Here is a 60,948-nt window from a genome sequence, read left to right on the forward strand (position 1 = left end):
TGCTGGAAATGGTGACTTTGTACACTTTTCACTGTACTCATGTATCCCTGCACTTGAGGCGTGACAACAAAACCTAATTCTAATTTATAACGCAGCATTATTTGATAAATGCTCTCTCTTACATCTTACTATGGATACACACGCTACAGCTTGCACTCTAAACAGATCAAGAGTTTGAAAATACCCTTCCTCATTTGACCACGAGGAGGGGCACAAGAGTGTGACAAACTTTCATAAATCTGGAAGCAAAGACAAGCACAGCAGACAGAGCAGATTTCACTATTCATTTTTATTCTCATCTTTATGTTTCTTCCTCCAATTTATATTAATTAGTGTTGAAAAGATACAGTGTATGAACATTTGACCCATTCAAATGACATTCCATCACCCATTCTAATGTAGTTCCTCTAAACATATTCAAGTCAGGGTCCCTATATTTCTGATTTTCTATACGTCTCTTCTTTCTTCTGTTCTTAGTGGTCTTTATTGGAGTTTTTAGCTTATTTCCTTTTTGCCCAGCTCTCCTGAGAGCACAGATTCAGCCAAGGGTATTGGACCACACAAGTTGCCAACCAATCCTGTCTACTGGGGAGGGAAGGGAGATCAATTCAATTTACAAATGCACTCCATTCAATTTGTATTACTGGCAGAAATAGATATTAAGAGATCAACATCATAAGGAGTAGGAGGTCATTGAGGGAACCCTGGACTTGCCTGTGCAATGACTGAAGCCATTGTGAAAGTGGTGCTGGCACTGTTTTGTTTAAGACAGATGACACTCACTCACTTGCAGAATGACTTCAGAAATCTCAGCTCCTCACAGTTCAGAACAGAGAACTGCAGAGATGTACAGAAACCATTGAATACTCAGATTCCAAAATGAAAAATGGAAATACACTGTAGACTTGTAAATATCAGCAGATGGAATTGAGAGATTTAGGTCTTGGGTCAGAACTGATGTAAGGAACTGATCAAAAGTCATGCCCACCATATCTGTGCAATAAGGATATAATATGTACAAGGGTTAGTTGCTGGCTTTATTAAAGCTCTGCTGTTGGTATCCTAATTTGCACAAAATCTGACATGACCTCTTGGGCTGATGGTGTTTACTGATCTGGGGTGGCACAGTGGCTTAGTGGTTAGCACTATGGCCTCACAGAGCCAGGGACCTGGGTTTGATTCCAGCCTCAGGCAACTGTCTGTGTGGAGTTTGCATGTTCTCTCCATGTCTGTGTGAGTTTCCTCCCACAATCCAAAGATGTGCAGGTTAGGTGAATTGGCCAAGCCAAGTTGCCCATAGTGTTCAGGGATGTGTACGTTAGGGGTAAATGTAGAGGAATGGGTTTGGGTGGGATACTCTTTGGAAGGTCGGTGTGGACTTGTTGGGCTGAAGGGCCTGTTTCCATGCTGTAGGGATTCTTTTAAAAGCCATCTCCATTCAACTCTGCAAATGTTTAAGAATGTGCATTGCGTTGACAAAGAAGCACAGTTACAGGTTTGCCAACACAGGTTATAAAGGCTAATGAGTTGTTGAACCCATTACATTGTGCCAATGAATACTTGCTGTTACTTGTCAATCTCCTGTCCTTTCTTTGCTTCGACCTGTCCTACCAGAAGATCATTCCTTCTCAATTTGCATTAATGGTCATTACAAGCTCTACAATGTATTTCCAAGGAACTGTCTACATTTCTTTCAGAATTTCCAAAGTTTACCACACAGCACAACATATCCACAGTCACTGGGAACAATGTCCCAAATTACCAGTTAATTGATGAAATTAATAATGTAATCAAATAAGTGTGAATATTTCACCTCAAAACATAAATTGTTTGGCTTAGCAGACAATAGAGTTCCATAGTTAGACAATACAAATATTTCAGTAATTATCATACCATTTTTGATACTTTAATAAAATACTCTTCCATCCAAATATACAAATGTTATAAACACTCCAACATACATACAAAAAATGGTAGTCATAAAATGGTAAATACATATTACATGGTACATACGCTTGCACCATACAAACATGAACATTATACATACATAAAAGTGTTACATTGCATGAAATGGTTGTGTTCATGTGGTTTTATGAGAACAACACAATCACTAGGCACGAACCATGAAAAATCCATCATAATCAGACAAACCACATGCTTACTACTTCAAATTAGTCACTGTGATTATTTACAAGAGGTCAATGGAGTCTTATCCATCCTTTTTGCAAATTTTGTGCTTCCCAAGCTGAGGGATATCAGTGTTAGCAAATTGAACATGTTAGTGTTGCAATTGCCCACCATCAGCAGGCAACACTTTCAGGCTGGTTGTAGGTAGTACTGCTGGTTGGGCAGCAATGTTATTACACACCTCTGGAGCAGGTGGGTCTTGAACCTGGGTCTCTCTATCCAGGGGTAGGGACACTACCACTGCAACACCAGAGCCCTGCAAATAATGGGTGTTCCTTCTTGCCTTTTTGGTAAACCTCCAGAATTAGTTGTAATAATAAGCAGCAGTTTTATGTCATGGACCATTGGGATGGGGCTGCACTTTCACAGTGGGCCTTTATGCTTACAAAGGTTGCAGTGTCATTCTGTGCCACCTGAAGTCTGATCCTTGAGGCAATCGACAGGATACTAACTCTGTTCCTCACCTTTTCAACAGGACTTTATTAGAAATTAGCCCGGCAGTATCCAGATGGACAGAATGGGCTTATAACTGATTCACACTGACAGTGTCTTGTGGGGACATGAATTAAGCAACACTGCTATCCCTCCTCTGGTTTACTAGTTAAGATCAGACTGATCCTGCTGATACTTCACTGACCACGTTGAAAATTCTCTTGCCTGAAACTGTATGTTGACATTTTCTGAGAGCATGCCCTAGCTGGGGCTCCCACAATATGGCTTGGAAATTTGTCTCTCTCTTTGGCAATTCAGGAGACCAGGCTTTCAAACCTGGAACAGAGTGAAATAAGAATCAGGACCAGATTGTGTACTCTGAACTTGCACACAAATGGCTTTCATTTAGCCTAACCATCCACAAGACAAAAAAAACATTGAATATTTAAGCTTAGACGACATTGACCCTTCAATTGTGTTTCAGCTTCAGAAAATCTTTTGGGCAGAATCAGTCATTTCTGTGAAGCAGATCTTAGCTCACAAATACCATTAGACTGATGAATCACAAAATGTTCCAGAGTATAGCTGCAATGTGGGAACTGACATCAGCATTCCAACTTTAGTTCAAATTCTCTTAAGAAACAAATCAAAAACTGGGTTTCAAAAGTGTCTTCTACCTCCTGATGTTTTTCGGTGTATCCTATTCTGATACTTTATATTTTCTCAGATTTTTTTTTATTTCAAGGTTCTCCTGTCTTCCTGCATTACACCAGCTTGGGGGCTGGGATCCATGCTGTAGTCCAGATGGAACTATGCTCAGCCAACTCAGTATTGCACGTGGAGTGAACTGTAACCAGTCTGCTGGACAAAACTGCACTGATCCCATTGTACTTGGACTGTTACCATGGAGTTCTAATAGCCAACATCAACAACTTATAGGTGTGTAAGGCAGCACAGTGGCTCAGTGGTTAGTACTGCTGCCGCACGGCCCCAGAGACCCGGATTTGATTCCAGCCTTGGGTGACTGTGTGGAGTTTGTACATTCTCCCTGTGTCTGCGTGGGTTTCCTCCCACAGTCCAAAGATGTGCAGATTAGGTGAATTGACCATGCTAAATTGCCGATAGTGTTCAGAGATGTGTACAAAGTTAAAAATCACACAACACCAGGTTATAGTCCAACAGGTTTAATTGGAAGCACTAGCTTTCGGAGCGACGCTCCTTCATTAGGTGGTAGTCTAACCTGTTGGACTATAACCTGGTGTTGTGTGATTTTTAACTTTGTACACCCCAGTCCAACACCGGCATCTCTAAATCAGAGATGTGTAGGTTAGCTGCATTAGTCAGGGGTAAATGTCGAGTAATAGGGAAGGCGAATGGGCCTGGGTGGGTTACTGTTCGGAGGATCAGTGTGGACCTGTTAGGCCAAATGGTTTGCTTCCACATGGTAGGGATTCTATGATTATCAAGTACCTGGTTAGGTGGGCTTCCTGAACTGAATTGCTTTTGTTAGGAGAATTCAAGGTGAAACTAAATTGCTGGAAGTAAGTTTTCTTCCCAGATCACAGGTATTTTTGGCTTTGAGAAAAGTCCTGGAATCACTAGAAACTGGTGAAAGAGATGGGTCATCCAGTAAGAAACCAGGTATTGCCAGTGGAGTTTACTATTGCTATCAGACATCCCGCCACTGCTAAGCCAATAGGCAAATATCCAGCTCGGAACCAAATTTCTCCAATTTCTCCATTCTCAAACTTATTTTCAGTCTATTGGCATAATTACACCTTTTCCAAAGTGAACCATAATGAGAATCATCAATGTACTTAGATTATTGAATTAATGACCAAATGTTTCCACAGTAGAATGAACACCAGGCATATATGACAAACCATTGATTACAGTGAAAAAAAAGTACAGTGCAAATCACTAACACAGTGAAAGATGGAATTCTAATAAACAGCAACACTCAAACTGATGGAGCATGAACTCAGTACTTCAACGAATGCTGAACTGTTTCAAGCGATATATTCGATAACCTCATTTATTATCATAAGCCATGTACAACATATATCCTGATAATGTATGTCTGCAGGACTTTGGAAACATACACAGCGATGATTAGTGCATCAATAATAGCTTATGCATGACTTATAAACATAATCTACTGAAGATCAATATTCTTTCAAAGTCTTTCTTAAAACGGAATCCTGCATTTTCCAGAGTCAGCAAAGTAAAGCTTTCAGGCAAAACTGAGGACTGTAGAGACTGGAGATTAGGGTTGAGAGTGTGGTTCTGGAAAAGCACAGCAGGTCAGGCAGCATCCGACGAGCAGGAGAATCGCCATTAAGGGCAAAAGCCCTTCATCAGGAATGAGGCTGGGAGTGGAGAGATAAATGGAAGTACGGTGGGGCTGAGGGGAAGGTAGCTGAGAGTGCAATAGGTGGAAGAAGGTGGGGGTAATGGTGATAAGTGGGAGGGGAGGGTGGAGTGGATAGGTGGGAAGGAAGATGGACAGGTAGGGCATGTCATGAGGGCGGTGCTGAGTTGGAAGGTTGGAACTGGTATAAGATGGGGGGGGGTGGGGGCGGAGGGGAAATGAAGAAACTGGTGAAATCCACATTGATGCTGTGTGTTTGGATCTTCCTCTAGGTGTCGGGTGGTGAGGGAGTGGTGATGGAGGAGGTCCAGGACCTGCATGTCCTCGGAGGAGTGGGAGGGGGAGTTGAAGTGTTCAGCCACGGGGTGGTGGGGTTGGTTGGTGCGGGTGTCCCGGAGATGTTCTCTGAAGTGCTCTGCGAGTAGGCATCCTGTCTCCCCAATGCAGAGGAGACTGCATCGCGACCAAGGGATACAGTAAATGACATGTGTGGAACTGCAGGTGAAACATTGATGGATGTGGGGCCTTGGATGGACGGGAGGGGTGGAGGTTTGGGCACAGGTTGTGCAATTCCTGCGGTGGCAGGGGATTGTGCCAGGAGGGGAGGATGGGTCATGACCAGGGCCTCCAAGCCCTCCGTTTCTTCTCCTCCCAACACCCTACCAGTCCCCTTCCACTGACACACTTACTTGTTTGGCTGAATTGGACTTCACCATCAATAATTTCTCCTTTGAGGTCTCCCACTTCCTCCAGATGAAAAGAGTAGCCATGGGCACCCGCATAGGCCCCAGCTAGGCCTGTTTCTTTGTCAGTTACATAGAACAGTCTATCTTCTGTAGTTACACCAGCATCATTCCCCAAGTTTTCCTCCACTACATTGATGACCACCTCATGCTCCCACAAGGAGGTTGAAAAGTTCATCAACTTCACCAACACATTCCACCCTGACCTTAAATTCACCTGGACCATCTCAGATATCTCCCTTCCCTTCCTGGACTTCTCCACCTCCAACAACAGTGACCGACTCAACACTGACATGTTCTACAAACCCACCAACTCCCACAGCTACCTGGATGATACCTCCTCCCACCCTGCCTCCAGTAAAAATGATATCCCTTATTCCCAATTCCTCCGCCGCATCTGCTCCCAGGAGGATCAGTTCCACCACAGAACACACCAGATGGCCTTCTTTTCAGACAATAATTTACCCTCCCACATGGTTGATGACGCCCTTCAGCACATCTCTTCCACTTCCCATACCTCCAGCCTCGACCTCCACCCCTCCAACCACAACAAGGACAGAACTCCCCTCGTCCTCACCTTCCACCCCACTGACCTCCGTATACATCGCATCATCCTTTGCCATTTCCGCCACCTACAAACGGACCCCACCAGAGACTTATTTCCCTCCTCACCCCAATCCACTTTCCGTAAAGACCATTCTCTCCCTGAGTCCCATGTCAGGTCCACACCCCCCATCAACACATCCTCCCATCCCGCCACCTTCCCCTGCCACCGCAGGAATTGCAAAACCTGCGCCCACACCTCCACCCCTCACCTCTGTCCAAAGCCCCAAAGGAGCCTTCCACATCCATCCAAGTTTACCTGCACATCCACACATGTCATTTATTATATCCGTTGTTCCCGATGTGGTCTCCTCCTAGCAGAGCGCTTCAGAGAACATCTCCGGGACACCTCCACCAACCAATCCAACCGCTCGTGGCTGAACACTTTAAATCCCCTTCCTCTCCTCCAAGGACATGCAGGTCCTGGGCCTCCTCCATCGCCACTCCCGAACCACCCTACGCCTGGAGGAAGAAAGCTTCATCTTCCATCTTGGGACCCTCCAACCCTATGGCATCAATGTGGATTTCACCAGTTTCCTCATTTTCCCTCACCCCACCGTATCCCAGTTCCAGCCCTCCAACTCAGCACCACCCTCATGACCTACCCTACCTGTCCATCTTCTTTCCCACCTATCCACTCTACCCTCCTCTCCAACCTATCACCATTATCCCACTTCCATCCACCTATTGCACTCTCAGCTACCTTCCCCTAGTGCCACCACCTTACCCTTTATCTCTCCACCCCCCTCGGCTCACAGCCTCATTCCTGATGAAGGGCTTTTGCCTGAAACGTCGATTCTCCTGCTCCTCGGATGCTGCCTGACCTGCTGTGCTTTTCCAGCACCACACTCTCGAAAGTAAACCTCTTGTCCACAGATGCCTATAGGATATTTCTTCGAAGTTGTATACTTAAAATTACAACAAAAGAGGAAGAGGAACATTCGAAACAAGAGAAAATGTGGTCAAGGAAAGTGAAGACCAAGGAAACACAACATGGGTTGAACTTCTAGATAGGAGATCCTGACATATACGAAAGATTAATGCTCCCTCATATTGGGCCATTCAGGGGATTAAAGGGTAAATCGATGTTAACAAGTATTCTGTTGCTCCAGAGTGTTCCATTTCATTCCCCAACTGTTGTGTATGCATGAGTTGAACTTTACATATCAGAAGCTGAGGACTTGGGAAAAACTGGAAAGTGGATGCAACCATTTCCACTGAGAGGTATAGCTTTGGCATAATGTAGGAGCAACTCTGATGAGGAGTCAGTTCGACTCGAAACACTAGTTTGCTCTCTCTACATGGAAGCTGCCTGACCCGCTATGATCTCCAGCATTTGTTGTTTTCAGTACAGTTTTGACAAGTTTTGGGACCAACTATTTATGGTTTTTTCTCTTGCTGTTGATGTAAGATGCACACTCTGGAATCTCCACCACAGTTCACCTCCAACAGGACATCATGCTGCCATTCAAACATCCACAGACTTAATGAAATTCATATTGATCATCGTATCCAAGCATCTAAATCTAATCTAATCTAAGTAAACTAATCCTACTTCGCTAAAACAAAAAGTGGGTGGCACAGTGGTTAGTACTGCTGCCTCACAGCGCCAGAGACCTGGATTCAATTCCCGCCTCAGGCGACTGTCTGTGTGGAGTTTGCACATTCTCCCCGTGTCTGCGTGGGTTTCCTCCGGGTGCTCCGGTTTCCTCCCACAGTCCAAAATGTGCAGGTTAGGTGAATTGGCCATGCTAAATTGCCTGTAGTGTTAGGTGAAGGGGTAAATGTATGGGTATGGGTGGGTTGCGTTTCGGCGGTTTGGTGTGGACTTGTTGGGCGGAAGGGTCTGTTTCCACACTGTAAGTAATCTAAATCTAAATCATTCTCCAGTGTGAAGATGGATAGTCCATTCCACCTCCTGGACTGACTTCCCTCCAAATGCCTTTCAAAGCTCTTCTCATGGGTGATGCCTGAAATCTGTGAAGAAAAACTGTATAATAGCCCCAAGTCCCATGCTTTGTGAACTTCGTGGTTAATAATTAAAGTGTTACATTTGTATTGTTGTTGCTGTATGGGTTGACTACCCAGTTAAATCTGATGATAGATGGAAATGTGTTGCTGGAAAAGCGCAGCAGGTCAGGCAGCATCTAGGGAACAGGAGAATCGACGTTTCGGGCATTAGCCCTTCTTCAGGAATCAGAAAGGGCTAATGCCCGAAACGTCGATTCTCCTGTTCCCTAGATGCTGCCTGATCTGCTGCGCTTTTCCAGCAACACATTTCCATCTCTGATCTCCAGCATCTGCAGACCTCACTTTCTCCTTAAATCTGATGATACTCCAGTATTTCCTGTGGTCCTGCATGTACGTTTTGAGATTAAAAAGCTACCTTTCTGGCGATTATCCTGCTGATAACTGAGCCACACATAACAGAAGTGAACTTGGTTCCATTCCCAGCCTGCTATCTGATTGGATTAGAGGCATGATTAGGGTATTGTTATATCCCTTGTAACTGGGTTTAATCATCCAGATTTATAGTGGAAATGGCAGAGTTCCTGAAAACCATCTGCCAAGCCTTGATGTAAGTGTGTGGTCACCAGAATGGAACAGGATCCTGTTTGATCCTGATCCTCATCTTTCCCAATCAGGAACAGCTTGTCAAAATTCACATCCATAGATTGTACATGAAGAGTGGCAGCTTGGCTGAGTTATTATTAGGCATCTGATGCTTGAGGGAACGCACTTCAGCCAGAAGCACATGAAAATTTTTTTAAAATAAGAGAATAAAAACAAAATCATACAATATTTGAATAGGAAGGGATATGGGCCAAATGCTGGCAAATGAGACTAGATTAATTTCAGATATCTGTACGGCATGTACATGTTGGACTGGTCTGTTTCCTTTCCATGCTGTACATCTCTATGACTCTATATTGAAGACATAACTTTGTTAACTATGTACTTGTTTACTTACCATAAATTATTATTTATAGCTCCCAGCAGGCATGGGTTTGATGGACCAAATGGCCTTTCTCTGTACCACAATGACCCTATATTTCGATTAATTTTGTCACGAGCAACGGCTGGATGAGTTCTTCTTCCTGGTTCTGAGCCACTTGTTGAAAGTGAGTGTGAACAGGCAGTAAAGGGGCAGAGACCCATTACACCAGACCTCCTTCTGTTTAGTACTCCATCAATTTTCAGTGGGTTTTGTACTAACCCTGAGTACAGCCTTGAGTTTACAATTAACTACATTAGCAATGCTTTTGAATACACTGTACAGTTTTGTGCCACAGTGCGTGTTACCTGGCCAGCCATTTAACTAGCAGTCTATCATTAATAGGGTATGCTGTTTCTCTGATAGCGAGGTTTGTAGCAACAATTTGAGGCTATTTTTGAATTTACTACAACAACAACAAAAACAGAAATTGCTGAAAATATTTCTGCTTTTGCTTCTGATTTACACCATCCACAGTTCCTCCGGTTTTTATTCTGAATTTACTTCCTGTTTCTTATTTAAAGTTCTTTTTGTTTCCACTTTGTAGGTCGTGTACCTTTCTGCCATATATGTTGGCTATTTATTTTTCAATGTCCACAACAGGAGGCCAATAAGTGTCCCCTGTAAGTACCCCCTTTCACTTCTGTTGCTTTGGAGGAGCAGATCCAGCTGTCTCCCCCATTACCCCCAATGTATAGTCACTGCAGGTAATTCAGCAATAGAGGATACAGCTCTGCATTTGGATATTCCTACACACATGTTGCTGGATATGTAAAGGTAAAGTCACCATAATTTTACTGGACTATAGGGACGTTTGCTCATTAGAGAGACGACTGGTGGTGGTTAAACTGAGGGTCACCATGCCTCAGGCAAGGCCAGAGGCTGAGAAGAGTTCAGCTGCTGAGGGATTTGAACACATGCTGTTGGCTTCCTTTTGTATTGCAAACCAGCCATCCAGCCAACTGAGCTAACCAACCCCCCTGCTCAATACAGAACACTACCCATAAATGCATGTAGGAAGACACTAAAAGGTGAAGAGGCAGTGACTGCAGATCCTTCACTTCAGTCAGCCTCCAGGCATTCTGCAGGCTGTGCATTATTTCTGAGAGTAGAATTATTTAATACCAACTCTGTTTTGCCGCCCATCAAACAGGGATGGTCGCTCCATCATTTGCCAAAAGGTTCAATATCCAACCTATACATTTATTGATCCAACCTTGCTTTGGCAGACACTTCCTTACCCAAACATCTGCTGTCGTCATCAGAATGTACATGCGAAATACGAGCAGCTTTTGGAAAGCCCATTAAAATTTTCATTTTGATCTGCAGCAATGTTTTTTTATAAATTTACCCTATCTACCAATAATGAGGCTGCTTACATCAAACTTCCTGCTCCCCAAACACTGGTATTTTCCCAGCATGAGGTCCACACCGTAGATCAACTGCTATATGTAAACAGAGCTTGCAAATAATGGAAGGTATTCTTTTAACAGTCAGGTGGATCTGCTACATTATTGTTCAGGCAGGTTTTCAGAGTACTGTCCTCTAAGGCCCGTTTCCAAACTGTAAGGAATCTCATCTAATTGCAGGTGGACTCAGACTATCAAACCAGAAGAGTTAAAAGAGTAAGTAGCCACTCAATTTAGTTTGGAATCTAATACCTTACTCTTGTGAAATCACTTCCAAGTCAACATTAGTTTGAATACTTCCTTATTTGCATGTTTCTGCCTTCATAATTTATATTTAAGTAATATTTTACTATTTTGTCCTGCAGATATTTTAGCATGTCTCTGTTGTTAACGCTAACCTATATTCAGGTTAGGTTGTAAAATTGAGCATAACAATTTAACTTAAAGACTAATTCAATAATTATGCCCTTTAACTGTGTATTAATTTGAGGACTATATTACTGCTTTATCACTCAAGTCTCCCCTTCACAATACCCTTGAACACAGCAAATGGAAGCTTGCTAAATTCACCTTCCTCTGGGTTAGAAAATGATTTTCAGTATGAATTGAGCTGCTAGAATTTTCCTAGATTTGTTTTAATTCACTCATGGGAATGTTGGCATTGCTGGCTGGGCCAGCATTTATTTCCCATCCTCGTTGCCCTCGGATACAACTGAGCGGAGCAGTTTGCTAGGCCATTTCAGAGGGCAGTTAAGAGTCCGCCACATTGCTGTGGGTTTGGAGTCACATGTAGGTCAGACCAGCTGTGGACAGCATTCCTTCCCTAAAGGACCTTATTGAATTCGATGGGTTTTTACAACAGTTGACAATGGCTTCATGGTCAACATTAAAGATTTAACTCCGGAAATGAGATTATTTACATATGAAATCTGCTTTTCACCTGAATTCATTTGTTCTTGCAATTTGTTTGGAAATTATAGCAGCAGCAATACTCACAAGCAATATAAATTTGCACCTTGGTGTTATTGCTCAGAATTAATTGGAATAACAACAAGAAAATATCTCTTGTTCATTCAAGACTCATGGATCTCAAACACCAACTGTCATGACCAGAAGAAATAAGAAAAGGAGTGGGCCATTCAGCCCCTCAAACCTGCCTCTGCCTTTCAACAGTACCATGGCTGACCCAACATCCCTCATGTCCACTCTCTAGCATTTTCACTGTAACCCTTGATTCTCCTTCTCAGCCTTAAGATATGCACAAGGACTCCACCCTGACAGCTCTCTTTGGAAAGGAGTTCCAAAGACTCTCAATCCTCTGAGAGAAGAAATTCCTCTCTTAAATTGGCACCCTTGTATTCTGAGACTCCCCCATCAGGAGAACTATCCTCCCAGTATTTACCCTGTCAAGCCCCTCAAGAATCTGATTTGTTTCAATCAAGCCCCAGAAGAGTCCTATATGGTTCAAAATCATTGGTGACAGCCTGCGTGTTGGCAGGACCATATTTAAAATACATATGATTCACTCTCTTTTACTGTTGTGAATGTCCAATATTAATAAGAACTATTGGCCTTATTATTAGTGCTATTATTCTAAGACTTTAAGATAATTTTTGGCTTTTGGCATTACTTGGCTTCATTGGTGGCACTTTGGAACTCAGGATGTACGATGGTTTCACAACTTTCTTAAAGTCCTTCCTCAATAAATTGGAAGCTGATTCCTTCTTTGAAGGTTTAGTTACCACAGCCCTGAAATTTAAGAAGAAGTTTGTTACATAATACATCACCTCATCAACAGGCCGTCAAAAGGGTCAGCATCTTTCTAATCAAAGAAATGTCATCCAATGTGACTGATATTCTGAATTTGGAGATGCAGTTGTTGGACTGGAATGTACAAAGTTAAAAACCACACAACACTAGGTTATAGTCCAACAGGTTTAATTGGAAGCACACCAATCTGGTGTTGTGTGATTTTTAACTTGATATTCTGAAAGCTTTCTAACTGTGTGGTGACTGAAATGTCAGCTCATTGTTCACAAGTAAGTGGCATCATTTTAAGGTGAGAGGAGAAAGATTTAAAAGGGAGCTGAGGGACAATGTTTTCACACAGAGGGTGATTCGTACATGGAATGAACTACCCGAGGAAGTGGTCGATGCAGCTATAGTTACAACATTTAAAACACATATAGACAGGTACATGAATAGGAGAGAGCTATCGGCTAAATGTAGGCAAATGGGACTAGTTTAATTTGGGAAACTTAGTCAAGTTGGACTGAAGGGTTTGTTTGTGTGCTGTATGACTCCATATTTTAAAAAAAATGAGTTAAACAGAGTTGTTCTTATAGGAATGCACTATTTCATATGCCACGGATATATAAACATTAAAGTACAATGCGACTTTAACTATCCCATTATAAATTTAACCCATGATTGGTTGCGAATCGTGGATGCAGCATCACAATGAATAAGAAATGACAACATTTCTTATTTTGCCAGCGCACTACCATCAATGCTTGTCGAAAGAAGTCACCTTTTCTTTTGCTGTAATTTTCCACAAGTTCTGGGTGTTGCCAGCAGTGTGCCAATCCCTAACTATCATTGAACTGAATGGTTTGTTAGGGTGTTCACAGAGGGAAGTCAAGAGTCGACCATATTGCTGTGGGTCTGGGCTCCAGACAAAGGAAAGATGACAGGATATTAGTGAATCTTGATAGATTTTCACAATTGATATTAGCTTTGTGGTCACCATCCAGATTTTTAAACTGAATTTAAATTCCACCAGCTGCTATGCCCCAGAGTATTGGATTGCTAAAATAAACAAAAGTAGAAATTGCTGGAAAAAGTCAAGTCTTGCAGCATCTATGGAGAGTGAACAATGTTAACACTTCGAGTCCAGTGACCCATCTTCAGAAGTCTGAATTATTAGTCACCATACCACTGGCCGTCTTTTTATTAATCTAGACTCAGCTTTCTTTTTGGTTTATCCAGGTGTTGATTCATGAAATAGCATTATTCATGATCCACAGAACTGCTCTGAGTAACCATTGTCTTTATGTTACAGTCTCACTGTGGGAATATTAGCTCTGGCACTGAGTTAGCTGTCGACGTAGTCTGGTGACTCTGATGAAGAGTCACTGGACTCAAAATGCTAATAGAATGCAGAACAATACAGCACAGAATAGGCCCTTCGGCCCTCGATGTTGCGCCTACCTGTGAACTATTCTCAGCTCATCCCCCTACACTATCCAATCATCATCCAAGGATTGTTTAAATCTCCCTAATGTGGCTGAGTTACCTACATTAGCAGGTAGGGCATTCCACGCCCTTACCACTCTGCGTAAAGAACCTGCCTCTGACATCTGTCTTAAATCTATCACCCCTCAATTTGTAGCTACGCCCCCTCGTACAAACTGACATCATCATCCTAGGAAAAAGACTTTCACTGTCCACCCTATCAAATCCTCTGATCATCTTGCATGTCTCAGTCAAAATCCCCTCTTAGCCTTCTTCTTTCCAACGAGAACAGACCTAAGTCACTCAGCCTTTCCTCATAAGACCTTCAAATCGTAACTCTGCTTTCTTCCCACAGATGCTGCCGGACCTGCTGAGTTTTATCAGCAGTCTCTGTTTTTGTTTCAGATCTCCAGCAGCTCTTTGATTAATACTGACTTTTCTCGCAGGGTTCCCCGCTCCTCCTGCCTGAGGCTTCTTGAATTATCAGCAGATGGCTGTTGGAGTTGTTGCAGTGGGGGCAGGATTATTTGTTTTCTCACTGGGTATTTAATCTGTGGAGACAAAAGAAGTTCTGATGCTGAGGTACAATTAATCTTTACAACTGCATAAAACATGGTGTCCAGAACAGAAGTGCATCACAGCAACTTTCAACCTTTAACTACAACCAGAGGTGTTACACAGAACCTTCTGAGGTGTCTGATCAACCATTGCTCACTGTTTGGGACAATGTTACGGTAAAACCGGCACCTTTATTGCTGAAGGTAAAATAAGCACCAGACATTTTTAGTCTTAAAAAGCAACAAAATTATTGTGCTGTAAAAAGTTTTGCATTTACCCAGCATCTCTTGCAAACCCAAAAGTGCGTTATAGTCAATAAAGGAGATTGGGAGGTCATGTTGTGGCTGTACAGGATGTTAGTTAGGCCACTTTTGGAATACTGCATTCAATTCTGGTCTCCCTGCTATAGAAAGGGTGTTGTGAAACATGAAAGGGTTAAGAAAGATTTGCAAGGATGTTGCCAGGGTTGGAGGGTTTGAGCTATAGGACAAGGCTGAATAGACTGGGGTGATTTTCTTTGGAGCATTGGAGGCTGGGCGGGGGGTGACCTGACAGAGGTTTTTAAAATCATGAGGGGCGTGGATAGGGTGAATAGTCAAGGTCTTTTCCACAGGGTACAGGAGTCCAGAACTAGAGGGCATAGGTTTAGGGTGAGAGGGGAAAGATTTAAAAGGGACCTAAGGGGCAACATTTTCAAGCAGAGAGTGGTGTGTGTATGGAATGAGCTGCCAGAGGAAGTGGTGGAGGCTGGTACAAATACAACATTTAAAAGGCATCTGGATGGATATATGAGTAGGAAGGGTTTAGAGAGATACGGACCAAATGTTGGCAAATCGAACTAGATTAATTTAGGATATCTGGTCAGTATGGATGAGTTGGAAGTTCTGTTTCCGTACTGTTCATCTCTATCATGCTAGTGCTGTTGTAGTTGCAACAAAACAAACAGAGCAACTAAGCTCCATACAGCAAAGCTTTTACAAACAGTCATCCAACATCGCCTGGATAGTTCTTCTTTAAAACAGTGCCATGGGATCATGGCTGTTCACCTGAGAGGATAGATGGAGCCTCAGCCAAAAGGCAGCATCTCTGTCAACGCAGCACTCCTTCATTAATGCACAGTGATTATCAGCCTGGATTATGTGTGAAACTCCCTGTTGTGGGGAAAGGGGATGGGGAAGTTTCGACACAACCACTCGGCTCAGGTAAAAACAACGACTGCAGATGCTGGAAACCAGATTCTGGATTAGTGGTGCTGGAAGAGCACAGCAGTTCAGGCAGCATCCAAGGAGCAGCGAAATCGACATTTCGGACAAAGCCCTTCATCAGGATTAAAAGGGCTGAGTGTGCTCCCCACTGAACCACAATCTCATGAGCAAGAGTGGATCTCCTTTTATGGTAAAGCTTGTGCTAAATTAGGTTTTGCAACTTGCGAAACTCTGTGCACATTGTAGAGTATTGCCTCCTGTTCTCACCTACCCTGCCTTTTAAAAAGGCACCAAATGCCATTGTGAGCTGAAATTCAGATCATTCAGAGTCTATGCAGGGATATACTAGTTACAAGTTTCAGACTAATTTTTGCAGTGTAGTTTCTAAATAGGCATTTAGCTTCGTGTTGAAGTCTTTCCAGTAAGTGCTGAGGGCTCTGTATCAAATATCAACACCGTCTTTCCAAGTGTGTGAAAGCATTTTAGTGACTGAATTCTGTCCAGTGGGGGAGCTTAACAAAGTCGTAGGAGGAAAGGCTTAACTGGTTTTCCCTCGGGTCACCCAGGCATGCTCAGCGCATCAGTCAATAGCAGCTGCAAACTTAAAAGAGGAATAGTTGCAGAGAACTCAATATATGCTGGGCGCTTTGATTTTGGGAGAAGGCAGGACAATGGGTTCATCAGCAGAATGTGTACACTAATGGCCGCAGTAGGAAAGTCTGTCCAAATCAACGGATTATCAGCTTTTGAAATGCTTCCTGGGAATGGAAAATATGTCAAGGCACAATGATGTAAGTAGGGCCAGCTCTTAGTGGGCAGCTATTTGTCATTTGCACCTTGCCTGAGCACTTTTGAGGAGTCTATATTAATTGAGCCTGCCTTCGGTGACCAGGCTGATTTGCTGGCCCCAAATCTTCCCAGTGCATCAACCACAGAAAGCATCATTTTCTCTGCAAGTCCCAATCTAATGAGGCACGTTGGAGGCTGAAGATGAGGCAAGTGTCAGATTAGACAGCTCCTACTTAGAATGGCAAAAGACATTTCTTCTGCTACTGCTAAGGAGATAGAGTTTTAAAAGCGAGAAGTCTTGTTATAACCGTATAGGTTGTTGGTGAGGCCACACCTGGACTACCTGCTCCAGTTTCGGTCCCTGTAGTTAAAAAGAATATCCTGACGCTGGAGGCTGTTCAAAAGAGCTTCACTTGTCTGATTCCTGGGATGAAGAGATTAATTTATCAAAAACAGCTAAACAGGTTAGGTCTTTATTCATTAGACTGGAGATGAATTTGCAGCGATCCTGTTGAAATGTACAAGATTCTGAAGGGCCCTGTCAAGGTTAGATGCTTCCAGTAGCAGGGGGAATCTCAAACTCGGGGACAGAGTTACAGAATATCTAAAACTGAGAAACAAGAGAATTTCCTTTCATGGGAGTAGTGGAAGTCTGGAATTCTGTAACCCTGAGAGTTGTGGAGGCTAGATCACAGGAAGTATTTAAAGAGGAAGATAGATTTTTGAAACATTAGGGAATTCATGGCTGTGCAAGAGGAGCTGAGGCCTGGTGTAGATCAGCCATTACCTTGTTAATGGGGTGACAGGCTTAAGGGGCCAAATGGCCTACTCCTGTTCCTGTTTCTTTTGTTCTCATGGACCTTCAGCCTGTGGATAGCTTTGGTTATGACAAAGAGGGACTCCTCAACCCCACACAACTTGTGGAAGTCTACTGTAAACTCCTGCATTAGACTTAACCATAGTTCTTCTCAGTGTTGAGGGAGTTTGTAGCTGTTCAGCCGAGCTCCTATTGGAGATGCAGCAGGAGTCAACATGTCTTCTGAGCACATATGAGGGCTGCAAAGAGCCCCTTTGTTTGGATGGAGTACCAGGCATTTCTCCTGCCTTAGGCCATTTGCACTTTCATGGGGGTCTTCAGAAACACAGAGCGACCTCCCAGCTCTTTGGCTGGGTCTTGTGCTGGAAGGTCTGAGGATCTCTGAGAGTGCAGCACTGGAGAACTGAAAGGCTGGCTGTGTAAGATAATGAGTAAGTCCCACTATGCTAAGGAATAGTATATGCCATCAGTAATGCCTGCTGACATCTGGGCACACAGGCAATTAGGACTGAGTCAGCAGACTTCTAGAAATGTTCTCTCCAACCTAACTCTTACACAGTTAACAAAAGATTCCTATTCACCTGTTTGAATATGGACCCCCTCTGTACAGTCTCAATACTCCTGTGATTTGTACCCTCCTTATTTCATGATAACACAAATCACAGTAGCTACTGTGAAAATGGACAAAATCACCTTTTAAATTTAATTATACTACAGACAACTCATGATCCAAAAAAAATGCAATTTTAGCAGATTGGACAGGCTGCCAAGAATAAAAGCTACAGATAAGATATAAAGTGGTAACAGGAAATTAATGTAAGAATAAGCCTCTCAACGTACATTCCCCAACTTATTCTAATGGATATTATTTACTCAGACTATAACAGCAATTTCAAATGTCGCAGTAAATTACAAGACAGAACAAGAAGTCGAGGGTGTGATTTTAAGCAGTATATATGCCTGTTCTGTTAACAAACATAGCCTGAGAGAATGACTCTTAAAATGTCTTTTGACTAATTTATTCAGACTATTTTATTTTGCTATTGAGAGACCAAGACTGATGAACAAGATCCTTGGTACAGAATGGCAATAGAGTTAAAAAGTAACAACATTGAGGTAGCTCATTGTTAATGTGGATAAAGAAAATTGGCATTCGCACAGAAACCAATGAATCATACTAATTGTTTTTCTGCCTGAGATGATGGAATTTAGTTCTGAGAACCTCGGTGTGATGCATTTTACTAGAAGAGGTAGAGACAATAGTATAGACTTAATAAGATAGTTCTAAAGAATGTGAAGGGACAGAGAACCTGATGATTTGTGTGACTACATCTTCGAAGACAGAAGGACATAATGAGACAGTACATTAGCAAAGGATGTCAGATCTTGCACTTCATAATTGGAAGTATTGAGAGCCTGAACAAAAGGCAATTATTGTGAACCAAAGCTCTAATCAGCCAACTAGTATTGCATCCAGTTTTGATCAACACTTTGGGAACAATGTAAGGGTCCTTGAGAAGGTGAAGGGGGGAGATTTAGATTAGATTAGATTACTTACAATGTGGAAACAGGCCCTTCAGCCCAACAAGTCCACACCGACTCGCCGAAGCGCACCCACCCATACCCCTACATTTACCCCTTCACCTAACACTACGGGCAATTTAGCATGGCCAATTCACCTGACCTGCACATCTTTGGACTGTGGGAGGAAACCAGAGCACCCGGAGGAAACCCACGCAGACACGGGGAGAATGTGCAAACTCCACACAGTCAGTTGCCTGAGGCGGGAGTTGAACCTGGGTCTCTGGCGCTGTGAGGCAGCAACGCTAACCACTGTGCCATCGTGCCACCCACTTTTTAAAATGCTAACCCAATCAGCAATGCCTACATCCCATCAATAAATGGAGATTGAGGGGTGTTTCAATAGAGGTACAATACTATGACACACTTATAGAAGGTAACATTGTTCTAAATACTGTGACCAATAATAGAAGAACCAGGGGACACATTTAATACTTTGGGTAAGAGATACAGGAGGATTTGAGGAAACACAGCATCGCACAGCTAGTGGTAATTATCTTGAACTCACTGTGTGATGGAAATGGAGATAGAGACAGTCATTAATTTCAAAAGGAATTTGACTGGGCATGAGAAAAATAAATGTCATTATCATATAGTAGCTTCTTTGCACGACTTTGCTGATAATACAACGGTTACCTTGGCTGAAGGTCTGCTGAGGAAGCGCATTGGCGAGTCTTTTCCATCCAGGTTATTGAGGTCAGGAATTGGATTATTGGCAATAAGAGCAGTGGCTTTCTCCTGATTGAGTTCAGATGCTCGGCTCATTAAGCCCAGCCTGTTTCTCAAATGCTGAACACACTTTTGAAACTGGGCTTGGTGCAGTTTCTGAAAATCCTCCTCCTGTTAAGATTGAAGGGGAGGAAAGTGGTTACTATTCATTTAATATTTCTGTGATTTACACTCCCGGAAATGTAAGTGAACAGGAAAGGAGGAACAGGATGAGGCTGTTCAGCCCCTTGAACCCATTCTGTCATTCCAGTTAACTGTGGCTGACTTGTATCTTATCTCTATTTAGACTCATCTGTTCTGCATACATTACAAGTCTATCAATATTAAGATTGGAGTTTTCAAATTTTAAGAAGCTCAACAGCTTTTCAATGGAGAAAATCCCAGATTTTCATTATTGAATGAAACAGTTCTTCAAGGACTCATCCTTCAAGAACTTGCTTTCGGCTTATGCCCCTTTTGTGTGATCTTCCTATCCAATTGATTCTTGCTTTGCTAACAAATGAAATGCTCATTAACTTTTACCACTTCAATTAGTTCACACTGTACATTTCTGCACTTGTGGGAATGTAAAATTAGTCTCGCTAACCTGCCCTCGTAAATTAACCCCTTTCATGCTGGGTCAGTCTGGTAAATCAGTGCTAATCCTCAACAAAGCTGATAATTCTCTGGATTCAGCCAATGAAACACTGCTTTCAGACTAAGATCTCCTGCATTGTCTGGAAGGTGATTTAACAATAACCTGCAAACTCTCCAGCCTGAGGTGAAGGTTGATCACTTTTCTGAGGTAGTTGCAGTGATTACACAAAGAATACAACTACAGAACAACCTCAATTAGCCCAACGAGGTGGGTGGGGAGTATTTCATTCGGATAACTGATTGATTGTTCAGATAATGGATAACATTTTTACGGGACCTTGTCATTTTGTTCGGATAATCCAAAATTTGAATAATTGACATTCGGATAATTGAGGTTATTCTATATACCCTAGTTATAAGGTCAGAGGAGAAGAGAAAAATATACTCTTTAGTATTTGTCACATTCTTGTGATGCTTATTTTATTTTGGCTGCCAGTTCTTGGAATCACAGAGTACAGCTGAAGACCATTTCAACCCATCCTGCCTGTAGGAGGCAGTAAGTTAGCCAAGGATGTCAGATCTCACATTTCATAGTTATAGATATTCAAGTGCCTGAGCAAAAGCAAGTTATTATGAACCTTTTACAAAGCTCTGACCAGGCCCCTAGTGCATCCAGTTTTGATCAACACACTTTGGGAAGAAGGTAAGGATCTTCAAGAAGGTGAGGGGAAGATTTACTGGAACATTTCCATGGAAAAGGGGTTTTAGCAACAATATTTGACTGGAGAAACCAGGCTTGTTCTCCTTAAAGCAATGGAGATTGAGGGGGGTTGAGAGAGCTCTCCAGTTACTTCCACTCCATTTGCTTTGCCAATTACGGGGAAAGGTAACTATCCAATTTTCCTTTGAATGTGACTCTATTATTCTGGTGACAGTCTTGGAGGAGGTTAATTAATGGAGAGAATTTGCTTGGGTCCAAGGTCTTCTTGAGGTAAATGTTTACATTAGGAGAAAGTAAGGAGTGCAGATGCTGTAAATCAGAGTCGAGAGTGTGGTGCAGGAAAAGCACAGCAGGTCAGGCAAAGCACAGTAGGTCAGGCAGCAACTGAGGAGCAGGAGAATCAATGTTTCAGGCATAAGCCCTTCATCAGGAAAGACTCGCCTGCTCCTAGGATGCTGCCTGACCTGCTGTTCTTTTCCAGCAACACACTCTCATAACTGTTTACATTCTATGAGCTATTGAAGTTAGAATGAGGCCTAGACATTTGAGATCTGTATAGAGATTCTCCATCATCATGTGATCTCTTAGATCACAGCTGAGTCAGTTACTATTTATATGTTCAAGTATTAACTGCTTATCAAATTGGCCACAAATTTTCCAATCATGGGTTGGAATCTACGTTTCGGATCTAAATCAGACAATGCATTAGTTCTGTACGATTTTCTTTGGGCACGACATCTGATGCAGGATTCATACCACCAGCCACTGAACAGCAAACCATACAGGGCACATTGGAGGGACTGTCACCATCACAGATGCTAAAGCAATAGCCATCATGTTTTAAATAAACACTGTTCCAAATGCCTCTTTGGCAAGCTAGGGAGAGAAGGCCAGTGTGCGCGGTGAGTGGATATGGGAGTTAAGTGGGCAGATGGGTATGTTAGGGGATAGGATGGCAAGGAAGTGGATTGTGAAGTAGGGTGACAAGTGGCCGGGTATGGATGCAAGGTAAGGTACCAGGTGAGTGAGCGGATGCGATGTCAGATTCGTGAACAAAGAGGTGGGACGACAGATTGACAGGCGAATTATAGGATGGCAAGAGGGTGGGTGGGGCACAGGATGGCAGGGGCGTGAGTTGGGTTGGACAGGTGAGTTAAGGAGGCAAGCTGTCAGCTGGGTGAGCATATAAAGTGCTAGGAGGGTAAGGAAGAAGGGAGGGAACCAGACGGGCGAGGGGGTAGGTTGCCAGGTGAGTGAAGGGGCGTGGTATCAAGTACGTGAATTAGCAGGTAGGATGGGAGAGAGGAAGGGTGGGAATAGGTGAGGCAATAGTGTGGGTAAAGAGTAAGGGTTTTAGGTGGAACAGCAAGAAGGGTGGCAGATGGGTAAGGTGGCAGATATATGGGTAGGGTGACGCAGGTGGCAGGTGAGTGAGTGAGCAGGTGAATACTGTGGGTTAGTTATCTTGAGGGTGCAGTCATATCCCTGGGGTGGAGCACATGTTGTGGACAGGAATGCTGGGGCATCATGGGGGGGGGGGGGGGGGGGGGGAATGGGCAATCAGGTTGAGTGCTTGGCCTAGGGTTGGGGAGATGGGGGGGCTCAGACAGCATGATTGGGGGTGGGGGTGCAGTTTTATGGCTGTCTGAGAGCAATTAAAATCTTCTCGGACATTTCTTGCCTAACCATTATATTAAGTCAGAGCCCTCCAGAGTCTCGGACTGTGGGCTTTTTCACAGACATCTCAGCAATTATTGTATTACTGGTATGTAGGGACTTCGAGGTGTCCTGATGTTAATCTGACAGGGTACATCTGGTCTTCAATGATATGGAGACCAGACGTTCTGGGTAAGTGCATTTCCACAACAGCTACATCCTCACAGTTACAACTGAACTTGCCCTCATCATCCTTTTGGAGAGTATAAGGAAACCAACTGAGGAAGTAAGGTTATCCCAATCCCTGGATTAATTGTGAACAATTCCATGATGACTGAACATATTCAACTCACAAATGAAAATTTTATAGCAGTGCATCCACATGAAAAGAGTTCCGGCTGTCAAGTATTTAGCTCTCCTGCTTTTGACTGTATTGTTAATAATAAACCATTTCAGTTATAACACCGTTATCAGATCGTACTGTATGTTACAAGAGATAGAAGGACTCACTCCCAATGTTAGTAATGTCCAGCATTTGGCTCTCACAGAGACTGGCATCTGATACAAGTTGTTCTATAACTTTCAGAGAGCATATTTCCCAGCTCCCTGCACATTCCATTAATACAAGACCTCGCAGAGTGGTCTTTCTGAATGTAACAAGGCACCTCATTAGCACTGTTATAACATGTACGGTTGTGGCGAAAATGGCTGTGTAGTGATAATGTTATTACTAATAATAACTAGCATAAACACCAGGGAGCATGGGTTCAAATACCACCAGTTTAAGCTTGATTTATGAAGCATGATTCAGTAGTAATGACAGTTATCATTGACTCTTGCAAAAATCCATCTGGTCCATTAATTTATTTTTCCAAAATTCTGAAATAATAAGTGTTCTGGAGGAGTTCAAATGTAAACGTGGTTTCTTTCCCTCTCTCTCTGTGGATGCTGCCGGACCTGTTTATGACACTGGAGATTGAAGCAGATTTGCCTGTCGGAGATCCTCTGCTTCACCTGTTCTATTCCTTCCAATTTCTCTCTTTCTTTCTTCCTCTACCATCAGCTCTGGTGGCCAAGACTGGCACAAGCAGCAAGACCCCATGCAGGAGCCCCGATACTGTGCGTGGGGTACCAGCCCCCAGGTCAGGGAGTGGGGAAACAGTCCCCGGGGCAGGGAGTGGGTAACAGCCCACGGGGCAGGGAGTGGGGTAAAAGTCCCCGGGACAGGGAGTGGGGTAACAGGCCCCAGAGCAGGGAGTGGGGTAACAGTCCTCAGGGCAGGGAGTAGAGTAACAGTCCTGGAGCAGGGAGTGGGGTAAGAGCCCCCAGGGCAGGGAGTGGGGAAACAGTCCTTGGGCAGGGAGTGGGGAAACAGTCCTTGGGCAGGGAGTGGGGTAACAGTCCCCGGGGCAGGGAGTGGGGTAACAGTCCCCGGGGCAGGGAGTGGGGTAACAGTCCTCGGAGCAGGGAGTGGGGTAACAGCCCCCGGGGCAGGGAGTGGGGTAACAGCCCCCGGAGCAGGGAGTGGGGTAACAGCCCCCGGAGCAGGGAGTGGGGTAACAGTCCCCAGAGCAGGGAGTGGGGTAACAGCCCCCGGGGCAGGGAGTGGGGTAACAGTCCCCAGAGCAGGAAGTGGGGTAACAGCCCCCGGGGCAGGGAGTGGGGTAACAGTCCCCGGGACAGAGAGTGGGGTAACAGCCCCCGGGGCAGAGAGTGGGGTAACAGTCCCCAGAGCAGGGAGTGGGGTAACAGTCCCGGAGCAGGGAGTGGGGTAACAGTCCTCGGGGCAGGGAGTGGGGTAACAGTCCCCAGGGCAGGGAGTGGGGTAACAGCCCCCAGAGCAGGGAGTGGGGTAACAGTCCTCGGGGCAGGGAGTGGGGTAACAGTCCCGGAGCAGGGAATGGGGTAACAGCCCCCGGAGCAGGGAGTGGGGTAACAGTCCTCGGGGCAGGGAGTGGGGTAACAGCCCCCAGACAGGGAGTGGGGTAACAGCCCCCAGAGCAGGGAGTGGGGTAACAGTCCCCAGAGCAGGGAGTGGGGTAACAGTCCCCGGGGCAGGGAATGGGGTAACAGCCCCCGGAGCAGGGAGTGGGGTAACAGCCCCCAGAGCAGGGAGTGGGGTAACAGTCCCCAGGGCAGGGAGTGGGGTAACAGCCCCCGGGGCAGGGAATGGGGTAACAGCCCCCGGGGCAGGGAATGGGGTAACAGCCCCCGGGGCAGGGAATGGGGTAACAGCCCCCGGAGCAGGGAGTGGGGTAACAGCCCCCGGAGCAGGGAGTGGGGTAACAGTCCCCAGAGCAGGGAGTGTGGTAACAGCCCCCGGGGCAGGGAGTGTGGTAACAGCCCCCAGAGCAGGGAGTGTGGTAACGGCCCCCGGGGCAGGGAGTGGGGTAACAGCCCCCAGAGCAGGGAGTGGGGTAACAGCCCCCAGAGCAGGGAGTGGGGTAACAGCCCCCAGAGCAGGGAGTGGGGTAACAGCCCCCGGAGCAGGGAGTGGGGTAACAGCCCCTGGAGCAGGGAGTGGGGTAACAGCCCCCGGAGCAGGGAGTGGGGTAACAGCCCCCGGGGCAGGGAGTGGGGTAACAGCCCCCGGGGCAGGGAGTGGGGAAACAGTCCCCGGGGCAGGGAGTGGGGTAACAGCCCCCAGAGCAGGGAGTGGGGAAACAGTCCCAGAGCAGGGAGTGGGGAAACAGCCCCCAGGGCAGGGAGTGGGGTAACAGTCCCCGGGGCAGGGAGTGGGGTAACAGCTCCCGGGGCAGGGAGTGGGGTAACAGTCCCCGGGGCAGGGAGTGGGTTAACAGTCCCCGGGGCAGGGAGTGGGGTAACAGCTCCCGGGGCAGGGAGTGGGGTAACAGTCCCCAGGGCAGGGAGTGGCGTAACAGCCTCCGGGGCAGGGAGTGGGGTAACAGGCCCCGGGGCAGGGAGTGGGGTAACAGCCCCCGGGGCAGGGAGTGGGGTAACAGCCCCCGGGGCAGGGAGTGGGGTAACAGTCCCCAGGGCAGGGAGTGGGGTAACAGTCCCCAGGGCAGGGAGTGGCGTAGCAGCCCCCGGGGCAGGGAGTGCGGTAACAGTCCCCAGAGCAGGGAGTGGGGTAACAGCCCCCGGGGCAGGGAGTGGGGTAATTGCCCCCGGGGCAGGGTGTGGGGTAACAGCCCCCGGGGCAGGGAGTGGGGTAATTGCCCCCGGGGCAGGGTGTGGGGTAACAGCCCCCGGGGCAGGGTGTGGGGAAAACGGCCCCGTAGCTGGGAGTGAGTCCCGGTAGGTGACTTTGATGGGGGAGGCAGTTCTGGAACTTACCTTGGACTAGCTGTACACCAGTACAGAGTAGACTAGGGCCGTGAGTGGAGTGGGGATGGCTATTGGAATTTGGTCTAGCGCGGGCAGTCAGACCCTATGCTGAGCTGCTGCAATGTAATATCTGTTTGAGTTTTCCCACCTTACTGTAATATCAATCCTTTAATGTTGCCCTTGTTTTAACTTATGTTTCAACTCTGTAGTTAATGCAACTACTTTTATTCCTCTGCTGTATCCGAGAATTGTAAATGAGGTATTTGTAGCTAAGATAATGCTGTAACAGCTTTTCACTGTGTACATGTGGAGTACATGTGACAATAAAAGGATATTGTATATTGTATTGCATATTGTGAAAAAACCCTCAAACCTGCTGACAATTACATAGGCTGAAGCTCCTGTGCTCCTGCCTTCTAGGTCTCCTTAGCTGCATCACTCACAGTCACACTCTCCGGTCCCTGAACACTGACCAGATTAGATGACCCAGTGGCAAGAGGTGTGACTGGCTCCTGGTACAAAGTGTCAAGGTAACATTCTCCCTCCCTGATGCATTGTAGCTGTAGCTCAGACACTAGCTCATCAACTCTGAGCTGGAGCTGCTCAACCCTCAAACACTTTCCATGGATGTGTTTGCCCTGGACCAAACTATATTTGTTGCAAATGCTGTGGTGTACAAGCCTGTGGTGAGGCATTTGATATCCCCAGTATGTCACCTGTTGGACCATCCACATTTTGGTTGTGCAACACTGTCACAACAGTATGGAATTCTGAGGTATACATTAAGTGGAAGGCTAGGAGCCCTGAGCAAGTCAAACACAACCAGACTACATTATTACTTCCATAGGCTCATTGGTATTTTTCCTTTCCTTTCTCACTCCCTCAAGGCATGCTGAGGTAGAGTTCCACAAACCCTGCCTCCTTATGTTTAAATCCTCAGATTGACTGTGAGAGAGCTGTACAGTGTCAGGGGAGCCAGCCAGCTGAGCGTGATGCTGGCATCAGCTAATTTCCACTGATGTACTACTTTTTGATGCTGATTATTATTCCCATGGTGAGAGGTAGAAAGATTGTTCTAGCCGTTGGAGACAAATGTAGCACAAGACAGCCACCCGACTGAGAACAACCGATCCAAAGTGTAACTAAAGCTCACCCCTTACGAGTTTATGCAGTTCACTGCCACTGGATGCTTATTTATCTACTAAGTCATGCAGGGCGACCTTAATTATTCATTTTCTTAAAAAGGCCAAGGGATGAGGCAAGTGTAAGTCCACCTGAAAGTCCACAAGCTCTGACGAAGAGTCATTGAGACTTGAAACATTCGTTTACACTCTCTGCACGGATGCTGCCTGACCTGCTGTGATCTCCAGCATTTTCTGTTTGTGGTGAAATTCCACAAGTTTGCTTTTAGGAAATTGATGATTCCTAAAAGCAACAGGTTATTTGCCTACAATAAAGACTCACGTGGGAAAAAGCAATGCAAATGAACAAATAATTTTTAATACTGACCCAATCATCACTTAAGCAGTTGGGGTGTGGATGTGCATCCTGTTTTATTCGAAGGTCTCTCGTGTAGATGTTAAATGCAGACTAGACAAAATAAATTAATAATGTTAATAACAACTTCAACAGAGGAGAATCTTCTATAAACTACAAGGTTAACATTACATGTTGTCTCTCATATGCAATTGGTTTATTTATAATCGATAAAAAAAACATATATTTTAAAAGAAATATATCCATTTTTCCTCAGCAAGTGGCTTCTTTCTCATAGTTGTCAAACGTTTCCTCTCTGTGTTAATTTATACAGCAAGAATGGAGCTTAAACAAGGTATTAGACAGCTACCACCCTCCATGGAACTAAGCCACCACATCACAAAGACTGTAGTAGCTCAAGAAACTTGAAAGGGTTCAGAAAAGATTTACAAGGATGTTGCTAGGGTTGAAGGGTTTGAGCTATAGGGAGAGGCTGAATAGGCTGGGGCTGTTTTCCCTGGAACGCAGAAGCTGGTGGGTGTTTGTAGAGGTTTATAAACATCATGAGGAGCATGGATAGGGTAAATAGACAAGGTCTTTTTCCTGGGGTGGGGGAGTCCAGAACTAGAGGGCATAGGTTTAGGGTGAGGGGAGAAAAAATTTAAAAGGGACCTAAGGGACAACCTATTCATGCAGAGGGTGGTGCGCGTATGGAATGAGCTGCCAGAGGAAATGGTGGAGGCAAGTACAATTACAACATTTAAAATGCATCTGGATAAATATATGAATAGGAAGGGTTTAGAGGGATATGGGCCAACTGCTGGCAAATGGGACGAGATTAGGTTAGGATATCTAGTCAGCATGGACAAATTGGACAGAAGGGTCTGTCTCCGTGCTGTATATCTCTATCACTAAGAAGAGCCACCATCATCACTTCAATGAAATAATGGATGTGTAATAAATGTGACTTTGCCAACAATGCCCTTTCTAGAAATTGTAATCTGCCTTCCAGTAGAAACAAAACAAAGAAATGAAAAGTGAACTTAATATATTCACATGTTATAGATGTGCCAACTCCATTCCTCCTTATTTGATTGGAACAATCTAAGAGCTGTTTCGGATGGCCATTTGTAGCATCAATGGGTTCATACAGCCTCTCATTATTCCTTTTGTAATAAATGGGAAATACATATTTTGGCAGGAGCAGTGTGCCAAAGGCATTCTGATCATGATGGTTGCTGCACCAATTTAGCAACCACAAGAATTGTTGGGACAAGTTAGCTCTTACAAGTCAAATCATGAGCTACTTACTGGTTAGTGAGCTTAGTTTGGAGCGTTTTTTTATTTTCCTTACAGGAGTCAGACGCAGCAAGGTATGAACTGTTTCACAATATCGTACTCCAATTGTAGCTGATCAAAGCTTGCAGTGCAGTCGGGTGTATCCGTTTCTGAGCTAGAGGCTCCAGGAATGAGTCCCAGCCAATACCTTGATGGCCAAAGAAGGTATGTACATCACATAGCCAAATTATATTGAGTATCAACTTGCAAATCTTTCCACCACACGTCATTGGCAGGAAGCAACAGCACGAGAGAGTTCTGATCAGCTATGTGATGGAAAGAAGTTGGAATACCTCTAGTCTACCACATGCATGGGAACGTACATGTTGCTACTGCAACTCCAACTCCGAGTGAACTGTAAACGACCATCCAATGTTTTCATTAGTACTTAGGGATAAAGCAACATCGTTTCACCCAATGTTACACATTTCCGCATTGAACCATTTGCATTCAATAGTTAAATAATGGAAGGGGGGGGGGGGGGGCTAGCTTATTTTTATTATTAATTAATGGGATGAGGGTGTTACTGGCTAGGCCGGCATGTTTTGCCTATCATTGCCCTGACAGCAGTTAACGGTCAACCGTATTACAGTGGGTCTGGGAGATACATGTAGGCCAGACCAGGTAAGGACAGTAGTTTCCTTCCCTAAAGGACATTAGTGAACCAGATTTTTGATTTTAGTTTTCAGGGACTTGGAGACAATGAGTGCTGGGCTTGACAAATTCCCATCAGATTCAGCATATGGGGTATGAGGCGAAAGCAGGAAGAGAGTACTGAGTTGGAGGATAGGTCATGATCATATTGAATGGAAGGGCAGACTCAAAGGGCTAAACAGGCTACTCTTACTCGTCTTTGCTATGTGAGTTTTTTGATGGCATTTTTACCAGAGGCAGTCATAGCAACTTGCCAGGCAGCGATGGGAAATCAATTAAAATAGGATCAAGTAACTCACAAGAGCCAAGCATTCAGCAGGCGGAACTAATGGCTTGACGCGTGCTATTTGTTTGACCAAAACTGGACCAAGTAGCCAACGTTAGACATAGACCTATCCGTGCAGCAGATTCGGGCAGGAAAGACTTTCTAGTGAAAGTATCCTCACCTCTCTCCTCTCGCATTGGACCCACTCATATCTCTGTCACTGCAGCTGCATTCTGAGTGAAGCTACAGTGAAGGCTCCTGGTATTCCTCACATTCTGACTCCAGATTTTCCCTTCCGCCTCCTGGGCCCAACCTCCCATCTCTAATTTTAAGGTGACGATGGAGATGGTCTCATTGGCTAACTCCTGTAAAATTAAGACTGGAAGCAGGGCTGAGGAAGTAAGCAGAGTGAGGAACCAGAAATAGCTGGTTGAATATTTTCAAAGTGGAGAAAATTCAGCTGTGAATAAGCATTCGATTCCCTTAATTCGATCTGAATCTTCCTTCCATTCACTTTTAGTTGGAAGCCAAAAAAAGTGAATGGAAGAAAGGTTAGAATTCAGCAGACACAGATCAAAGGTGACTGATTTAAAAAAAAAGACCATAGCAAAAAATGCATTCCACAATGAGTTTTTCGGACATTGTTTAAAAGGGTAGAGAAGCAGATTCAATGATAATTTTCAACAGGGAGTTGGAAAAAGAAAGGAAAAGAAGAAAGGGAACTAATTAGTTAGCTCTTTCAAAGAGCTGGCAGAGGTGAAATGGACTGAAGGGCCTCATCCAGCATCATTCTTTGATCCTATTTGAGAGAATATCTGATTTTGCTCTCATTCCAATAAAATCATTGAACATTCCCCAAGACCTTTGAAGAGAATATTCTTAAATATGTTCAATAGAAACAAACAGAAAAACAATTTTGAACAGGAAAACAAAATCAGACATGATATAGGAGCACTGGATCAGTGATGGAGTTTAAGGAGTCTTAAAAATATTTATCCTCATTCTTCCCACTTCATTCCAGCTTTATGTTGCCACCCATGTTGACATGTCATTGGTTGAAGAAAATAGATGACTTTAATCTTGCTGAAAAGAGATGTATTGCCAAAGCTTATTACCTTGCTCTTGACAGAAGAAATGCAAGAATGACAAATTTCAAGTGATCATGTTGAGGAGAGAATGGGTGCCAATTGATTCTAATTGCTAACGTGTCAGCCATTGGAGAACAATGGGGAAATATATGCTCTAAAGTGCCTGGATAGTTCATATGAAGCGCAAGGTTTGAATATTCCATTGTTTGGAGAATTTGGGTGCCTGTGTATGATGGTGTGTCTCTTCTATCAAATGTAAGTGAGCTATGTTATGAGTTCAGCTGATTGTATTAAATAGGTAATGATCGTATATATACATAATGTTGATACAGAGTTACAGGTAGCTTTTGTTCAATGGCAACTTTGGATTTCCTTTCAAATTGAGGTTCAAACTGAGCTTCCAATTTCAGCTATCTCACACTTGGGAGATGTACAAGGTACATCTCAAAGAAATACAGGTGCATAGAAAATTAGAGTTAAGCTAAACCTGCTTCACAATATAACTCTTCATTGAGGAGCACTGTCAAAAACATCCATGGTGAAATGGTGCATGACTCAAAGGAAGGAATGGAAAAATGATTGAATAGTGGACTTTTAACCTTCTGTTTTCTGGACAGGTTTATGCATTATTGGAGGACAGTCATTGGCAGTGTTCCCTTATATATTATAAATAAAGCATCTATGCTTAAAATACAAATTAAGTTTCTCTCAGGCTGAACTTTTTCAATGAATCTCAGAAGAAATCCAGAGTGGATACTGGAGAGTCATACAGCTTTTTTTTTTGTAGAAAACTTCCAAAAAGCATTTGATAAAGTCCTGCATGAAAAATTAAATTCCAAGCAAAGAAGATTCATGCTGAATCTTGGAAAGAGATAGAAATATGTCTTGAAGGGCTGAGTGCAGTTGGTGGAAATGTATGGAGATGTGAATGGTATCAGTTTGCAGGGTTGTGGTTTGCTGAGTAGAGTGCCTTAAGTATCAACATTGAGAGTTTTTAAACACAGTAATAACAGCTTTCAGAAATTGTAAATACTGTTTAAGGAGGGCACCTGCATCACTCAGGAACTGTAATATCAGATGGATAATTCACGCAAGTGGACAGAAATGTTCGTATGGACAAGTGCACCCAGGAATTAAAACTAAATCCCATGATTTGGAGGAGCCAGTGTTGGGCCGGGGTGGACAAAGTTAAAAATCACATAACACCAGGTTATATTCCAACAGGTTTATATGGAAGCACTGCTCCTTCATCAGGCGGTTGTGGAGCAGGATCATAAGACACAGAATTTATGGCAAAAGACAACGGTGTCGTGTGGCTGAAATATATTAATCAATTAAGTCTCTCATCTTTTAGAATGGTTTTGCTAGTTTTGGTTCATTAATTTAAAAGGAGTTCTGGGACTTACGTGTTAACAAACCAAAACTAGCAAAACCATTCTAAAAGATGAGAGGCTTAATCTAAGTTTGTTTAATATATTTCATCTGCATGACACTGTTGCCTTTTGCCATAAATTCTGTGTCTTATGATCCTGCTCCACAACCACCTGATGAAGGAGCAGTGCTCTGAAAGCTAGTGCCTCCAAATAAACCTGTTGGACTATAACCTGGTGTTGTGTGATTTTTAACTAGATCCCATGAGTACTTTGTGGATAGACTAATCATTGAGAATGAAGGTGGAAGAGTTTTTCCCCTTGTGTGGTGTATTTTTAATTTTAGGGTATGTGCAGCATAATGTGCACCATCTTAGATCCAATGTAAAAAAGTGCTAAACTGCAAATTCTTTGACTTTGGACACCGTGGCCAAATATTGACAGCTTCTGCCGTATCACTGCCGTATCACTGCCGTATCACTGCTGGGTCTTCCACTCTTTTACTGCATTTATTTCAAAGACGTGAACTGCATTAGGGACACATCAACACACTTTCTAAAAGACCATGTCAACAGCTCTACAAATGATACATTAGTAACAAAGCTCCTTGTGAATCAACCAAAAATGTAACCTGAAATGAGCACAGTGAACATGCATACTTTGTTCGCCTTGGACATTTGTGCATCCATCTGTGCGATCTTGGCTTCAGAATTTTCCCTTAGCATTTCCCACAATTCTGCTGAGCCAGGGTGACCTGTGGGGAATAAATCGAGGGTTAAGTGGTAAATAAAGAATCAAAGAACAAAGGGAGGCAGATGCCTGGGATTGTGTATCATTCTGGCAATAAACTCATTTCCTGATGCATTGGTGTAGCAGAAACTCAGGAAAACCATGCAGGGAAACTGATTCAGAAACAAGGGTCACTGAATTGTGATCCAGAACAAAGGTCACGAAGCCCGGGATACATAGAACCAAGAATAGTACAGAACAGGAACAGGCTCTTCAGCCCATCATGTCTGTGCTGACCATGGTGTTATTCTCAACTAATCCCATCCCATGATCAGCTATTTCAGACTGAGGTGAGGTGGAATTTCTTCACATAGAGGATGGTAAACCTATGGAATTCTTCACCATGGAAATTTTTGGAGGCAAAGTCACTGAATATGTTTGAGAGCGAAATAGGCAGATTTCTAGAGGCAAAGGTGACAAGGAATATGGGTAGAGCACAGGGGCATGGTTCTGAGATAGAGGATCAACCATGATCATATTGAACGGCTTTCTCTTTCTCCTATTTTCTATGTTCCTGTGCCAAGGTACTGCTCATTCTGTAATTGTAAATGACGGCACTTGTGTGTCATAAACCCAGCCTCAACAACTGAGAAAACCAACAGCAGATCAGAAATCTCAATACAGCAGACAACTCAGAACTGGCTGTGATGAGAATCATGTGGAACGTAGCTAAGGTAGATACAAACTTATGTGGTGGAAGTAAACAGGAGTAAGTGAGGACTGCAGATGCTGGAGAGTCAGAATTGATAAAACTGGGAAAAGCACAGCAGGTCAGGCAGCATCCAAGGAGCAAGAGAGTTGACATTTCGGCATAACCCTTCTCCAGGAGGGTCTTCTGAAGAAGGGTCCTGCCTGAAACATTGACTCTCTTGCTCCTCGGATGCTGCCCTGACCTGCTGGTGCTTCTTTCCAACACCACGTCTGATCAACTCTGGTGGAAACAAATGCCAAAATTTATTTATTTTTACTACATCTGTAGCTCTGCTTCTGTACCAGCAAGTTGCAGATTTACGTCCCACTCTAAGGCTTGAGCAGAAAAATCAAACACTCTGGTGTAGCACTGAGGGAATGCCGTTCTGCTGAAAATGCCATCTTTCAGGTAAGGTGTCACACTGAAGCCTTAATTGCTTTTGATCCAATGGGACTACTTTGAAGTGGAGAAGGGAATTATTCCTGGTGTCCAAACTCAAATTTGTCCCTCAACCACCACTAAGCTATTCAGTCATTACCACAGTGCTGCTTGTGGGAGTGGGCTGTGTGTAAATTAGCTGTCGCATTTCCCACATTGTAACAGTTAACCCACTTCAAAACGTCACTGGCCCTAAGGCACACAGGGATAGCCTGAGGTCATGAAAGGTATTGTATATACGCAAGACTTTTTGTTTATAACAACATTTGGACCCCGTTCTATCATTCAGTTGGATCATGGTTTATTTGTACCTGAACTTCAATTTTCCCACCACTGGTCCATATTGGATTACTAAACAAAAATCCCAGTTTAGAATGCTCAGTTATCCCCAGCACCCTCAGCGAGATAATTCCCGATTCCTACTAATTTTGGTGGCAGTGTTGGGGCTGCCTGTTGACTCAATTTCTGAGACATTCTCTGCATTAGTACTTGAGATGGCAAATGAATTAACTCACAATATTGCTTAGTGGAGTCCCCTTCCTCACTGTTATAGCTTATTGATCAGTAATGCCTCGTCATCAATGTTCCATGGTCAGTTTCCATGGAAGGTCAGTTTCTTGTGACTCCGTGCTTCCAGACCACTCCCTTGTCCGTTGATTTTTTACAAGGTTGATGATTTTGGATGCTCCTGTGACTGGTGTAACCCCACTGTGACTGCTGGTCTCCTGCAATGACACTTTGAGCTCTCTGTGATCATTGCTCCAGACCTGCCCAGTGAACACGATTTTCCAACAGAATCTGTACACTGTAAGTAGGGGCCACCAACTTTGCTGCTGCTAATTTTTCTTGTTGCCATCAAACTAACATTCTGCAAGTCCCAGCTGTAATCAAATTACCTCATGATATACGATTATGATTCAAGTGTGTTTGTCATCTGATACATCACACATCATTACAGTATAAATGTTGGATCCTTAAATGTGGTGCAAGTTACAAGTTAATTGCATACCACAACTCAGAAACTATAGGATGACATTCATCATGAATAATCATGAAGGAGAAACCAAAATCATAAAGTGTTGTGCAAGAGCTTTAGGACCCTGGGACAACATAGTGATGTTGCCGCTGAGCTGATCACTGGGCATAAATGGCACAGGGTGGGCGGAGTTATGAAAGAAGGGGCAAAACACATGCAGAGAAGCATGTGAAGTGGACCGACTAGCATTAGACAGTAGAGCTTATGGAATAGCTTTCACTAATGTATATCTTTCATTACCATATATTTCATCTCAATATGACATACAGACAGTCCTTAATCTCTGATTTACAGTCACGAACGCAGGCAGTGTAACCAAGCTCTGTGCTGATCAATCTTTATATTTGTCATATGGTTTTATATCCACACCCATGGATCTGGGTTCAAGACAGACTGGTCGAGGAGAAGGCAAAGTCACAAGTTGTTTCTGGCTAGAGTTTCAGTGCAATACTGTTTATTACATATTGAGATGAAACGTATGGTAATCAAAGATATACCAGGCTCCAACCTTATTATACATTAGTGAAAGCTATTCCATAAGCTCTACTGTCTAATGCTAGTCAGTCCACTTTACATGCTACTCTGCATGTGTTTCGCCCCTTCTTTAACTCTGCCCACCCTGTGCCATTTATGCTCAGTGAGCAGCTCAGTGGCAACATCGCAATGTTGCCCCAAGGTCCTAAACCTCTTCCACAACATTTTATGATTTTAGTTTCTCCTTCAGTGAGTACTCACATGAATGTCTTCCTATATCTTCTGATGCTGTCGACTTCAGGTTTGAATGGTGTTTTCCCAGGAGCCAGAGAGAACATTCGGCCATTTTAAACATGGTTTAAAGCTCCCCGTGTACCTCTTACAGCTGGCACTTATTTTGTAGACACTCATCAACCAACCTTCAGTCGCCTACCCACCTGAGCACTGCTCTCTATGAAAAGCTTTAAAGGTAACGATTTACATTCACTGAGCACTTAAGCAACATCAGGATGTCTCAAGCACTCTACAGCCTCAGGCCAAAGTAGAAAATCATTCAGGGCAGGATTTTTTGGGTAGTGGGATTACGTACTCTGCCACCTAAAAAGTCATATCCCAAGACATTCACCTCTCCAGGGTCGGCTGGAGGTTGAAATTCTGCCCTTCACTTGGCAGGAAATCCTTCTTGAGAAAGCAACAGGCCGGTCTGATCGGTTCCTGATGAAAGGCTTTTACCTGAAACGTCGATTCTCCTGCTCCTTGGATGCTGCCTGACCTACTCTCGACTCTCATCTCCAGCATTTGCAGTCCTCGCTTTTGCTCTCTGATTGGTTGTCATCCAGGGAGTACAGATTTGGAGTCAGGATGGAATGAGGTCCTGGGAATTAAGGGGAGGGGCAGTGGACCGGGAAGGAGGGGTGTTCCCTGGCAGAAGTGCCAGTGATGGAAGTGTCTCCCCTTAGCACTCCCCCATCTCTTCCCTACCTTGCAACCCACCAAGCTTCCCTTTGTATGAGAACTCTTCCCACTGGCCTCAAAATTACAGCCCTCGATTAAGTTGCAGACAGTTCAGGGGCATGCCATCCAGGAATTTCATGTGCTTCCCCCTGCCAACTTGCACAAGAGTGCAGGAGAACATGCCCGGAGCAGTACTGGGCACACTTAAAAATGAGGTGTCAACCTGGTGAAGTTATAAAACAGGATCACTTGGATGTGTCATACAGCACAAGCAACGAGCACTAGACAGGGCAAAATGAACCCACAAACAACAAATAGAATCTAAGCTCTGCAGTTCGGTCACATCCAATTGTGAATGTTGGTGGGCATGAAACAACTCACTGGAGGAGGCGGCTCCATAAATATCTCCACCTTCAGAACAATAATCCAAAATGCTGAAGCATTCACAACAAGCATCATCAGCCAGCATCAGTGACTGATTTGCTCCAGTACGTTTCAACCTCCTTTTTGGATTACTTTATTGGTTTTAAGCAGAAGGAAATAACTTCCCTTTTGTGATAAAAGACTCAGAACAACCAGCAGTCAGACTCTCTTTGTCACTATTTGATAAGAATCTTCATAATTGTCGTGAGCTAGCTATCTCTTCTTAGCACATTACAAGGAACCACCTTCTCTCTGTACCACTGTTATAGTTGTGTACCTACTTCCTTTTCTGATGGCATCTTTACAAAATAGTGCTTGGTTATTCCCACTCCTGCAGTTGGTCTCTTACTTAACTTCCAACAATTGGTTCTGGTGTGTACAATGTATTTACAGCACAAAGATGTTACTCTATTTATCTTGTTTTCTGATTGACCTTCCTCCTTTCTGATTTTGATCTCGTAAGGTCTATTCTCTCAATTCATTCATTTGATGTCCAAGTTTTTTTTTATTTTTCCTGTTTCCTATGGATATCCATATGATCATTTCCCTACATGTTCCAGCTTAATGTTTCAGGATACAAATGCTACAGGAAGGATAGAAAGGAAGGCAAGAGAGGAGGAGGATTGGCATTTTTGATAAGGGATAACATTACAGCTGTGCTGAAGGAGGATATTCCTGGAAATACATCCAGGGAAGTTATTTGGGTGGAACTGAGAAATAAGGAAGGGATGATAACCTTATTGGGATTGTATTATAAACCTCCTAAGAGTCAGAGGGAAATTGAGAAACAAACTTGTAAGGAGATCTCAGCTATCTGTGAGAATAATAGGGTGGGTATGGTAGGGGATTTTAACATTCCAAACATCGACTGAGACTGCCATAGTGTTAAGGGTTTAGATGGAGAGGAATTTGGTAAGTGTGTACAAGACAATTTTCTGATTCAGTATGTGGATGTACCTACGAGAGAAGGTGCAAAACTTGACCCACTCTAGGGAAATAAGGCAGGGCAGGTGACTGAGGTGTCAGTGGGGAGCACTTTGGGGCCAGCGACCATAATTCTATTAGATTTAAAATAATGATGGAAAAGGATAGACCAGATCTAAAAGTTAAAGTTCTAAATTGGAGGAAGGCCAATTTTGATGGTATTAGGCAAGAGCTTTCAAAAGCTGATTGGAAGAAGATGTTCGCAGGTAAAGGGACAGCTGGAAAATGGAAAGCCTTCAGAAATGAGATAACGAGAATCCAGAGAAAGTATATTCCTGTCAGCGTGAAAGGAAAGGTTGGTAGGTATAGGGTATGCTGGATGACTAAAGAAATTGAGGGCTTGGTTAAGAAATAGAAGGAAGCATATGTAAAGTATAGACAGGATAGATCGAATGAATTCTTAGAAGAGTGTAAAGGACGTAGGAGTATACTTAAGAGGGAAATCAGGAGGGCAAAAGGAGGACATGAGATAGCTTTGGCAAATAGAATTAAGTGGAATCCAAAGAGTTTTTACAAATACATTAAGGACAAAAGAGTAACTAGGGAGAGAATTGGGCCCCTCAAAGATCAGCAAGATGGCCTTTGTGTGGAGCCGCAGAAAATGGGGAAGATACTAAATAAGTATTTTGCATCAGTATTTACTGTGGGAAAGGATATTGAAGATATAAACTGTAGGGAAATAGATGGTGACATCTTGCAAAATGTCCATGTTACAGAGGAGGATGTGCTGGATGTCTTATAACGGGATAAGGTGGATAAATCGCCAGGACCTGATCAGGTGTACCCTAGAACTCTGTGGGAAGCGAGAGAAGTTATTGCTGAGCCTCTTGCTGAGACATGTGTATCATCAATAGTCACAGGTGAGGTGCCAGAAGACTGGAGGTTGGCTAAGATGGTGCTGTTGTTTAAGAAGGGTGGTAAGGACAAGCCAGGGAACTATAGACCAGTGAGCCTGACGTCGGTGGTGGGCAAGTTGTTGGAGGGAATCCTGAGGCACAGGATGTACATGAATTTGGAAAGTCAAGGACTGATTCGGGATAGTCAACATGGCTTTGTGCATGGGAAATCATGTCTCACAAACTTGATTGAGTTTTTTGAGGAAATAACAAAGAGGGTTGATGAGGGTAGAGCGGTAGATGAGATCGATAACATTTCCCATGGGAGACTGATTAGCAAGGTTCGTAGTTCCTTGAAAGTGGAGTCTCAGGTAGATAGGATAGTGAAGAAGGCATTTGATATGCTTTCCTTTATTGGTCAGAGTATTGAGTACAGGAGCTGGGAGGTCATGTTTTGGCTGTGCAGGACATTGGTTAGGCCATTGTTGGAATATTGTGTGCAATTCTGTTCTCCTTCCTATCGGAAAGATGTTGTGAAACTTGAAAGAGTTCAGAAAAGATTTATAAGAATGTTGCCAGGGTTGAAGGATTTGAGCTGCAGGGAGAGGCTGAACAGCTTGGGGTTGTTTTCCCTGGAGCGTCGGAGGCTGAGAGGTGACCTTATAGAGGTTTACAAAATTAGGAGGGGCATGGATAGGGTTAATAGGCAAAGTCTTTTCTCTGTGGTCGGGGTGTCCAGGACTAGAGGGCATAGGTTTAGGGTGAGAGGGGAATGATATAAAAGAGACTTAAGGGGCAACTTTTTCACACAGAGGGTGGTACGTGTATGGAATGAGCTGCCAGAGGAAGTGGTGGAGACTGGTACAATTGCAACATTTAAGAGGCATTTGGATGGGTATATGAATAGGAAGGGTTTGGAGAGATATGGGCCGGGTGCTGGCAGCTGGGACTAGATTGGGTTGGGATAACTGGTCGGTATGGACGGGTTGGACCGAAGGGTCTGTTTCCATGCTGTACATCTCTATGTCTCTATGTAATTTGCCTGTTTGAGATATCATAGCTCTCTGCCAGAATCACCGGTTTTCTGATTTTGAATACTTGACATTCTAAATAGATTTTTGAAAAATTCGGGAATGCTGTTATTGAATTCTTCCATAGTAAAAATTTTCATTATATTATCAATCTTTTTTCTCTAATTTAAGTGATCTGAACCACCAATCCCACAGCACATTTTTCCCTCCCAAATTAGGCAACTGTCTGATTAGGTTTCTATCCAGCAGTCCTAAGTTTTAATTGATGGGTTTCAGGCACATGCTCATAATGGGAAGGCAATGGCCTAGTGGTATTATTGATGGGCTGTTAATCTAGAGACCCAGGTAATGTTCTGGGGAGCTGGGCCTGAATCCTACCATAGCAGATGGTGGAATTTAAATTCAATGGAAATCTGGAATGAAGTGTCTAATGATGACTATGAATCTGCTGCTGATTGTTGGGGGAAAAAACCCATCTGGTTCACTAATGTCCTTAAAGGAAAGAAACTGTTATTCTTACCTGGTCTGGCCTATATACAATTTCAGACCCATAGCCAATGTGGTTGACTCTTACTAGCCCAGAGGCGATAAATGCTGGCCTAGCCAGCGACACCTCTTCACATGAATGAAAGAAAAGTATGGAGTGTTGCCTCTTTGAATGTTTCCTATTTGGAACATCAACTATCTGCCAGCTCATCAGAAAAACAGAGGTATTTGACAACACACACTATAACATGAAGATCCCCTACTCTCTCAACCATTTCTTCCATCAAACTGTCATCTCAAATGAGGTAAAATATGTTTTCATTCTATCTTCTTTTAATGTAAGCACTAAATGCAGATTTTTAGTCAAACCCAAATCCTTCAGTGGAATCAGAATTCTCATCCCAGCTCCCATCCCTTCATTTTTATTTAGTCTAAACTTTTCTTTGGCTAACCTGTGTTGTCTAAGTTTCTTATTTCTTCAGAATTTAAGTTTTTTTGAAAAATTCCATTGCTTTTCCATTACTCTTTGCTATTCCGTCTCCTCAATTTTCATTATCTTCCATTTTCTGTTTTCTCAATTTCCATCTTCCTCTCTTTTTCCTTCATTTCCATTTCAAGTTTTCTTCACTCCATGTCCTTAGTCTCATTTACTCTCTATCCCCCAATTCAAGTCTCTTCATTTCTAGCTGGAACCCAACAAATTCCAGCTAATTCCAGTTATAGACATGTACAGCATGGAAACAGACCCTTCCGTCCAATCCGTCCATACCGCCCAGATATCCCAACCCAATCTAGCCCCACCTGCCAGCACCCGGCCCATATCCCTGCAAACCCTTCCTATTCATATACCCATCCAAATGCCTCTTAAATGTTGCAATTGTACCAGTCTCCACCACTTCCTCTGGCAGCTCATTCATTACACGTACCACCCTCTGCATGAAATAAGGAAGGGATGATAACCTTATTGGGATTGTATTATAAACCTCCTAAGAGTCAGAGGGAAATTGAGAAACAAACTTGTAAGGAGATCTCAGCTATCTGTGCCACCATGCCGCCCATATCGCTTCCTGGAACCTTCATATGACTGAGCTTAAGCATTTTCAGCATCAAATAGTTCCTTGGGTTTTTAGCCACTGGTAAAATTCCCCAATTTCATTAAAAATCCAGGACTCTTCAGGAAGTCTTTCTCTACACAATGTTTTAAAATAAACCACCATGGTGACAGAAATACAATTAATCATAAGAATCACTTCAAACACAAACCGCATCCATGTGGCATAAGTTCAAATAATAAAAAAAATCTCAAAATTATACTAAAACATATATAAATTGCACACCTTACATCACATCAACTATCAATAACTGTCAAAAACCGTCCTTTTCTGAATGAGACTGCTTTTCTGATTAGAGTGTAGTCCGTCATACAGAGGAGAAAGTGAGGTCTGCAGATGCTGGAGATCAAAGTTGAAACTTTATTGCTGGAACAGCACAGCAGGTCAGGCAGCATCCAGGGAACAGGAGATTCGACGTTTCGGGCACAGGCCCTTCTTCAGGAATCCTGAAGAAGGGCCTGTGCCCGAAACGTCGAATCTTCTGTTCCCTGGATGCTGCCTGACCTGCTGTGCTGTTCCAGCAATAAAGTTTCAACTCTGTCATACAGAACTTTGTGATAGAATTTCATTTTATTTCCTGTGTGCACAGGTATATGGGGACAGTAGCAGCTTTGTATGGTTGGTGAAGGAGGACAAGATTGATGTAGGCAAGACAACACAAAATTGGCATGGGGGTAAGAGGGGTTAAATGGGAATGGGTGGGTGGCATTAGGTGGAATGGGTTGGCATGCCAGGGGAATGGGAAGTGCATGGGGTAAGGGGTATTGGTAGAGGTGTGAAGGGTGAGGGCCAGAGGAATGTTTTATATGTTATTGTTTTGTTTTACGTTTTGGGCAGGGTGCTTGGGGTCCCAAGAGCAGGCTTCTGCCCAGTCAACCTCAGGAACTGGCAACTTCTCAGCTCTTTGCATGACCTGACTTCCAAACTGAAAATGGAAGGGGTTGGTGGCCATTTTTTAAAGATTGGGATCTGAGATTTGGGATTTCTCCTGTCTGTATACAGCCACCTCAGAAACAAAAATCAGGATTTTAATCTCTGCACATCAAAGTACCATCAGGAAATCAAAATTTCACATCCCAACTAGTTCATTCACCACGTCATGTTTCTTGCCCTTCTAGGCTCCTTCTCCAACAGTGTTTACAGTCCCTACAACTCACAGATGGACATCACTAAGCGTTCATATATTAAACAGAATGGACAAGAGCAGAGAGAGAGTTTATTCAATAGTAGGAGTGAAGGGAGAGAACTCATTCAACAGCACAGGAATGAAGAGAGTCCATTAATCTTGCGGAGACTTCATAAATAGCTAGCTGAGCTCCGGCCAGGCTGGATTTAGGATTGAGCTGGCATTGGAATCAGGGTGGAATTGGCAACTAGAATGGGGTTGAAGCTGTGTCTGAGTCTGAAGTGATAAATCAAAAATGTTGTCACAGGGAGACACAAGGGATTGCTGGGTAAATATTTTGGCTCACCTATCTTTCAAAATGAAAGTATTCGGGATATTGTATTTGTGTTGGCAAGGTTTCTTGCCATAATAAAATTTATTCACTAAAAGGGTGTTAATTATGAACCATTTAAGTAAAAGGGGTGACACGGTGGCTAAGAGGTTAGCACTGCTGCCTCACAGCGCCAGGGACCCAGGTTCAATTCCAGTCTCAGGTTACTGTGTGGAATTTCACATTCTCCCCATGTCTGTGTGGGTTTCCTCTGGGTGCTGTGGTTTCCTCCCACAGTCCAAAGATATGCAGATGAGGTGAATTGGCCATGCTAAATTGCCCATAACGTTAGGTACATTAGTCAGAGGTAAAACGTAGGGGAATGGGTCTGGGTGGGTAACTCTTCAGAGGGTTGGTTTGGACTTGTTGGGCAGAAGGGCCTGTTTCCATACTGTAGGGATTTTAAAAATCTAGTAAATTAACAAATGGAAAGGAAGACAGGGCAGGTGATGTGCTGCAACTAGAGTATGTGAGTGCTTCTAGATACCAGGAGAGCAGTTTTATCAACTAGCCTTTAAATACTTTGCTTCTTCCTACCACACTTTTGGCTACAGGTGCTGAGCAGTTCCTTACCATCACACTTCTGCAGGACAAGTTGAACGCATTGGGCAGCATGTTCACTTACTCCTCCTTCAGAGACAAATCCTCCACCAGAATGCCTGCAGGTAACCACATTTCAGTTCATAAGAATACCATTCCTGAATGATGCACAAGGTTTTTCATTTCTTAAATTCCAACTGCTACCAATAAATGTTGTGTTATAACTGAACAAATATGATATGATTTAAGAGACTCAAATGTCTGTAGTCACAGCTTGAACGTCAACCCAAGAACAAATTCTCCACACTGTCTCCGTGGCACCCTGCACTGGCATCAGTGGCATGCTGGTTATGATTGAGTAGGTACTGAAAGGTTGTATCTAGACCAAGGCGAAGGTGCCAAACATTTCTGATTGAGATGAGGAGAACTTCCTTCACTCAAAGATATTGTGAATCTCTGAAGTTCTCTAGTCCAGAGGGTTGGGAATGTATCAAAATTGAAAACATTTCAGGCTGAAACATGTATAGATTGTTGGCATCTTGTTAAATGAATGGATATGGGAAGTGGATGAGAAGGAGAAGTTGAAACTAAAGATGTGTTGAATGGGAAAGCAGACATGATGAGTTGAATGGTATCCAGCACCTAATTTATATCATCTTGTGTCACTGGACTAGTAACCTTGAAACCTGGACTGATGGCATAGCGACTGGAATTAAATCTCATCAAATGGATTTTTAAAATTCAATTTTCGTTTAACAAATATCAATAATGTTGGCCATGAAATTTAAAGGTTGATTTTTACAATAATCTGGTTCACTAATATCCTTAGGAAAGGGCATTTGCCATCCTTACATGGTCTGACTTTATATGGGACTCCAAACTGAGAGCAATGTGGTTGATTCTGATATGACTCTTTGGGGTACCGCATTGGAAATGAAGCCCCAATATTCCCAGAATTATCACAAAGGCGAAAATTTGAGTAAACCACCAATTTGCCCAATTTTGCGTCATTATCTAAATCAGGATGAATGAATATGCACACACACTTTACCATTAACTACAGAATTACTATTATTGCAACTAGTGTTAACTGATGGCAAAAGCAGGCATGTTAAATTGCTAATGTATAACTCTCTAACTTAAAAACTACCCCTTTCTTGAAATTTTCATATAAATACGAAGAGGCGCAAGGAAACAAAATAACACAAACATTACGGGATACAAAACTGAAATTACTGGGAAAACTCAGCAGGTCCAGCAGCATCTGTTGGGAGAAAGCAGAGGTAATGCTTCAAGTCCACTGACTCTTCATCTGTACTGATGGAGATGTGGAAATGTTGACTCGCTTTCTCCCTGCGGGTGCTGCCAGGCCTGCTGAGTTTCTCCAACAATGTTTGTTTTTGTTGCAGATCGCCAGCATCTGCACTACTTTGTTTTGGACAAATACCATGGAGGTGAAATCAAACAATGAGTCACAGAAGCAGGGTGCTGGCACCAGTCCGAATCACAAATGTTGGAGACTATATTATTATTTTGGGTCCATTTGACTCCTTTATATCCTTTTCTGATGATGCAAGGTTGTGAATACATTGATTCTCACCCATACATTCACTGATCGAGGAACTGTTCCTTCAATGTTTCTGAGATGGATTTCCCCCTTTCCTTTTCAACAATGAATTTTAGATTAAACAGCACACATAGAAAGGGTGAGGAGAGAAGCTAAATACTGGGGATTTTCTTTTGCTTCTCCTTACAGAAGGGGGAGAGAGGGATAGTCGCTTTCTGTTTGCAGGCTGGCGGGTTTTGTTGTACTGTCCATACCCAAGAATGTAGCAACCTGTCCAGGATCCAATTAAGTGGTTGCTATTATGCTGTGTCCTCTGGATGTGTCTGAAAATTAGTCAAAAGACTGTCTCTGGGCAGAATTGCTCTGAACAGACTTGCCCTGAACAGATGCAGCCAACATCATGGTGTCTGGAATGCTCTCTCAGTGCTGGAATACAACTAAACTGTAGATACAAATCACTATGCGTTCCAGTAATGGGCTTTTAAAACTACAAACATAGTTATACAATTCCTTAGTTTAAACCTATATCCTTTTTTATTTATTAGTCTGCAGTCTAAGAATATGTGTTTATGTATTCTCATTACAGTTCTCAATTGCCCTGTATGATGGCCAAAAGAAAATTCAGTTATATTAAGACAGTGACTCACCACCACCTTCTCAAGGGTAATTAGGGATGGGCAATAAATACCGACTTTGCCAGCAACACCCACGTCCTGTGAATGAATAAGTAAAAACTGTAGCTGCAACCTGACTGCGGCAGCCAGTTATTGAAGGAAATGATGATTACCTCACTTCAAACCCTCATGCTTTCTTCATAAAAGAACTGCATAAGTATTAGAAATACCTTGGGTTTTTGATAACATGACTGGGGTCTAGTAATCCCAACTTTGGAACCATTCCATCGACAGTGGAAATTTTTACTTTTGCAAGCACTTATAACTTGATTGGAACAGCATCAAAATTTTCTGAAACGCTTCTCGGTCTCTCTGTCATTTATTCCATCAGCCTCCTGCTGCAGAAACTGACTGCTTGCCACGTACTGTTTCGAAGGTAACTGGGAAAAGTGAGCAATGGTCACATTTTGTGTTCAGCAATGAAGGAATCCACCTGTTTGGTAAAAGGGCATTTGCCCATCATTGTTTTTATGGGAGCCCTACAGTGTGGAAGCAGGCCATTTGGCCCATTAAGTTCACAACTGCCCTCTGAAGAGCATCCTATCCAGACCCACCCCATCCCTGTAACCTTGATTTCCCCTTGGCCAACACATCCTTGGACACTGTGAGAAATTTAGCATGGCCAATCCACCTAACCTGCACCTCTTTGGACTGTGGGAGGGAACTGGAGCACCCAGAGGAAACCCACGCAGACACGGGGAGAACGTGCAAACCATTTGCCCGAGGGTTGAAGTGAACCCAAGTCTCTGGCCCTGTGATGCAGCAGTGCGAACCACTGTGCCACCGTGCCAGCCATTTTACGGGCTTTTGTTCTTGACTTTTGTCAACCAGTTCTTGAGAAAGAACATAGGCTTCTACAGGGGATATGGAACTTTGTGGAGCAGGCCACACAACTGTGCAACTCCTTAACAATCTTATTTAGAATATGGGATGAACAGAGCAGACCCTGCATTCAGGAGTGCCAGTTAGAATATGGAATTCAATGCTAATTTATGTACAGAAATACAGAATTGGGAGGATTAAAAGTGACATAAAAAAGAAAACTTAATACCAAATATTTAAATTATTTACTTGAAAACATCTTTAATACTTAAAATCCAAAAGAATGACACTTCTCACTTTGGCAGTGCTAACGTTTGGTGATGGAGATGTTGTTTGAAAGGAGTTAAGGCTTATTGCATTGTTCAGAACACAAGAATGGTTTGTTTTTGAAGGTTGGGGGGGGGGGAATATACAACAGATAAGTGCCACTGCCAGAAGAAATACAATTGTTTCTTTTGTATACTGCTAGCTTGATTTGGCAATGTGACCTCAACCTCTGCTGTAACACTGTGTGTGTGTGTCATCAGTTGCAACCATTAAACATGCACCACGTGTGAGATAGTGTCAGAGTAAAGCAACTGCAAGTTTGTAGATTCCCAGAGCTGCAAGAGAATCAGCTGCTGAGAGGGGAAACAGAATTGGAATTGTTTTCACTTTTAGCGGCAGAAGTATGAAATAATTAATTAGGAAACCTGAGCTGAAGAGTTGCAAACATCATTGTAGCCTAGACCTCTCACAGGCGCAGAAAAGCCACACTGTAGAGTGTTTGAAGACTTGGAAGAAACATTTTGAGGCCCATTCTGTATGATTAGCATATGCTCAACATCAGAGTTCATAGGGAAAGGGATACTCACTCAGTATGTGACTGCACTGATCCATCTAACTAAAAGACCCTGAGATTTTGTCTCATTGCATTTCATCTCATCTCTGATTGGCAGGATCTCTTATACAGAGACGATGAAAGCATGTCTGCTGAAAGTGGAGGAAAATGCTCTGAAGGAATCTATGTGTCGTGTGCTGATGCTCTGTGATTGTCAACTCTCAGCTGGGGTGTTGTAATCAAGAATCGGTGAGTCTCTACATTTTGCTGAGAGACATTCAAGTCCAATTTAGAACGTGACTCGGACAATGAGATATTTTCAGAAAAGCCAGCAGAAATATCAAGACCAGAGGACAGGATGTAAATATTGTGGAGGACAGCGCAGAAGAGAAAAGGAAGCATGTCCAGTGTAGTCATGATTTGGAGATGCCGGTGTTGGACTGGGGTGTACAAAGTTAAAAATCACACAACACCAGGTTATAGTCCAATAGGTTCAATTGGAAGCACTAGCTTTCGCTGTGCTGCTCCTTTACCAGGTGGTTGTGCCTGATGTGTGATTTTTAACCATGTCGTGTGTGTGTGTGTAGAGCTGTAAGTGCAACATGCTGAATCAAGCATTAAAGGAGAGAAGCTAGTCTCTAGATATGGCTGGAGAGATTTCAGCTGATGATTGACAAATTACAACAGATCTAAAGGTGATAAATGGTTTATGACTGTTGGAAAGATTACAATTTTTTTTATTTTTGGACTAAGGAGTGAAAGTTGGAAGCAATGGACGCTGCTTTGCAAAATAAAAAAATGTTAGCAAGGAATTTGTAACTTGGAAAATAAACCAGTGAAGCTAAGTGATACATATGAAACATAGTTACTTTGCTAGCAGTGTGTCCAGACAATTTGCACTATCTCCTGTGAGTTCAGGGGAACTCAGCATGGTAACAGCTGTTTGATGTGTTAAGCTGTGCTGTAACACAGATGGTTGATTAAAATGCAAACAGGAACTTCTGGAGGCCAACTGCAACAACATATCTCTGTCGCCATTCTCTATAGTGTTCTCTGTCTCCCTTGAAAGAGTAGGAAAATAACATCCAGGAAACCTGAAAGAAAAGATTCTTAAACAAAGGAAAAGGGAAGATGCTAGGTCAAAACAATCAACCAATTAAATAAAGATTGACCATTGATTTGTAGATATCACGATATGTCATTACAGAGAATAATTATGCAGATCAAGAGAACAGTTTTTTTTTGTCTGGACTTGCATTACAGAACTGTCTTCCCCACCTATACACATTTTAGCATCTACAACATTTGTGTCAAACTGTCTGCCTCACTGTTATTTGTGAATGAGTGTGTATTAGGGGTAAAAGAGATTTCACTTACACTCATGTTTTGGAGGCACAGGCTGTCTCAGCCCTATTTCCTGAATTTCACATTCTCTTACACACATGCTAGCAATTCTTAGAATCATAAAATCCCTACAGTGTGGAAGCAGGTCATTCAGCCCATTGAGTCAACAGCGACACCTCGACCCTATCCCTGTAACCCTGCACTTCTCATGGCTAATCCACCTAGCCTTGATATTTTGGACAATTTAGCATGGCCAATTCACCTAACATGCACATTTCTAGACTTGTCTGATTTATGCTTTAATAATGGTCAATGTCATTAATATTGCCATCATTTCAACTGCAAGATCTAGCCAAATTCTTTGTATGAATTTAATGAGGGGAAATCAATTGTCCATTCAACGGTAGTGGACATTCATTTGAGCTCAGCCCAGTCCTATTTTTATCCAATTATCTCATTAGTACAGTGTATGTCTAGAAAAGGGTGAATGCATGACATTCGGGAGAAGCAAACAGAGCAACATTCAATCTTAAACTGCTGAGGTTAGTTACTGAAATGGGCTTTTATACCACAACTCCAGATTGAATGTAGGTTCTTGCTGTCTTGTGAGATTCAGCTCTATCCTCCCTTATACAGTTTATCTACCCCATCTTAAAAACATTTCATGTTACTTTTAGAAGCGTTCAAAAATAGACAATGTAAAACTTATGAAAACTTCCTATCAGCTTGCACTCTCTTAGAATATTCACCTGAATACTGAGAAAAATGATTTTAAGTTTTTTTTTACAAAAAATTACAAAACCACCAAAATAGTGTGACAACTTTATAATATAATGACAATAACAGGAAACAAACTACTACTCCACAAAATGCTGAAACGAGAGACAGAGAGAATAAAAACCCTACAAAAATTATAATTCAATAAATAACTAAACGAAAAAAAGAAAAATCTATAAACAAAATAAAATTAAACCAAGTTATACCAAAGTTACTTACATTATATTCAATTATGATTTTTAACTATATTTAATTAAGTTACAATACTCAGTGCAATCCCACCGAAGCTCCCTACCGCTGGGAGCATTAGTAAGCAAACCCATATTTGTTCAGGATTCTTCCCCCTAGGGGCCCCCGGACCGCCAGACATGGCCCACGTGGCTACACAAAGGCATTGATCAATATAGCCAACAAGTCTGCATCAATATAATTCAGAAAGGGCCGCCATGTCCTATAAACCAGTTCAGTTTCCTGGTGCACCATATTCATAAGGAAGTCCAGGGGGATGTGCTCCATAACTAATCCACGCAAGCCCAAAAGTCCCGGGGGATTCTCCGACACCAAGCTCATTAGAATGTCCTTCCTTGCACAAAATGAAAGAATATTAAACAATTTCTTCCCACGCACGCCCAAAGAGGGGAGATTTGGGAGACCCAAGAGGAGGGACACCGGATCCAACTTAACCTTAGTTCCCAAAAACCTGTTCCAAAATGCTAGCTATGGCATCCAATATCTGCAAAGCTTGTGGCATGACCACAAGCATTGAGTAAGAGTGTCAAATTCCATTTTACATTTGGAGCACATAGGAGGGCAAGCTGTTCCGGAGCCAAATGAGCCCTGTGGTGTATCTTCAGTTGGATAGCCGGGATCCTGTTACAAATCGAAATCTTCCTAACGCTCTCCCAAATATCCTCCCACATCTCTGACAAGATTTCCACCCTAATTCTTGAGTCCAGGTTCTGCCTAACAAGTGATAGAGGGTGCTGACCAAGAGAGCGCCCATATACCGGAGCACTCTCCTTTCCATATCCAACTTATAGGGACTAACCATCAATGTAGTCTCGTTTTTGTATAAAGTCCCTAACCTGGAAGTAACGAAAGAGGTCTCTCTTAGGTAGCTCAAATTTCTGCTCGAAAGACACCATGACCTCCCCATCAAATAAACCTCCCAAACAGGAGATTCCTCTAGACTCCCAGAATTAAAGCCAGAGTCCATCCACCCCGGCCGGAATCCCAACATTCCCACTATGGGTGTGAAAGGGGAAGTTTTTTGTAAGTTGCCCTCACCTTGCCACGTCATTCTCCATGCTTTAACTGTGTTAAGGACAATCGGGTTTCCACAGTGGTCCATAACAATTCTCACCTTGTCCATAAATAACAAATTGGTGAGGGGCCATTTTGTCTGGGAGGCCTTAATGTCCAATCAGATTGACTGTGGGTCCTGGCAGGCCCAGTCAGCCACATGGGATAGTAAGGAACTTAATTGATATTTCTTAAAGTCCGGAAAATCCAAACCTCCCTTCCCCCACGACAGCTGCAATTTATCCACCTTAATAAGAGGCCGCCAGTGATGCCAGATAAAAGATCAGAGCCAACTATAAAGCCTCTGTAGTTCTTGCCTTGGCAGCATCAGAGGGAGCATTCCCATGGGATGTAATAAGCGAGGAAGGACATTCATTTTAACCAGAGCCATTCGACCCAACCAAGATATCGTAAGATCCTCCCAGCGTCAAAGGTCCTGCCTTATCTTCTCTAGCAACTGCACATAATTAGCTTCATAAAAATGCCTAAATACAGTCACGATGGCACAGTGGTTAGCACTGCTGCCTCACAGCGCCAAAGACCTGGGTTCAATTCCCGCCTCAGGTGACTAACTGTGTGGAGTATGCACATTCTCCCCATGTCTGCGTGGGTTTCCTCCAGGTGCTCCGGTTTCCTCCCACAGTCCAAAAATGTGCAGGTCAGGTGAATTGGCCATGCTAAATTGCCCGTAGTGTTAGGTGCAGGGGTGAATGTAGGGGAATAGGTCTGAGTGGGTTGCGCTTCGGCGGGTCGGTGTGGACTTGTTGGGCCGAAGGGCCTGTTTCCACACTGTAAGTAATCTAATCTAATCTACAGGAAACCTCCCTGTGACCACCAGAAAGGGAAACAGATTCTATCCCCAAAATCGGATGTTCTTGTAAGGCCCCCCACAGGCATGGCTTCCGACTTCACAAAATTAATTTTATGCCCTGAGAACAAGCCAAATAGATGAATCACTTGTATTAAACGGGGCACAGATGTTATTGGAACAGTGAAGGACGACATCTGCGTAGAGGGTAATCTTATGCCTACCTCATCCTACCTCCAGGGCAATCATATTGGGATCCCTCTGAATGGCCTCTGCCAGCGACTCAATCACCAATGTAAATAATAGTGGCAAAAGAGGGCACCCTTGTTGGCAGCCTCTGCCGATACTATAACTATCTGACTCTATACCATTAGTGAGAACCGCTGCTTTTGAGTCATTATATAACACTGCCACCCACTTGGCAAAACCCCTCCAAGATCAAACCATTCCAGGACATTAAAAAGGTACGGCCACTCCACCCAGTCTAATTTTTTCTCTGCATCCAGGGAGACAACCAAACCAGGGATCAACCTTTGCTGGCATACTTGGACCATATTTAATAATCTTCTATTATTTTTGGTAGACCTACGACTTGATAAAACCTGTCTGATCCTCCTTTAGAATAAAAGGCAATACCCACTCCAGCCTTAACACCAGCATTTTCGGCAGAATTTTAAAATCCACGTTCAGTAATGATATGGGCCTGTACGAAGTGCAATCCTCTGGGGCTTTTCCTTTCTTAAGGATAAGAGAAATATTTGCTTCTCTCAAAGAAGATGAGAGGCAGCCCTGACTGAATGAGTAATTGTACATATCCAGGAGTGGCCCAGCCAGGATGTCTATAAACTCCTTATAAAACTCACTTTGAAATCCATCTGGGCCGAGCGCTTTACCACTCTGGAGCAGTCTCACCGACTCCTGTATTTCCTGAATTGTCAGGGGGGGCATTCAGAAAGGACACCTGCTCTGAAGTTACACCCAGAAGGTCCAGGGTGTTGAAAAAGGATTCCATCTTCATCAGTCTGTTCTCACAGCCCTCCGACCGGTATGGCTCAGAGTAAAACTTCCTAAATGCTGCATTATTCTTTTTACCATTGCAAGTAAGAGTACTAGCACTCTCTCTCATGGATGTAATTGATTGGGGGGCATTCTTCTTTCTGGCAAAGTACGCTAGATACCTACCCAGTTTATCACCATACTCAAATAATCTCTGTTGCGCAAAAGAGATTTCCCTCTTTGGTGTCTGGGTGAGTGCAGCATTCAAAGTAGCCCTGAGGGCTGCAATCTGCTGCAATTTGGTTACAGACGGTCTGTAACAGTATGCGAATTGAGCTGCCTTCAGGCGAGCCTTGACTAAATGCTGCTGCTCTCCCCTCTGTTGCTTCTGGGTCGCTGAATAAGAAATAATCAAACCCAGTGCATAGGCCTTGGCAGTGTCCCAAAGCAGCAATGGATTACTGGCTGTACCCGAAGTAATATCCCAAAAGATTTTAAATTCCCATGAAAAGCTATCTATAAACTTGCTATCTTTCAGGAGGAAGGGGTCCATGCATCATTGCTGGGAGCCCCACCGGCCTTGACCTCCATGTACACAGCCAAATGATCGGAAACAGCTATGTTCTCTATTCTGCAAGACAGCACTGAATTCAAAAAGGTCGATGGGACAAAAAACATGTCAATTCTAATATAGCACTTATGTGGATTTGAAAAAAAGGTGAAATCCCTACCTTCGGGGTGAAGACATCTCCACACGTCCACCAACCCCAGCTCCCTGTTCAGATCCTGGATTGCAGGGACATACCCGCAAGACCCCTAGGTATCCTGCTCACTTCTGGGTCAATAATATGATTATCTCCCCCTATAATTGTATGACATGCCCCAAGGGCCATCAACCAAGAAAACGCATCCGTAAAAAATTTAAGGGGGCACACCAGGGGGCAGCACACATTCAAAATCCCATATTCCTCTCCATGTATTAAAGCTTTAAGAATTACAAATCGTCCACCTCATCCTTAATTTGGCCTAACATTTGAACTGGGAGGTTCTTCCAGATGAGAATAGCAGCTACTCTACTTTTCGAATTAAAGGATGAGAAAAACACCTGGCCGAACTCTCCCTGTTGCAACTTCAAATGCTCCGTATCGGTTAAATGGGTTCCTTGCAGCAAGGTTACATCGACCCTCTCTTTTCTAAGGCCTGACAGTGTCTTTTTTCTCTTAATTGTGGAATGACTCCCCTTAACGTTCCAGGTGCACCATTTAAACGAATGGCTAGCCATGATTGTCCAACAGTCCGTGACCCCCGGGAGGAAGAACTCTACTCATAGCTCGCCGAGTAAAAACCGTAAACAGTTCACATAAATTTTAAAATACAACTTACAAAACTATCAAATCAAAACTTCTAACAGCCACTTCTACAACATACCAACATACAACACAAAAGAAAGGAGACTTACCCCCTTGTCCACAGGGGACGGTCATACCACCCATTAACCCCTCCATGGCTCCTTCCAGCTGAAGCCATGCCCCCTGCCCCAGACAACACAAAGTAAGAAAAAAATACAAAATCTAATAACAAGGAAGTTAAAAGTGGGCACTCAACCCGCCCCCTCCCTTACTGTAATCCTTGGCACTCCTGGTAGTGGCTTCTCCCCGCTTCCTCCAACCGCACACCCCCTCAAGTCCACACCAGAAAAGGAGAATAAAAGGAAATAGTAAGAAAAAAACAGGGAAACAAAGGATGATGGGAAGGAAGAGAGAAGGGAGAAGAAAGAGAAAAAGAAGAAAAAAGGAAACAACTATGGCCTCGATATATATTTTAAAAAAATCGCCCCCTGACAACTAGGCCAATTACAGAGAAAAAACAAAATAAAAATAATTGTCCATATTATTCACATCAGTCAGTCTATTTTAAAGCATTCAAAAAGTCCTTTGCCTTTTCCGGTGAATCAAAATTGAACACTGACGCTCCATGGCTAAAACATAGTCTTGCCGGATATCTAACAGAATACTGGTTATTCAAGTCCCTCAGGCACCTTTTTCGAAGGCCTTCCTCTTATGAATCATGACTGGAGAGAAGTCTTGGAAAAGCATAATTTGTGGTCCCTTGTATATCAGACCCTGAGGATCCCTCCCCAGTGCTCTAGAGGCTTCCAGTATCATTTGTTAGTCTCCATAGTGCTAGAGTCGCACTGAGACCAGGTTGGGGCGTTGGTCCGATCCGGGCCCGTGCACTGTGACCCGGTGGACCTGCATCCAGCCTACCTTGACTTCCAGCTTCAGAAACTGTGGGAGCCATTGCTTCAAGAAGCTCATGAGTTGGCCTTCCTCCTCCCATTCCGGACGTCCCACCAGGCAGATGTTCTTCCAAGGCCTGGACTCGACCCACCGAGGATTCCGCTGCAGTTATGGAGGCCGTGGCCTGTTGCTCCACCTCCTCAACATGCTGGATCTCCTGGTTGTGCTTCTGCAGCATGACCGAGATCGATTCATGTCTGGCCCGGGTCTGCTCCATCGACGAATTGATCTTCTCTGGAGTTTCTGCTCTGTCAGTAAGTCCCCTGTGCTGTGGGAGGGTCCCTGCTTGTTGCAATCCTCATGTTCCCTTCCCTTTGGTCATTTTCCTAATAACTTTAAACCAACACAGGACAGTTCTAGGGGTCAAAAATAATTATTTCTAGCACATTAGGTAATAAAGAGAGTGTTAGTACCCCACTTTGTCTGGTTTCTGGTGCAGAGCTCAGCAGGCAGACCCACTGGGTTGCTACCATCTTGAATCCCTCCCGCCTGAACACTTAGACTTACTTTTTATTAATGCAGGTGTTCCACAAGTCTCTGAAGTACACATTTGGTCCCAACATTCTTCCCAGGAATTTTATCTGAATTCCTAAGTTCTTGGGAAGTTTGCCCGTTAGTAACTTGAAAAGGTATTGCCGCTTTCTGATTTTTTTTGTTCAAGGTTGTCTTATTGGCACCCAGCCACATGTGCTGCAGAGATCACATGATGGTGTAGAGAGTAGCCTCTGTTCCTCTATTATCACGACAATGATGCATAATTATGGAACACAGTGTGCATTCTGAAATCGACCAACATTCCAACATTGAGAGGAGATTTCATCTCCCCTTCACATTTCACACAGGATGAAGGTAGTGGCTCATTACATATGGTCTGGCTCTGTAAAGGATCAGTCCTATTTGTCCACCATAGAATCACAGAATCCCTACAGTGTGGAAACAGGCCATTTGGCCCAACAAGTCCACACCGGCCCTCCGAAGAGCAACCCACCCAGACTTATTCTCTTAGCCTATTACTCTACATTTCCCCTGACTGATGCACCCCAACCTACACATCCCTGGACACAATGGGAAATTTCACATGGCCAATTCATCTAACCTGCACATCTTTGCACTGTGGGAGGAAACTGGAGCACCCGGAGAAAACTAACACAGGCACGGGAGGATATGCAAACTCCACACAGAGAGTCACCCGAAGCTGGAATCGAACCTGGGTCCCTGGTGCTGTGAGGCAGCAGTAATAACCACTGAGCCACTGTGCCACCCCCCTGAGCCACAATGGCACCATCCTCCTCAACCAACAGTCAGTCCTGCACATGCTCACTTGGGAATATCTAATACTTTGTACAAACTCCTGCAGATCTCCTCTTACTTGGTGCGATGGTGGACACTTTTGCTGTACCTATTGTCTCCCTCCCTTGATCTTCATTTTGCCAATGCTATGAAGACACTCTCTCACCTGATATGGTTCAGGGTTTATAAGGGGCTCTGTCAGAAACATTATAACATGTAATCCGGATTTTAAACCCACACCAGCCCAATGGTAAAAGGGAACACTTACCTCAATTATATAAACTCTGCTGCTTCTTACCATATCAAATAGCATCCACAACTCGGAGGGCTTTCCAAATGCAGTCTAGAGGATTTTAATAAGACAGACACTGCTAGTGCAACGGTTTGTTCATGTCAATGTGGAGACACCAAAAGCTGTGGGCCAAGGAATTCCAACTGATGGATGGGAGCTTTGGCCACTCCACTTTCAGCTGGTGCTGTGCCTTAGAGACAGTCAGTTCTTCTATAACGCCATGGTTGTGTTCTTGTGTGACCCTGCGCTATAGAAAAATTGTGTTTTAGAAACAGTACTTAAATCACTGGCGCTGTAATCGCATTACAGCCAACACATGTTTTGAAGGTAGAAACAGCATTCCCAACTCATCAATCACATTACAAATTAGCGTTGATGAAACACACATTATAACAGAAAGATCTTTCAGTGGCATGTGGGAGACAACCTTGTCCAGGAGTCTTACCTGCCTGAGGTGAGAGACCTGATTGATTAGCCAATGGGGAATGGGAACCTGCTGACAGCAAATGGAAGAGGTTACAGGTGTGGTAAGCATATCTTGCCTTTTTAAATAGTTCACCTCTGAGGACTCCATACGCAGTGTGTAATCAATATTGTGACCCTGTCCATCAGTTAGCTTATCTCATGCTTGCAAGCTGCCAGATACACAAAAATCAACTGTTGCCAGAATGTCTGCTTTATAACTTTAAAGATGTTTTACTGTTTTAAATAAATCAGCTCATAAAACGAATCAATCTGTGACAATTCTTAGATAATTATTACTAATATGATAAAAAGAGGTGGTGAATTTCTGCATTACAAATTCGGAGGCTACTCCTGGAGCTTATTACAAGGCAGTGTTCAGGATACCCCCTTTTCCTACATGTCCAGAAACCATGTGGTATCCCATATCTAACATTGCCTGAAAGTCTGTACCCTCCTGTCACCTCCTCATTGTCCAAGTTACAGTTAATCTAATCCACACTTTAACTGATTTTAAAAGCTGTTGGTCCCTCTCCAAGAAAGGAGCTGGAAGTTTCAGAGAGAGCAAATTTACCAATGCTGGAATATACATTCACAGACTCTAATGCACAAGCAGCTATTGTGTTCTTTTATAGTATTTACCTAGTCAGAGTTAAATAGGGTGGGATTTAATTTAAGGGAGCTGAAGGAAGACAAAGCTGGAGGGTAAAGCACAAGGTGCACTCCAGATGAAGGGAATTAAGTTAACAGCTGTAGAAGAAATAGTTTGGCAGGGTACATACAGTTAGATTGAGAGCACTCGATGGTCAGTTCTTACTGTTTAAACAACGGCAAAATAATCTGTGATGGCCGGTGAAACATGGCATGAGCTTCTAATAGACACAACTTCTTATTTTGTTGCATTGGACACTCCTGAGTGTCACATGCATATTCATGTAATTCAAAGGCAGGCGATAGTCTGGTGCTGTTATTGTTAATCCAGAGACCCAGGTAACGTCCTGGGGACCTTGGTTCAAATCCTGCCATGGCAGACAATGGAATCTGAATTCAGTAAAATCAATGAGCTGCCAGAGGAAGTGGTGGAGGCTGGTACAATTGCAACATTTAAAAGGCATCTGGATGGGTGTATGAATAGGAAGGGTTTGGAGGGATATGGGCCAGGTGCTGGCAGGTGGGTCTAGACTGGGTTGGGATACCTGGTTGGCATGGACAAGTTGGACCGAAGGGTCAGTTTCTGTGCTGTACATCTCTCTGACTCTATGATGACCATGAATCCATTGGCAATTATCGGGAAAAAATGTATCTGGTTCACTAATGCCCATTAGGAAAGGAAACTGTCATCCTTAACTGGTCTGGCCGACATGTGACTCGAGACCCACAGAAATGTGGTTGACTCTTAACTGTCCTCTGGGCAATAAATACATCCTGTGAATAAATGAAAGAAGAATAGTTTCAGGCTTCAAGCTAAAAGCTTGCTTCTAGCTAAGAATCACCAATTACTTGATTAGACTGCCATCTACTGGATTAAAGTCTGAAACCTCACAGCATGAAGAGACCTGTGGTTAGGGTTAGAATTAGAGTTGAGCCCATGAAGAGACCATTCAGTCCCATTCTACTATTCAATAAGATCATTGGTTGACATGTGATTTAACTTTCCTCTGTATCCCTCAATATCTTCGACTAACAAAAACCTACCAGCCTCAGCTATATAAATAACTATTGATCCAAGATTGGCTGCTGTTTTTGGAAGAGAACTCTATTTCTGAATTTCACTACTGGAAGTCCTTGTTCTGCTTTTAAACAAAGTCCCATCTCTGGGACTCCCCCCAATCAAACTAGCTTCTGTCTGTTCCTTCTTTCAAAATAACACAAGTAATTTAGCTTAATCTAAAGTTCTGATCATTCCACTGATCTTCGAGTTGATCCAATCCTACTCCCTTGCTTTGCTTGTTTCCCTTTAATTTGGTTTAATCTCATTGCGTTCATCGTCTTTCAACTGTTTATGTTTTTCAGGTAACTATCCATTTAATGTTTTGATGAATTTTTATGGACTGTTCTTCAGCAATGGCTTGCTGGGTGATGATATCAGAACATAGGAGCAGGGAGAGGCCATTGGAAGGAGGGTTAAACCCAAAACGTTGACTTCTCCACCTCTTGATGATGCCTGGCATGCTGTGTTCCTCCAGCCTCCTGCATGTCATACCTCTCTCCCATTGAACCTGTTGCACCATTAAAATAGATCCCACCTGATTTCATACAATCCCTACAGCGTGGAAACAGGCCCTTCAGCCCAACATGTCCACACTGACCCTCTGAAGAGTATCCCAGCCAAATCCCCTACATTTACCCCTGACTAATGCACCTAACCTACACACCACTGAATGCTATAGGCAATGTAGCCTGGCCAATCCACCTAACCTATACACCTTTGGATTGTGGAGGAAACCAGAGCACCCGGAGGAAACCCACACAGACAGAGAACATAGAACATTACAGCGCAGTACAGGCCCTTCTGCCCTCGATGTTGTGCCGACCTGTCATACCAATCTGAAGCCCATCTAACCTACACTACTCCATGTACGTCCATATGCTTGTCCAATGATGACTTAAATGTACTTAAAGTTGGCGAATCGACTACCGTTGCAGGCAAAGCATTCCAGACCCTTACTACTCTCTGAGTAAAGAAACTACCTCTGACATCTGTCTTATATCTATCACCCCTCAATTTAAAACTATGCCCCCTCGTGCTCACTGTCACCATACTTGGAAAAAGGCTCTCCCTGTCCACCCTATCTAACCTTCTGATTATCTTATATGTCTCTATTAAGTCACCTCTCAACCTTCTTCTCTCCAATGAAAACAGCCTCAAGTCCCTCAGGCTTTCCTCATAAGACCTTACCTCCATACTAGGCAACATCCTAGTAAATCTCCTCTGCACCCTTTCCAAAGCTTCCTTCTTATAATGCGGTGACCAGAACTGTACACAATACTCCAAGTGCGGCTGCACCAGAGTTTTGTACAGCTGTAGCATAACCTCATGCTTCCGGAACTCGATCCCTCTAATAGTAAAAGCTAAAACACTGTATGCCTTCTTAACAACCCTGTCAACCTGGGTGGCAACTTTCAAGGAGGTGTGTACCTGAATCTTACCATTAGCCCAGTACTTTGCATTCCGGTTACTCCGACCAAAGTGAATCACCTCACACTTGTCCGCATTAATCTCCATTTGCCACCTCTCAGCCCAGCTCTGCAGCTTATCTATGTCTCTCTGTAACCTACAACATCCTTCGTCACTATCCACAACTCCACCGCCCTTAGTGTCGTCTACAAATTTACTAACCCATCCTTCTACCCCCTCATCCAGGTCGTTTATAAAAATGATGAACAGCAGTGGACCCAACATCGACCATTGCGGTACACCACTAGTAACTGGACTCCAGGATGAACATTTCCCATCAACCACCACCCTCTGTCTTCTTTCAGCAAGCCAATCACTGATCCAAATTGCTATATCTCCCACAATCCCATTCCTCTGCATTTTGTACAATAGCCTACTGTGGGGAACCTTATCGAACGCCTTGCTGAAATCCATATACACAACATTAACTGGTTTACTCTCATCTACATGTTTGGTCACCTTCTCAAAGAACTCAATAAGGTTTGTGAGGCATGATTTACTCTTCACAAAACCATGCTAACTATCCCTAATCAAATTATTCTTTTCTAGATGATTATAAATCCTATCTCTTGTAACCTTTTCCAACACTTTACCAACGACTGAAGTGAGACTCACTGGTCCATAATTACCAGGGTTGTCTCTACTCCCCTTCTTGAACTGGGGAACCTCATTTGCTATCCTCCAGTCTTCTGGCACTATTCCTGTAGACAATGATGATTTAAAGATCAATGCCAAAGCCTCGGCAGTCTCCTCCCTGGCTTCCCAGAGGATCCCAGGATAAATCCCATCCGGCCCAGGGACTTATCTATTTTCACACTCTGCAGGATTTCTAATACCTCTTCCTTGTGAACCTCAACCCCACCCAGTCTAGTAGCCCGTATCTCAGTATTCTCCTCGACAACATTGTCGTTTTTTAGAGTGAATACTGTCGAAAAATATTC

At 43.6% G+C, this 60,948-nt stretch overlaps 1 pseudogene across 1 annotated transcript; it reads right to left on the minus strand.

Moving 5' to 3' along the window:
• Positions 1-1,884: 1,884 nt before the first annotated feature.
• On the minus strand, positions 1,885-49,392 carry LOC122561833 (uncharacterized; annotated as a pseudogene). The gene is made up of 8 exons (XR_015761057.1): positions 48,128-49,392; positions 43,409-43,494; positions 32,745-32,839; positions 27,404-27,484; positions 19,561-19,764; positions 14,410-14,525; positions 12,371-12,489; positions 1,885-2,955 (listed from the first exon to the last, which is right to left on the minus strand). The product of XR_015761057.1 is annotated as an uncharacterized LOC122561833 (transcript).
• Between the last annotated feature and the right edge of the window lie 11,556 nt (positions 49,393-60,948).

Source organism: Chiloscyllium plagiosum, unplaced genomic scaffold (assembly GCF_037043375.1).
Source record: "Chiloscyllium plagiosum isolate Xiang-an unplaced genomic scaffold, Cpla_swu_hap1 HiC_scaffold_23, whole genome shotgun sequence".
NCBI classification, from domain to species: Eukaryota; Metazoa; Chordata; class Chondrichthyes; order Orectolobiformes; family Hemiscylliidae; genus Chiloscyllium; species Chiloscyllium plagiosum.